Source organism: Nycticebus coucang, chromosome 13 (genome assembly GCF_027406575.1).
Source record: "Nycticebus coucang isolate mNycCou1 chromosome 13, mNycCou1.pri, whole genome shotgun sequence".
Lineage (NCBI taxonomy): Eukaryota > Metazoa > Chordata > Mammalia > Primates > Lorisidae > Nycticebus > Nycticebus coucang.
Window position 1 is genome coordinate 27479615 of NC_069792.1, and position 72089 is coordinate 27551703.

Sequence of the window (72089 nt, forward strand, 5' to 3'; positions counted from 1 at the left end):
ACTGGTGAGAGGGATGAATAGTTTTTGATTGGTAGTGCCACAGTTTATAGATGAACACAATAGGAGCTACCTTTCCTTCTTCCCAGGCTGTCTCTAATTTCCGCCAGCAGGAAACCCACCAGAGGCGGCAGCACACTGCACACAATTTATATCCCAGATAATGCTCAGCCCTTACAGAAATACTATTTTCGAGGGGTAGTACAATATGGTGGCCCAGTAACAGCTTCATTGCAACAGGTGCAGTGAGACTGGGGAGAGAAGACTCTAGGCACCTCTGGCTTGTGGGTTATGCCAGGAAACAACCCTTTGGGGATGCAGGGAGGCAGCAGGAGACTTCTGGACCTCAGAAAGAGGACAAAAGCAGTGGAGAATTGCTAAGTGTTCAGGTTCAGTCTGAGGTTGTGGCGGCTGCTGCAGCTATGGCTACAGCAGCAGTGAGATTGCAAACAGGGAAGGGATTCCCTGCAGGTTGTTTTGTTTTTTGGACTTGGCCACTGGTTGAGTTACGTTGGGAGACCTTGGGCGATTGAGCAAGTGACTTTGAGTGGTGTCCAGAGTCTGGGACTGAGCCGCTGGGTGGGAACAGAACTTTCATTGTTTGGCTGTGAGACCCGCCAACCATTTTGAGAGAGCTGCCCTACAGGCTCAGCCCTCAGAGTTCCAGAGTAAGGTCCATGCTAGGAGACCTTGGGTGAGTGATCAAGTGACTCTGAACAGTGCCTAGAGGCCGGACTGAGACACCAGAGAAGACCGGAGATTTCAGTGTTTGGCAGTAGGAGATCTGCCTTGCAGCCTCAGCTGTTTTGGTGTGCCTGATAAGCAGACAGCCACTTCAAGAGAGAACCTAGTGACACATGCTTTTCTGGGAAAGCCTCTGCTTAGTGAACAGTCACGGTTTGGAAAGGTCGAGGTGTATCTCTTAAGTAGGCTGAGGAGAGATTCAGGCTTTCAACCCTACAGGGTTTGAGGGCAAAGAAGTCAACAGAGGACTCTAGTCTCTATCTTATACAGCTGTATCAGCATTGTGATTACATCTGATACCCCAGAAGATCACCTGTTACCCAGGCAATATTCAGCAAGGCATATATATTGCTTTGTTATTTTCTTTTCTTTCAATTTTTCCCCAATAGAATTGTTTTCTTTTTTTTTCATGTTTCTAGTGTAAATATTTCACTGGGGTTGCCTTATTTAATAATAACTTCATTTTTGCTAGTTTTTCTGCCCCATTCTTTGTTTTTTTCCCCTAATTTTATCCCATAGAAGGTTTTGTTTGGTTTGGTTTGATTTATAGTATTTTTGTTTTTCTTCTCTTTGGTGGAGGTGGGGTACTGTCTCTGCACAGGCTGGCAAAGAGCTGCAGACATCAAGGGAACCATTCGAAAGAGCACCCCAAGAGGTTGGAAGTTTTTAAGGTGTGGGTCAAAGTACCCTACTCTATACCTTTATTACTCCTGTCTCCCTCCTTCTGTGCCTCTCTTCTTTTTTTCAATATTCTGTTTTAATCACTCCCTCTCCTTTCTCTTTTTTACAAATCTTTTTCCCCTTCTTGCTCTTCAATCTTCTCATCCTTTTAGTTCTGTACCAAAATGACTCATGGAAACCTTAGGCCAGAGGCCTGGTAACTTAGAAAGTAAGAAGAAGTGAAAGGAAAATTAGAGCAAGGAAAGAGATAAAAGAAAACACTCATGAAGAAGAATCACCAGAAAAATCCTGGCAACATCAAAAACCAGTCCAGAGCAACCCCTCCAAGGGACTATGCGGTAGGTACTGCAGAGGGATTCCACCTATAAAGAAATGTTAGAAATGACAGAAGGGAAATTTAAAATATGGATGATAAAAACAATGAAGAAAATTGCTGAAAAGTGGAAAATAACTGAAAGGAAATCCAAAAATAGAATCAAATAAGAGATGAATGGTATGAAGAATATAGAAAGGACATAGACGAGCTTAAGGAATTAAAGCAGTTAATTAGGGAACTTAAAGATGCAGTAGAAAGTATCGGTAACAGACCATGCAGAAGAAAGAATCTCAGAGGTAAAGGACAAAGATCTTGAGTTAACTCAGATAGTTAAGGATGCAGACAAAAAGAGAGAAAGCAGAATGTTCACTGACAGAATTATGGGACTTCATGAAGCATTCAAACATACGAGTTATAGGTATCCCAGAGGGGAAGAAGAGCTCCCCAGAGGAATGGAAGCCATATGAGAGAATATTACAAATGAAAATTCCCCAACTATCACCAAAGATTCTGACACACTCCTTTCAGAGGGATATCCGACCCCAGGTCATCTCAACTCAAATAGAGCTTCTCCAAGACATATTGTGATAAACGTGTCCAAAGTCAAAATAAAAGAAAAGATTCTATAAGCCGCAAGGAGTAAGCACCAATTGACGTACTTGGGCAAATCAATCAGGATGACTGCAGACTTCCCAAATTAAACTTTTTAAGCCAAAAGACAATGGTCATCTACCTTTTATTTACTTAAACAAAATAATTTCCAGCCCAGAATTCTATATCCTGCTAAGATAAGCTTTCAAATAGACTGAATATGGAAATACTGAGGAAGTCTCCCACAATTAAGACCAGCTCTACAGGAAATACTTCAACCTGTTTTACACACTGATCATCACAATGGACCACCAGCAAAGTAAGCACCCAGACACAAAAGGACAAAACCTAGCTTCCATAATGATGCAAAAGATGAAATTAAGCAATGGACTTTCACAAAATAAGATGACTAGAATGCCAACACACTTATCAATTCTCTCAATAAATGTTAATGGCTTGAATTTACCACTGAAGAGGCACAGATTGGCTGACTGGATAAAAAAAACACAAGCCATCCATTTACTGTCTTCAGGAAACACACCCAGACTCAAGGGGCAAATTAAAACTCAGAGTTAAGGGATAGAAGACAATGTTTTAGGCAAATAGAATTCAGAAGAAATGATAAGAAACAATCTTATTTTCAGATACAAGTGGATTTAAAACAACTAAAGTCAAAAAATACAAAGATGGACACTTCATATTGGTAGAGAGAAAAATACAAAAAGAAGACATTTCAATTCTAAATATTTATGCACCCAACTTAAATGCTCCCAGATTCCTGAGAGAGACCTTAATTAGTCCAAATGATATGCTATCCCATAATATCATAAAAGCAGGGGACTTTAACACTCCTCTTACAGAGCTGGACAGATCCTCTAAACAAAAACTAAACAAAGATACAAGGGATTTAAAAAAATAATCCTAGAACAGCTGTGTTTGATAGAAGTATATAGAACACTCCATCTCAAATCTAAAAAATATGTGTTCTTCTCATTGGCCCATGGAACATTCTCCAAAATTGATCATATCCTAGGACATAAAACAAACCTAAACACAATCAAAAGAATTGAAATTTTACCTTGCATCTTCTCAGACCACAAGGCAGTAAAGGTAGAGCTCAACTCCAACAAAAACATTCAACCTAACATAAAGGCATGGAAATTAGACAACTTTATGCTGAATGACAGTTGGGTGCAGGAAGAGGTAAAACAGGAAATCTTTAACTTCCTTGAGCATAACAATAATGAAGACACATGTTACCAAAACGTGTGGGATACAGCAAAAGCAGTTCTGAGAGAAAAATTTATCACTTTAGATGCCTACATCCAAAAAACAGAAAGAGAGCACATCAACAAACTCAAAAACCATCTTATGGAATTGGGAAAAAGAAGAACAATCTGATCCTAAACCCAGCAGAAGAATATAAATATCCAAAATTAAATCAGAGATCAATGAAATTGAAAACAAAGGAATCATTCAGAAAATTAATGAAAAAAAAAGTTAGGTTTTTTAATAAAATAAATAAATCTTTGGCCAGACTAACTAGACACAGAAAAGTAAAATCTCCAGTAACCTCAACCAGAAATGATGAAGGGGAAATCATAACAGATCCCAGAGAGATATAAGAGATTATCTCTGAATACTACAAGAAACTCTATGCCCAGAAATTTGACAATGTGAAGAAAATGGATCAATATTTGGAATCACACCCTCTCCCTACACTTAGCCAGGAAGAAACAGATATCCTGAATAGACCAATTTCAAGCACTGAGTTTAAAGAAACAAGAAATCTCCCAACAAAAAAATACCCTTGTCCAGAAGGCTTCACACCAGAATTGTATTAAACCTTCAAAGAAAAGCTTATATCCATACTGCAGAAATTATTCCAAAATATTGACGAGGAAGGAATCTTTCCCAACATGTTCTACGAACCAAACCTCACCCTGATATCAAAACCAGGAAATGACCTAACTAAAAAAGAGAACTTCAGACCAATTTCACTAATGAATTCTCAGCAAAATTCTAGCCAATAGACTATAGCTTCTCATTAAAAAAGTCATACATCATGATCGAGTAGGTTTCATCCCAGAGATGCAAGGCTGGTTTAACATATGCAAATCCATAAACATAATTCACAATATCAATAGAAGCAAAAAGAAAAACCATATGATCCTCTCAATACATGCAGAAAAAGCATTCAATAAAGTTCAACATACTTTTTTAATTAAAACCCTGAAGAATATAGGCATAGGTGGCACATTTCTTACACTGATTGAAGCCATCTATGAAAGACCCACAGCTAATATTTTACTGAATGGAGTAAGACTGAAAGCTTTTCCTCTTAAAACTGGAACCAGACAAGGTAGTCCTCTATTTCCACTACTACTCAACATAGTGCTAGAAATTCTAGGCAAACAATGAGGCAAGAGAAGGAAATAAAGGGCATCCAAATGGGAGCAGAGGAGGTCAAACTCTCCCTCTTTGCTGGTGTTATGATCTTATAATTAGAGAACCTCAAAGATTCAACCACAGGACTCCTGGAAGTGATAAAAAATATACAGTAATGTCTCAGGATATAAAATCAATGTCCACAACTCAGTAGCCTTTGCATACCCCAATAACAGGATGGGAAGCTAATTAAGGACACAATCTGCTTCACAGTACTGTCAAAGAAAATAAAATACCTAGAAATATACCCAACAAAAGAGGTTAAGGACTTCTATAAAGAATATTATGAAACCCAAATGAAAGAAATAGCAGATTTTTTTTTCTTATTAAATCATAGCTGTGCACATTAATGCAATCATGGGGTACCATACATTGGTTTTATAGACCGTTTGACACATTTTCATCGCACTGGTTAACATGGCCTTCCTGGCATTTTCTTAGTTAATGGGTTAAGACATTTACATTCTACATTTACTAAGTTTCACATATACCCTTGTAAGATGCACCGCAGGTGTAATCCCACCAATCGCCCTCCCTCTGCCCACCTCCCCCCTTCCTCCTCTCCCTTTCCCCCTTCCCCCTATTCTTGGGTTGTTACTGGGTTATAGCTTTCATGTGAAAACCCTAAATTAGTTTCATAGTAGGGCTGAGTACATTGGGTACTTTTTCTTCCATTCTTGAGATATTTTACTAAGAAGAATATGTTCCAGCTCCATCCATGTAAACATGAAAGAGGTAAAGTCTCCATCTTTCTTTAAGGCTGCATAATATTTCATGGTGTACATATACCACAATTTATTAATCCATTCGTGGATCGATGGGCACTTGGACTTTTTCCATGACTTAGCAATTATGAATAGGGCTGCAATAAACATTCTGGTACAAGTATCTTTGTTATGATGTGATTTTTGTTCTTCTGGGTATATGCCTAGTAGAGGAATTATAGGATTGAATGGCAGGTCTATTTTTAGATCTCTAAGTGTTGTCCAAACATCTTTCCAAAAGGAATGTATTAATTTACATTCGCACCAGCAGTGTAGAAATGTTCCCTTTTCTCCACATTCATGCCAACAGAAGATATTAACAAATGGAATAACATACCATGCTCGTGGCTGGGAAGAATCAACATTGTTAAAATGTCTATGCTTCCCTAAGTAATATACAGATTCAATGCCATCACCATTAGAATACCAACATCATACTTCCAAGACTTGGAAAAAATAATTCTTCATTTTGTATTGAACCAGAAAACACCCCATAGAGGTAAGGCAATTTTTAGCGATAAAAACAAGGGCAGGGGCATCAGCCTACCAGACTTTAGGCTGCCCTACAAGGTCATAGTGATCAAAACAGCATAGTACTGCCACAAAAAGAGACATAGACATCTGGAACCAAATAGAAAACCATACGATGAAACTAGCATCTTATAGCCACCTAATCTTTGACAAACCACACAAGAACATACACTGGGGGAAAGAATCCCTATTCAATAAATGGCGCTGGGAGAACTAGATATCCACATGTAAAAGACTGAAATTGGACTTGTACCTTTCTCTACTCAGAAAAATTGATTCAAGATGGATAAAAGATCTAAATCTAAGACAGGGAATGATAAAAATCCTCAAAGAAAGCATGGGAAAAACACTTGAAGATATCAGCCTGGGGAAAGACTTTATGAAGAAGACTTCTGTAGCAATTCCCACAACAAAAATAAACAAATGGGGCTTTATTAAACTCAATAGTTTCTATACAGCTAAGGAGACAACAACCAAAGCAAATAGACAACCTACACAATGGGAAAGGATATTTTCATATTATGAATCGGACAAAAGCTTGATAACTAGGATCTATGGAGAACTCAAATTAATCAACATAAAAAAAGCCAACAGGGGCGGCGCCTGTGGCTCAAGGAGTAGGGCACTGGTCCCATATGCCGGAGGTGGCGGGTTCAATCCCAGCCCCGGCCAAATACCACCAAAAAAAAAAAAAAAAAAAAAAGCCAACAATACCTTATGTAACTGGGCAAGAGATATGAATAGAACCTTCTCTAAAGAAGACAGACAAATGGCTAACAGGCATATGAAAAAATGCTCATTATCCTTAATTATCAGAGAAATGCAAACCAAAACCACCCTGAGATATCCCTAACCATAGTGAAAATGGCCCACATCAGAAAATCCCAAACCAGCAGATGCTGGCCTGGATGTTGAGAGAAGGGAACACTTCTACATTGCTGGTGGGACTGAAAACTAATACAACTTTTTTTGGAAGGACGTATGAAGAATCCTCAAAGCACTCAAGCTAGACCTCCCATTTGATCCTGCAATCCCATTACTGGGCATCTACTCAGAAGAAAAAAAAATCCAAATCCTTTTATCATAAGGACATTTGCAATAGACTGTTCATTGCAGGTCAATTTACAATCACCAAAATGTGGAAACGTCCTAAATGCCCACCAACAGAGGAAATGATTAACAAGTTGTGGTATATGTATACCTTGGACTACTACTCAGCTATTAAAAAAGGTGGAGAATTTACAGCTTTTGTATTAAACTGGATGGAAGTGGAACACATTCTTCTCAGTAAAGCATCACAAGAGTGGAGAAACAAGAATCCTATGTACTCAATTCTGATATGAGGACAATTGATGATTTAGTACACATTGGGAGGTAGGGGAAAGGGGGTGCAGGGAGAAGGAAGGAGGGAGGTGGGGGGTCACAAGGGGTTGGGATGGGTTACTCTTATAAGAGGGACTTTACCTAACAAATGCAATCAGTGTAACCTAGTTCTTTGTACCCTCAATTGAATCCCCAACAATAAAAAGAAGGAAACAGAAAAAAATACTACTTTCCACCAATGATGGAATTCCAGGGACCATGGTAGACTCACATGGAGATACTTATACCTTACAGGCAGATATTAATTCCAAAACACACTTGAAGATCTCCTTCATAAGAATGGCCCTGCTGAGACAAACCCATGGGCATTACTTATGTAACTCATTAAAGGAAATATGTGGGTAACCAGAGCTTCCATGGAAGGCAGAGGAGTAAATAAGGACCAGCTTCAGAACTGATTGGTTATTTTGAAAAAATGTCACTTCATCTTTGCAGTACCTCATAACTTTGTGTAACTAGTAATATTAGTTGTCAGGCTTGCTTTTGATTTAAACTTTCAATCCAAGGATTGAAATGTTTTTAAAAATGCTAGACTTTAATTTCCTAAACTTTTGGGAGACATTTAATCTTTTCCTTGTCAGTATTTCTGAGAAATTTTTATTTATCATATATGGCTTTAGACCATCTACAGCATCCCTCCCTCCCTCCCCCTTCCCAGCTTATCTTCATTGTATTTTATAATTGAATGATCGTTTTTGATTTCTCAACTTTGAAACACTGGACAAGACCAATCTCAAGTACTGGTGGAGGTAGTTTCCCTAAGAGTAACTCTAAGGAGTCCCACTGTTAATAGAAAGGGGGATGTTTCCTGAGTTTCCTCCAGCCCTCAACCTGCCTCCCTCACTGTGGAGTTGCAAAGAGCGAAAATAAGCATTACTGAAGAAAATAATTTGGGAAATTAGTGGGAATAGGTTTGGAAAAAATGTTCTCTTAATATTTCTGCTTTAACCTTGGGAAATGAATGTTATTGTTTTCAAATATCTAGGAATCTGCTGATTTTGAACTTTCTACTGGTTATCCATCTATATGTGGAATAAACATACAAAGAAGAGTGATTTCTTAATTTTTAAAAAATAAAACAGATGAGATAGCAAATGATATTCCATTCCATTAAAGAGACTAAATAGAGACCTTTAAAAAAGTCCTTACATTCCTTGCACTGGGATTGTGTAACATGGTTCTACAATTCAGGGGGACTGAAATTACAGAACATCTGCAGTGAAATTGGTTTTCTGTGGAAAACTGATGAATCACTTACTGCCAATGACTAGAAGGAAAAGCACTTGTTTATGCCCTTATGTAATGAATTTTTATGAGGTGAAGTTTGCTGTTTATAAAAAATACCCTTTATGCTGCTGTAGATATAAAATAATAGAATTCAGAATTCAGAGCAATGCATTACTACAAAGACAGTCACTAGCAGAATATTATCTGCTTACAAAACAAGACTATTACTTCTATAATGGAATTAAAAAAAAAAAACAAACCTCATCTACCCAGTTGGATTCTAGAACAAGTATTTAAAGAGACATAGCTGAAATTGACAGTTTCAAAATTGCATGTATTTTCAAAGAAAAGTTATTAATTCACTTATTGTGTTCCTGAATTCCAACTATGTTTTTCCTCAAAGCAAGAAGGCCACAGAACATTTTAAATTAAAAATGGCACTTCTATGATGTACTACAAAGACAAACTCGGATGCTGAGTTCTCTATACCATTATAGACATACATACTGAAATCTCCCTACAATAATACTGTATGTGGCTCTGTCCAGTATTTGTGAGGGATTGACAATCAAACTCCAAACTCTTGGTTTCTTCAAATATTTACAGAGCATTTTGCCAGTCTGTTTTGGGGCTGTGGTATCAGAGAGAGAGACAACCTCTGTCCTCACATAAGTCGGTCTTATTTTGCTGGTTGAGAGGGTCAGCCAGTCAAAAGTAGGAGATATTTATTCTATGAGGTCCAAAAAGCGACACTAGGAAATAATGCTTGCAATAGTTTCCTAGTGGGGGGTCCTTTGCTCTCAAAGAATTTACTTGCCCTTTATATTTGGTCTGGAGCTAAATATTGTTAATGCAATTAATTATAACTTGCATTATTAGGAAATAATTATAGTAGTTTATAATTTTTGTTCACTAAAAAGAAATTCTTCCAAACTGATGTGGATTTAGAACAGCGGTTTTCAACCCGTGGGTTGCAACCCCTTTGGGGGTTGAACGACCCTTTCACAGGGGTCGCCTAAATACATCCTGCATATCAGTTATTTACATCACGATTCCTAACAGTAGCAAAATTACAGTTATGAAGTAGCAACGAAAATAATTTTATGGTTTGGGGTCCACAACAAGAGGAACTGTATTAAAGGGTTGCAGGATTAGGAAGGTTGAGAACCACTGATTTAGAAGAATAGAGGCTGTTAGAAAATGGTGTTCTCTGAGTGCATAGTGAGAAATGCTTTCTACAGAACCATCTTGGATACTTCAAGGAACAGTAAAGTCTCCAGCTCCACTAATTCAGAATTGTGACTAAAGTTTCAACTTAAATTCCAGTTTTCATTACCTCTTATTGGCAACCAAACTATAACTATACCTCAGAACTGTCAGCATTTTTGTGTCCACATCCGGAAGGAATATAAAATTCTAGGTCAGAATCTGTATCTTGATTCTTCTTTGAGGAAATATAGCCATTTCACAGGCTGAGACAATGGATAATATTTAATATCCATGTCAATTGCTCTGATCTGGCATATTGGACACAGGTATTTTAAAGTAGTTAAACTATATTTATAAATACTAATACTTATTTACAAATATTATTCAAATACTAGTATCTTTTGCCTAAATTCTTCTAAGTGATTTAAAACACGCACATATTGTATGAAGATATTTAATATATAATTTAAGGTGTATGAAACAATTCAGATTTTTTAATCAGTTGTGGGTGGTTATACAGGTAGGCTTTACTTTAATGTAAAAATTAATACTCTAGCAATTTAGAATTTTATATCCCAAATTCTCTCAGATATTCGAAAGACTTGTTTACTATCTGTTCAGATGTTTTACCTTTGAATTGAACTGAAACAAAGTTGGCCATGAGATTGGAATAAATAACTTTTTGTCCCATTAAAAAGTATTATATGCTCATTGTAGAAAATTTAAGACATATAGAAAAGTATAAAGAAGAAAATAAAAAAGAATTACTAAGAGACGTTGATTGTAAGACCCATGTGCCTGTTTACCTCATTGTTGAGACTTTAATTTAGTATCCTACATCCTTCATTTTAATATCATACTGTGAACACTTTTCCATGTAGAATCATTCATTAATTTTGCAGAAAGTCTTTTTCCACGTATTCATGTAACATTCTTTTAGTTAATTAAATAACTAAGGTATTCTATTTCCACACTGTTGAGCATTTATATTGTTTCACATCTCTATTATAAACAGTGCTACACTAAATACCTTTCCAATAAATCTATATCCATAATTCTTAACACTCCTTCAGATAGATTCTTGAGTTCAATGAATATTTAAAAAAAAGTCAATATCCACCTGATTTTGAAAATCAGTATTACTTATGTAAAGAGATTTGTTTTATTGGTTTTGAAGTCTGGCAAAGGTGCAAGTTGAACCTGTTAATGAGAATCAGTTACTCTATTGCTAATAACAAGGAAAATGAACTACCTATAAAGTATCATACTTTTGATAACCTGGCCACAGAAGTGAGTTGGCTAACCCTTATTTGACTTTGTATAGTTGCTAGAATAACAACTCAATTCAGGAGTTGGTGAAGGTCATTATATACCTTCCTGGTACTTATTTTTCTATGTTTGCTTTTTACATTCTAAAGCTATAAACTTTTTTTTTTTTTTTTAAACACAGGAAATAACAGACTACCTGAAAATATGAAGGCATATTATGGCTCATTTCGTGATGTACATACTCTTTGAAGGAATAAAGAAGAAATAAAAGGAAAACACTTGCTAATTTATTTGTGGTTATGAATATTAACATATACTATATACTAATTTTAGCCAAAGAATCATGGATCATCAGGTCTATAGACCATAGGGCCAATTGGTTTGGCTAAAAAGTATGTGCAGAATTTTTCTGTTGATGAAATTTTCTTAATACAAATTTTCTTTTCTTAATACATTAACACTTTACATACTAAGCACTGCTAGGAAAAATATGTTAAAAGTATATGTTTCAAGTAAATTAAGATTTTGCTTTTAGATGTCAATACATTTTGAAGGCTTTCTCAAATATAGCAATACTAATATCCCTTCCTTCTTAAACAAATTTACAGAATATAAGGTAGATCTGATTGACATAAGGCCATTTTAAAAATCACAATTACTATTCACAGTTGGTCCTCAGACCCTGTATGTCCCTACTCTAACTTTTACCAGATTATAGTCATTTTACTAAAGATTTTTTTTTTTTTGATACCAAGCTGTCCACTACAGCTTGCCATTATAAACAAGTCCACTTTTTACCAGTTTTCCTCCTCACTTTTGTTATTTTTTATCTGTTGGTAAAAGTTTATTAGAATTTTATTCAAAATAAAGCAGCCTCTAACTGGGGTCTTGAAGAGCTGACCTATGAGTAAAGTTTTGGTGCATGGAATCTATGAAATCTATAGTTTTCTTCAGGTTTTGTTTACTTCTGGGTTCCTAACCATTTTGGACAGTGACACTGTTGAAATAACAATAATGGATCACACTGTTTCTAACAGCCTTTGACCTGGTTTTCTTGCTTTTACTCATACAGCTCCACAAATTATCCAGAGTGATCCCTTCAAAATGTTAATTTAATCATATTTCTCTGAAGCAAAATCTTCCCATCGCCTGCTCAAACTTGGAATAAAACCAAGTATTCCCCCAACTCCTTTAGCCCACATGGCCTTACATGACTTGGTCCTGGGCCCCTCACCTCACCCACTTCACTTGTCACCTCTCTTTTTCTTGTTCACTGGGATTTCTTATTGTTCCTCAGAGGTTGAATATCTGCATTTCTTTTTCCTTAGAGTCCTCCTTCATTTCCTTTAGGCCTCTTTTCAAATTTCACCTCCTCAGAGAGGTCTTCATGAGCATGCAATTCAATATGGTATCCTTGGTGACTCACTATTTTCCTTAAGCTGTTTTATTTTCTTCAGAGTACATGTGTTTACTGTCTATCACCCCTCAAACAATGTAAACTCCATTGACAGCAGGGGTCTTGCTTACTCATGAATATATTCTTTGAGTACTGATGAAGGATGTCTATAGGGATCAACAAATAATTTTTGAGAGAATGATTTAAGTTACAGTCCATTATAATCCTACAATGTAGACATTATTGAGTGCCCATTTTACAGGTGAACAAATTTAATCTTAAAGAAGTTAAACAAACTTACCTCAAACCCAAAGTTGCTAACTACTGAAAGCAGGGAAGTTTAAAGCAAGAGAGTAGGACATGTTTTGTGTTAGCTCTGATTGGTATCTTAATAACTTAGAAATGACCACTGAAGCCACTTGGGTATTTTAAATATACGAGTAGCAAACCTGATTTGAGAACAAACTGCATGAGAGAAAAAAATGCCACTATTTAGATTAGTTTTTAGTTTCCCAAGGAAGGACACTGGCAATTGATGTTTAGGTTCTTGAGACTGAAATGGAAATATATCATGTAGCTAAATAAGACTCAGTTTTCTCAAACCTTGAGCCATGAGGCTGCTGGGAGTAGGAACAGTTGCATTGGCATTAGAGAAACTCTCTGGCAGTGCTCAGGGACTGAATGGGGTTCCTGGGTCTGTCACAGCCACTTGACCAAAGGTCTAGTATCTGCAATGAGGCAGAACTCAAGAGACACTTTGGTTTGTAAGTCAGTTACAAATTGAACATCACCTGCCATTAAGTGTGGGTCCAAGTGTCCCATAAGCAAGACAAACAAAAAAACGGAAACTTTGTGAAAAAAAAAATTGATGGGGTAACCCTCAAGATATGCCACCTAGCTCCTCCTCTAAGGATGGACTTGTTGCTTAGCTGTGGAGAGTGTGGTCAGCAGACTGCCTTCAGCTGTCAGCTTCTTCAGGGTCTGCTTCAGCTCAGAGTTCCTGGGCTTGAGGTCACACTTTTACCAGAGTAGGCCACATACAGGCACTGAAAAACAGCCTACTTATTTTGGCTCATTTAGGATGTTTTGACAGAAAATATTAGCTCCAGAGCTCCCTCTAGGTTGCCCAATTGCATATTCATTGTATCATTTTTGTTAATAAGAAATGTGTAACAAAATGACTAAAATGAAATATGCCTGAATATTGTCATCTCTGCTAAAAACAGTTATAGATACTAATTACTTTTGAAGTTTTAAAATTTTCTGCAATGTAGAATTTTTGAAGTTTTCTAAAATAATGTTTCAAAATTAGAGGGAAAAAAAGGGCAAACTTTTAAAGATATGGAATACTTTTACCTTTCAAAATACAAAATTCCTTGGGTATCTTATTCTAAATTGAATCTAAATTAAACTTATAATCCATTTAATATAGACTGTAAACTCCTGAAAGGAACTTTCTTTTTCCTGTTTTACTCACCGTTCTATCCCTACTCACAACATCAGTGCCCAAAGTGCTTGCCCAATTAGAGGGAAACAGAAAAATGAACTGGCAGTGTATTGCTACCTAATAATTTTATTTTCTTAGCAACATGTTTATTACATAAGACCTGCATTTTTAAAAACATTCTTGTTAAGACTTGAGACAAATCAATGTGCAGGCTAATTCTATACCACTTTAAGAATTAAAAAAATATGTATGTTATATATTGACACTGTGATTTTACCTTTGTAATAATCAGTTGAAAGTAAGTAGCATAGCCTTTATTATCCTATGGCTAACTTTAACGCCGTGTGAACTATTTCTACTTTTTTTTTTTTTTTTATCAAAGTCCAATATATCCTATTTTGTATTTTGGTTTATTGTCAAAGCACAAAAATTGAGAAGTGGTTTAAAAATAAGTACTATTATTTTGCTGAAGTAACTTAAATATTCCAAATATTTTTCATATTACTGTTACGTTAGTAAAAGGTTCATTTATGGTGGTGCCTGTGGCTCAAAGGAGTGGGGCGCCGGCCCCATATGCCGGAGGTGGCGGGTTCAAACCCAGCCCCGGGCAAAAACTGAAAAAGTTCATTTATAAGCCTTTAAGTGAAAAATGCAAAGAAATGGAGTGAACTATACAGAATTACTTTGATATGCATTGCTTTATTATTACTGTGCTGCACACCTCAATGTTTCATGAAACTATCAATATACTTGCTGAGAATGTAAGTTCTGAAACAAAGGCTACAGAAAGAGACCTGTGCATAGTGCTTTTCATATTATCCTTAGCTTTTCATATTATCCTTAGCTGCTTCTAAACTGCTTTAAGCAATTTTTACTTTCTATACATAAGAAGCCAATTGTGAAGAAATCTGACAACTGAGGACCAAACCCCTTAAAAACTGAGCATAAGAGAAAAGCATAAAATCACAACTGAGGAATCAGACCATAAGATTTAAAATAAGTCTTATCTTTGACAGATTATGACATATGTCATCTCTGAAAATAAATATACATTCATCCCATAGTCTCCAAAATCTTTATCTTTAGGGTCCAACTTCTTTCTAGGAAGTAGCAAAAGGAAGGAGTATTCTTAGTCACCTAACAAAAGCTGTCCATTATTCTTGACATTAAAAATTGAATGCTATGATTTAAAAAAAAATAATACATTGATATTTTCATAATATATTTAGAATCAGGTGGTTTTCAGTTGATTAGAATTTAGTCATGCCTGAAAAGGAACAGCTAAGAAACACATGCCTTATAAAGAACACTAAAATGGTAAACTTAGGATGACTAATATTAAGGATTTATTTTATTTTAGTTTTTGAGACAGTCTCACTTTGTCACCCTTGGTAGAGTGCTGTGGCATCACAGCTCACAGCAACCTCAACCTCTTGAGCTCAAGCAATTCTCTTGTTTCTGCCTCAAAAGTAGCTAGGACTACTGGCGCCTGCCACAACGACTGGTGGCTATTTTTAGAGACAAGTTATGGCTCTGGCTCAGGCTGGTCTTGAACCTGTAAGCTCAGGTAATCCACCTGCCTCAGCCTCCCAGACAATATTAAGGATTTAAACATAATCTTTTTCCTCAGAGGGAACAATTTTAGTTTCTAAAGAGCATTTACTTCTGACATCTCAATCCCTGATTTCAGTGGCTGCAGACTGTGTACCTCTGTGCCACACTTAGGACAAGCGAAGTACATGTCAAATAAGAAACTACTCTTAACACAGTAATAACAGAAGACATGCTCACATCCAAGGGTATGAGGCATGGTGGGCCACTCTCCACATAGAGCACATTCTTTGCCACTGGTGACTAACGTATCGTCACTATTCGGAGCACCAGTAAGAGGGATACACCATGAAGATAATCTGGCTTTCAACTTCTGGACATTGATAAGTGGTAAGAGAAAAATCAGAAACTCAGCAAAACCATGCCAGAGAAGTTCCCTATTCATATACTCAAAGCCAACTTCACGTATGTTCTGAGGCTTAGAGAATACAGAATGAATGCCTAGGAGACGTTCTGTCAAAGTTGCAAACTTCCCCTTTTGAAGGAAAATCAAAAAATTAATCAAACCACCTAATTTCAAAAGTCCAACCATAAAATTTACACACTGCTTGATTTTTCCAAATGATGCTAAATGACGGTTTCGAAACAAATCATAGCATCGCTCTTCTAACCACCCCCCACCAATTGTACAAACAGCATACCAGATCTTTTGATTTTTACTTGGTGGCTGATATCTCAGGTTAGGGGAAAAATCGTTTTTGTACTGAATATTCAAAACTGACTGTCCCACAGTGGCATTTTTGGAGTAGATGGTGAATCTCCACAAGAAAAGCCACAAGAAAGCTTTCACTTCCGGTTCAAAGCTGGTTAACAGGCCTGGCTTAAATCCATGAAAGCACTGAGTAAACTGGGACCAAACCAGCTGCTCCAGGGCCTTGTTCAGTTCAAGCGCATCCAACTGACTTATTCTCAGCACTCTGTTTGTACTCTTCGTGTTTTCTTTTCTGGAAGCCATGTCTTCTCTTAAGGTTTCTAGGAAAAAGGATTAAGGATTATCAACAAAGAATTGCAATCTTTTATTACCCTCCTCAACTATGCTTGGAAAATCATAATAGGCAAATTGCACAGGACACCTAGGACATGGGCCTTTCGGTAGCTGAAAAATAGTATGGTGAACTGCTACTTCTTTCTCTCTTCTCTCTTTTTCTGTTCTTTCTCCCCCCACTTTTTTCTTTTCCATTTTTTTCTCTGTTTTTATTCTTGGCCCACCTTATACAGGAATAACAACTTAAAAAAAATGCTCATAATCTATTTCCACAAACATACTTTTAAGTAACAGTCCTTGATGAGATATTCTAGCAGGGAGATACTAGAATTCTAAAAGTAACAGTAGTAAGGCTGATAACAGCATGACTAATAGAGAAATATACAAATGTAACAAGTACAATGAACTATACCAGAACACTGCAGTAGATGGGTACATCAAACCTCAGTTTGATTTCTAGCACTTCTACTGACTCGATGCGTATATTTTTCATAATGTCATTTACTCTTCCTCAAATAAATTTTGTCTTTATAAAGCAAGTTGGAAAAATAAATGAACAATATACATTTATTATTATATCACATACTGCAGAAAATACTAAATCTTAGCATGAAGCAACAAAAATGCAGAAATGACTTTATTAAGGTGCTAAAAATGTATACATCATACAGTACTTTAGGAAAAAACTGATATAAAATTTGTCTTACAGTAATTTCATAAATATACCAAGGAAACAAACGCTTAAGGGAAAAAAATTTTAAATTAAACATAAAAAGCTGATTAATGGTTAGCCAGCTATGATTAATATATACATTTATTAAATGCCTATTATTTGCAAGCTCATGCAGTTAAAACACCCAGTAATTGCTACAGTTGATTATATAGACGAGTTTAGATATGTTAAATTTTACTAGTGAACGGGTAAATCCAACTCAGGAAAAATCATGCTGAAATTTAATTTCTAAAATGGACCTTCTGTATGATCTCCCTTACATGTGGAATCTAAAAAACTTGAACTCATAGAAGCAGAGAGTAAAATAGCAGTTGCTAGATGATCAGGGTGTACTAGAAACGGAGAGATACTGTCAAAAGATACAAATTTTCAGTTGTAAGTTCGGGGGGCTAACTTAACTTTTTATTTGAAATCTGCTAACAGAGATCTCAAGTGTCCTCGCCACTAGCCCCTATACACACATAGTAAAGAACCAGGTAACTAACTATAGGTGGTGATAAATGTATGAATTAATTTGATCATGGTATTCATTTCACCATGTATATATATAGGAAATCATCTACAAGGCACATTTTGAATATGCAATTTTTGTTTGTTAATTCTACCTCAATAAAACCAGGGAAAAACACAAAAAATTAAAATGGGCCCTCAGCACACCAATTTTGATCATCATCTCTAACCTTCAAAAGGCACAACACACCAATAGAGCAAGGTGTGACTCCGCTGAAGCTCACTGGCACCAGCTGGCTATGTGACCTCAGACAAGTCATTTCACCTGGTCTCTGCCTTGGCTTTTCACTTACAAAACAAAGGGCTGGAGACAAAACAACCTTCAAAGTTCTTTCAAATTCTATTACTTCAAGATTTTTACTAAATAGACAGTAAATGCAATTTGCTAGAAAGTAAAGAACTGAAAAGTGCATCCTAAAATAAACTTGTGCTTTTTGAAATTGGGAATACCTGTGACAACAGATGACATTTAAAAATTACCCATGGATCCTAGACAAATTAGTGGCAAAGACTGCATGTTTATCAAGTTCAAGTAGAGGAAACAAAAACGACCACTGACAGATAGTTTGCTATTACGTTCCTCTCAAACCAGATATACTACAGCAACGCTTCTCATCCACAAATGCCGGCCACTTTCTGAGGACACTGTACCTTTTACTCCTTCATGAAGTTCCCCCAAGACCTGAGAGTCTATAGCAATGGCAGTGAGAATTTTTGCTCCAAGTTCTTCCATGAAATCCTTGCCTCACACTTGCCAGGAGCTATAGGAAAAAAAAGAAAGTTTAGAAAGAGTTCCTTTCTTCACTATTAATCTATCCATTGCCGAAGAATGTTAATCCTTTGTCCAATATATGTTTTTAATCCACTTATCTCTCCCTATCCCCCATAAGCCTTTTCCTAAATTGTGGCTGCTCTCCTTCACCCCTACTCCATCTAATTGGCTTAGCTCCCTTCTGACTCCTTCAGTGCGTCCCTACATTGTAGCCACTCCAAAACAAAGACCTGCCCAAACCTACTCCCCGCTTGCTCTCCTTCTGAAAGCATCACCATCTTGTCAAAAGGTGCTACCTTCCCTTGCCCACCAGTAGACTTTGCTGCCTGCTCCCTATGCACGTAACAGTATATCTCCATTCTTCAACTGAAAAACCCATACTAAATTTTTAAGTATGGGCTCACGTAACACTTCCTCAGACTCCAAATTTGGTTAGCTGCCTCCTTTCGAGTTGTTCCCTTAGCACTCTATTATTTTCCTGCCTTGGTCTCTATGTACTGTACATAAACTACTTTTTAACTGTCTGTTTCCTCCACTAGAGAATTAGCACTGTTATAAAGATTGTTCAGTTATCACTATAGAACCATAACAAAGATCTCGGTTCCTGGTACACAGAAGGTATTCTCTAAGTATGAAGTGAATGGACAAATGAAGAGGATGAAAGTGTGAGACATGTGAAGGTTAGAAAATTTAAATTCCCATCCATTAACTTTAATTTTATTTTATTATTTATTTTTTTTGTAGAGACAGAGTCTTACTGTACCGCCCTCGGGTAGAGTGCCGTGGCGTCACACGGCTCACAGCAACCTCTAAGTCTTGGGCTTCCGCGATTCTCTTGCCTCAGCCTCCCGAGTAGCTGGGACTACAGGCGCCCGCCACAATGCCCAGCTATTTTTTGGTTGCAGTTTGGCCGGGGCTGGGTTTGAACCCGGCACCCTCGGTATATGGGGCCGGCGCCCTACTCACTGAGCCACAAAATCATAGTTGTGTACATTAATGTGATCATGGGGCACCATACACTAGTTTCATAGACCGTTTGACACATTTTCATTACACTGGTTAACATAGCCTTCCTGGCATTTTCTTAGTCATTGTGCTAAGACATTTACATTAAAACTATTCAAATTACCATACCCAGAATACTGACTTATTTCAATATGTTTACTGCTTATCTGTTATTTACCAGTTAATGTATTACAGCCAGTGATACAAAGGTACAATAGACAGTCTCAACCCTTGTGCAGCCGATAGTTATATTCTACTGACGAGGAGGAGGACAGTAACGGTAAGCTGTTACAGAAAATAGGTAATTGCAATAAATGTGTTCCGTGACATATGAGGCACAATTCAGGGCACTGTGCTTACAGTCAGAAGGTCAGAGGTGGCTTCATTAGCAGTGTCATCTTGGTAAAGGAGGGTAAAACTATTACTTGAAGTTGAGGATGGCAGCAGGTGCCAAGGACTGGAGGTCCTTGACAAGAAAGGACCTTGACAATGCCACAGACAAAAAATGAGGCTGGAAAGGAAAGCACGAGGCAGATCACAAAGACCCAAGTTGAGGAGGCAGCATTTTATCAAGACTGCCACAGGGAGCCGTTTTACAGTCTTAAGCAAAGGACCAGTCAGGACTGAATTTCCCATTGCTTGTTCTGGTGCTCCTGACTTAGAGGCTGAGGCATAGAGACCAGTTAAGAGGTGGTTAAAACAATGTAGGAAGAAACTAATGATGATCTCAATTAGAAAAGTATCAGTGGAGAGGGAGAGAAAAAGCTATCTTTGAAAGCTATGAGGTGGCAGAACTGACACCTTATGGTGAGAAATAAGCCAAACATAACTGAGTTAAGGAACTGAGTGACAGCAATCCAGGTATCTCAAACAGGAAATACAAAAGGCAATACAGGTCAGAAGAGAAAGGTAAGAAACACACAGAAACTTAGAGACTGGAGGCTCCTATGAGACATCTAAATGGAAAAGTTCAGTAGGCAGGTAAGTGAATATGGAACAGAAAATCTGGGTGATGTTAGAAGTCTGATGTCCCCCTGGTAAGACTAATCTGTTTTAAATTTACTTGGTCTACTTAAATGTGAAAATCAGGAAAGCAGTGATTTAAACAAAATGGGTAGGTCTTGTCCATTTATAACACATTCAACTTTCTTTGTAACAACACAATCTTAATAGTTTTCTACTGACACACAGATATATGCACCTAAGATAAAGATAAATATACTCTTGGGCTTTTAATCATTCTATGCCATGGTTTTCAACATCATAGTCCTATGATCTCACTGTTCCTCTAGCCTAGTGGTTTTCAAATTTAAGGGGTAATCAGAATTATTTAAAAATATAGATATACCTTAGAGATAGTGTGGATTAGGTTCCACACCACTGCAATTAAGTGAATATTGCAAAAAAGTCACACAATTTTTGTTGCTTCTCAGTGCATGTGAAAGTTATGTTTATAGTGTATTACAGTGTATTGGTGTGCAATAGCATTATGTCTTAAAAAGGGGATACATACTTTAATTAAAAATACTTTATTGTTAAAAATGCTAATGATCATAGGAGCCTTCAGTAAAGAGTAATCCTGTTGCTGGTTCAGGGTCTTGGTGAGATATTGATGGCTGCTGACTGATCAGGGTCATGTTTGCTGAAGGCTGGGGCAGCTATGGCAATTCCTTAAAAGACGACAGCAACATGGTCTCCCACACTGATTGACTCTTTCATGAAAGATTTCTCTGTAGCACGTGATGCTGATGAACAGCATTTTACTTACAGAACTTCTTTCAAAATTGAGAGTCAGTTCTCTCAAATCCTGCTGCTACTTATCAACTAAGTTTATGTAATATTCTCTATCAATGATTCTCAACCTTCCTAAAACCGCCGCCCTTTAATACAGTTCTTGTGGTTCACGACCCACAGGTTGAGAACCGCTGTTCTGTATCTTTTGTTGTGATTTCAACAAGGATCATAGCATGTTCACCAGAAGATTTCACCCCAAGAAACCACTTTATTTGCTCATCCATAATTGGCAACTCTTTGTCCATTCAAGTTTTATCATGACATTGCAGCAATTCAGTCAAATCTTCAAATTCCACTTCTAATTCTAGTTCTTTAGCTATTTCTACCACATCTGCAGTCAATTCTTCCACTGAAGTCTTGAATACCTAAAATTCATCTCTTTAGGGCTGAAATCAACTTTTCCAAACTTCTGTTCATGTTGATATTTTGACCCACTAGTAAGCAACATCAATATTCTTAGTGTCATCTAGAATGGTGAATCCTTTCTACTAGAAGGTTTTCAATTTACTTTCCTCAGATGCATCAGAGAAATTACTATCTAAAGCAGACACAGCCTTATTTCTTGTTTTTTTTTTTTTTTGGTTGTTTGTTTGTTTGTTTTTGTTTTTGGCAGGGGCCAGGTTTGAACCTGCCACCTATGGTATATGAGGCTGGTGCCCTACTCCTTGGGCCACAGGCGCCACCCCTGAAGTCTTATTTCTTAACTAAGACTTACAAGTCAAAATTACTCCTTGATCTGTTGGCTGCAGAATAGATGTTGTGTTAGTAGGCATGAAAACACTGATCTCTTTGTACATCTCCAACAGAGCTCTTGGGTGACCACGTACACTGTCAAGGAGCAGTAATATTTTGAAAGAAATCTTTTTTTCTAAGCAGTAGATCTCAATAATGGGCTTAAAATATTCAGTAAATCATCCTGTAAACAGATGTGCTGATATCCAAGCTTTGCTGTTCCTTTATAAAGCAAAGGCAGAGTGTATTTTGCATAATTTTTAAGGGCTCTAGGATGGTCTGATTGGTAAATCACCACTGGCTTCAACCTAAAGTTGTCAGCTGTATTAGACCCTAACAAGAGAGTCAGGTTGTTTTTTGAAACATTGAAGACAGGCATTTAACTTCTCTTCATTAGCTGTGAAAGTCTTAGATGGTATCTTTTTCCAACAGAAGGCTCTTTTGTCTACATTGCCACACTATTGTTTAGCACAGCCACTTTCTTCCATCAATCAATCTTAGCTAGAGCTTCTTGATAACCCACTGCAGGATCCACATTAGCACTTGCTGTTTCACTTTACACTTCTATGTTACAGAGATGGCTTCTTTCTTTAAACTGTATAGATCAACTTCTGCTAGCTTCAAACATTTTTTCTGGAGTTTCTCCACCTCCTTCTGCCTTCATAGAATTGAGCATTAAAAGCCTTGCTGCGGATCAGGCCTTGGCTTGAGAGAATCTTGTGACTAGTTTGATTCAGACTACTAAAACTTTCTCCACATGAGCAATAGGCTGTTTCACTTCCTTGTCATTCATGTGTTTACTGGAATATCACTTCTAATTTCCTTTGAATATTTTTCCTTTGCATTCACAACCTGCCTCTCTATTTGGCACAAAAAGTCTAGCTTTTGGCTTTCAACATACCTTCCTAAGTTTAATCACTTTCAGCTTTTGATTTAAAGTGAGATATGTGACTCTTCCTTTCACCTGAACACTTTTAGAGGCCACTATAGAGTTATTCATTGATTTAACTTCAAAATTATTGTTTCTCAGGAATAGGGAGGCCCAATGAGAGAGAGAGAGAGACAGACAGACAAGGGAAGGGCCGGCTGGTGGAGGAGTCAGAATACACACATCTGTCAATTATATGAACGCAGTCTGTGGCACCCCAAAACAATTACAATAGCAACATCAAACCTACTAAATGCAGAATACAAATGTCTACATATAATAACTAAGAAAATGCCATGAAGGCTACGTTGAACAGTTTGATGAGACTATTTCAGATTGTATATGAAACCAGCACATTGTACCCCTTCACAGCTATGATTTAACAATAAAAACATAAATAAATAAAAAAATAAAATTTGAAAAAAAAAGATCAGTAATCACAGATTATCACTACAGATGTAATAACATTTGACATATTGCATGAATTACCAAAATGTCACAGGGACAGAAAGTGAGCATGTGCTGTTAGAAAAACTGCACTGACAAACTTGTCTGACTCAGTGTTGAAATAAACATTCAATTTGTAAAAAAAACCAGAAACCAGTATCTGTGAAGCACAATCAAATGAGGTGTGCCTATATTTATTAGATCACTGGCCCCAGACTCTGATTCAGTAGGTATAGAGTGGACTCAAAAATGTACATTTCTAACAAATCCCCTAGTGATGTGGAAAACTATACTGGGCAGTCCATTTAAAAAAAAAAAAAAAAAAGTCATTTATTTTTTGTACATCACCCATATAGTTTAATGCTACATGCCAGCCTCCAACTCATTTCTGGTTAGTTCTCATCTCTGTATCCATAGAGGCGATTACAAATCTTTCACTGACTTGGGGTTTTCCCTTTCACTTATTAAGTAGTCTCTGTCAGATTTGAGACATTTTATAACTTCTATGAGTATCAGTATTTTCTAGCCGCTATACTTGTGCTTGAGATGCAAGGAAAACACGTCCTGGTTCTCATTTAAGGATCCCAACCAAGGTCTAGAAAAAGAGGCAAGCAAATAAATAAATAGACAACTAGGACAATCACAGAGGTTCTCAAAGGCAACACATAAAATTTCAAAACTATCTCAGTAGGAAAAGAATTTCAAATTCTCACAGAAATCAAGGAATAGATTCTTTTTCTCACTTTTTTTCTGCAGCTAACACGTTTTCTCTCATTAACTCAACCATTTATGTAATTAAGGAAAAAACCCTAAAACATTATACTAAAAACCACATAAGCTATGCAGAATCTGAAAAATTATTTACCTGCACTTACCAAATCACCTTTTTCTTACTTCATTATTACTCCTAGGATAAAGCACAAAGTTGCTACACTTAATCTAGTCCGATGTTGTCTCCATCTCTGCAACTATATAACCCACTATTCCCTAATGGAGCTTTTAATTATAGACCATCTTTCAGTTTTGCTTTTGTGTTGTTTTCTCATGAACCTAAAACACTTACCTTGCTTATCAGCTATTTCAACTGTCCTAAGCTGTCGGTCCCCACATTCCAACTTTATTTCTACGTTCTCTCTGAAAATGTTTTAATTATTCTTAGTTCACAGTAAGTATTACCATTTTTAACCCTAATAGTAAATATCTGTGCCACTCACTTAAGCCTTCAGCCATGTAATAAATCTAGTCATATCATATTCTTTCCCTAACTTGAATATAATCCAGTTAAAGGAAAGTGCCTCTTACACTTATGTCTCAATGTACCTGCCACATCAAAGTGACTTTGATACCTAACTTAGTTTTCCTTAAGCAAAGTTCTACCATCACTCAGGATGTGTGGGAATATGGTTTATGTAGCTTTTTTACCGAAAGTGTCTCCAATTCTGTATCTTCCAAATATTTCATGTTCTGTGGTCAGCAAAATAAGGAAAGCCTTCTTACTGTTAAATTATTCTTGAAAAGCTCTTACTGGATATCAACGTAAGTCCAACACTAGCAGTCCCCTGCTGACCCCTGGCTCTAGTTTTGGACCCCAGCATTCAACTGTTATTTTTTTAATTGAGGACAAGATGAAATATTTGGCTTGCTTTATAGGGTCAGTTATGTCAATATATGTATCCTTAAATACTAACATGACAACAATTTCAGATTGTGACTAATGAATCTTATTAATTTTATTGCTCTAGAATTTACCACAAAGATGGGCTCATAGTAGCTATTCAATAAATGTTTGGAGAACGTATATGCAATGGAATAATTAGTCTGGTAGCCTATCCATGTACTAACTGAATGTTGTGTGAGAGCACGTAGATAAACTGGATGGTGAGAAAAGGTATGTATGTATGCACTGCATAAGGACATCTTGTTAACAAACACCATGTATCTGACAGTGGCCCCCTAAGATTACAATGGAGGTGAAAAGTTCCTACGACCTAGTAACTCTGTATCCCTTGTAATGCAGTAGTGCAATTACTGTATTTTTAAAATAAATTTTAAAATATTGTGTTTAGTCTATGTGAACAGTGTTTATTTAGAAAGTCTAGTGGACAGTGATGTCCTAGGCCTCCACATTCACTTGTCACTCACTCACTGATTCACCCAGAGCAACTTCCAGTCTTGTAAGCTCCATTCATGGTATTTGCCCTATATAGGTCTACTATTTTTAATCTTTTTTTATCATACTTTTACTATACCTTTTCTATGTTCAGATATATTTAGATCACAAATACAATTGTGTTATAATTACCTACAATATTATGTATAGTGACATGCCTTATAGGTTGGTAGCCTAGGAGCAACAGGCTATCCTACATAGCCTAGGTGTGTAAAGGGCTACACCATCCAGGTTTGGGTAAGTTCACATGATGACAAAATCAGGAAACTATGCATTTCTTAGCACATATCCTCAATGTTAAACAAAACCTGACTGTACCTTTTCCTTAAGTTACGCAGTGATATTTAGTGAGAAACTGATCAGAGAGAGTGGTTTCTCAGAAGAATCATCTATTTTAAATCCCTTGTTTCTGGACAAATCAGATTTAAAAACATTTAGTAAAAATAGGTATTTTTAATGACTGCCAGAAAAGGAGACTTAACACAAGTCTCTGACCGATGTAATATTTAACAGTACCTATTATCAAAAAATTCTTTCTTGCTCCTTCTGTTACAGTTTAATATTATTTTCTTCCTTCTTTTTCTCCCCAGGCCTGGCTTCAGTGTAGATTAGGAACAGCTGGGCTTGCTCTCCTCCCTACATACGACTCTTTAATAGACCAAAAGACTGTTACTAAACTTCAGGCTTTGCTCTTCCAGATGAATAATTTGTTTCTCTATTTTTTGTTTTAGGCTTCATTTTCCAACATTTTAATCATTTTTTGTGAATTCTTTTAGTTTTAAACATAAACCAGACACCATCCACTACACGTCATAGTTCATTAAAGTGGAATACCTCTCCTATGCTCTACATTCTTCTTTAGGCAACTGTGATAGAGTGGAAAGAGCAGATTTAAAATCAAACAGGCCTGGCCTCAAGTTCCAGCTCTGTCATTTACTTGCTATGTGATCTTAAAAATTCATTACCCTCAAATTCTTCTTCTAAAAGCTGGAAATAACAGCTACTTCACAAGGTTGTTGAGATTAAACCAGATAATGTTATGAAAGTGGTTTGGAAACTGTAAAGTAGTATTATTATTAGGTTATTGGTGCTTTGGCTAGGGATAGGCATAAAAAGAAAAAGACTCCAAGTTGATTTTGGCAAATCTCATTTCAAAAGACAGAAATCTTCATTATTACCCACACTAATGCCTCAATCCATCAACCTGTAACAAAAAGAATTTTTTCCAGGAAATACTGTCACTAAAATATAACTGTAGCAGTTACACAGCAATATAATGTTACCAGTATGTGTGTATGTGAGAGGGACCAGGTAGGAGGGGGTAGAGGCAAGGTTGAGGGGAACTCATTGTGCCCTTAACTTGCATCTTGTCTTAAAAGAAATGATACAATGGGGAGTCTGAAAGAATGGGGATGGGACCTAGTATGACTTGCTCCCATGATCGTTTAAGCCATATCACCTTGGTTATGGCTGTTATCTTAAAGTAAAGAAACTTCAGGAATGTACACTGATAATATCTGACTCCAGGGTGCTTTGCTGCACAGGGCATGGTACAGGTAGTCCAAGACAAGCATTCAAACTTGAGTTCACCACCAGCATACCACATCCAGTTCCTCCTCTTCCTTTTAGGGTTTATGATGTGTAGGTGAACTACACACACGCACTCCCAACTCCTCTTCCTGGCAGGTACCATTATTCTGAATACTGGTTTTAGAGAGGTCAGCCTAGGAGAACAAACTGATGAAATCAAAATAACCAGAAGTTCAATTAATCAGTTAAGGAATCCTCTCCCCTCCACTGCAGTACAGTTAAGATTGTTATGATAGGCACGAAGCACAAAAAAAATCATAAATGCCTTTAAATCACATGAAATTATTCTCAATATAATGTAAGCAGTTTGTTCTAGTGACTTCTAATTTTCTGACAAATGGTTACTGAATGTAACCCATATTTACCGAGAATGCCTACCAAATACCAAGCATTCTCCTAAGTACCAGGGACTCAAGTGAAATATTTAACTGTCAGCTAACATCCTTTTATCCAAGCATTTTTAAAGAAATAGGATGTTACTGTTAATCAGGACTGGCCATTGATCTTTGAAGCACAGAACTGATCCCAAAATGTGAAAACACTAAAAGGCAGTGGCTTTCAACCTTTCTAATGCCTCCTAATGCCCTGACCCTTTAATATAGTTCCTCATGTTGTGGTGACCCCAACCATAAAATTACTTTCATTGCTACTTCATAACTGTAATTTTGCTACTGTTATGAATCATAATGTAAATATGTGATATGCAGGATATATTTTCATTGTTACAAAGGGGTCATGATCCACAGATTGAGAAACACTAGTATAAGGTATCACAAAACTTCTTAGACAAAAGAAAAACAGTATTTAGGAAAAGGGAATGGGTTGTGCCAAAGTCCAGACATGTGCAAGCTCCTAGCAATGGACTACCTGGGACACTATGGGGATGGACTTCTGCACAAGCTGCATCCTTGGTTATTAAGCCTCTATTAATGTGTTTGCATCTGTTCTCTGGAAATAGACAAGTCATCTGCTGTGACCAGAACAGTGCAGGCCGGCAGAAGAGGCTGGCTAAAGCATTGTCAACCCAGGCACTCTGTAAACAGAACCTGGGTTAAGGAAACTGCATTGATTCTGTAGGCATGAATGATCATTAAAGAGAAGACATATAACAAGATATAAATTTTAAAAGATTACGCTGATGGCTGAATCCAGTAAAATCGAAGAAGAGGAAAATTGCCTTTCTGGGAGACCAGTTCTAAGACTCCTGTTAACTATTCAGAGGCCTAAATAAGATGCTAACAACTTTCTGGAAAAGTCAAAACAGTTAAACTTATTTCATTAAGAACTATGGACATCAAAAGGGAGATTATATTATCCTCATGTTTCCTGACCAAATGCCCAATGCTTTTTAGTAAGCCAGTATTTTCCAAACTTCTGTTAAATGTATTGCCAATACCAAGGCTCAACCATTGGTCAGTATATTTCTACCTTACTTTCAAGAATTTAAACTTTAACAACCCTTGTATTAATGGCTTTTTTAGATTATGACTTAACTTTCATAAATGTAAGCTCAAATTAGAATAAACACACATGTACACACAAGCTTCTTTTAAAAAGTTGAGATTGTTTTGAACTCATACACCATCAAATTCAATTCAAACCGTTTTTTCCAGAATACCAAAAACAGACAAAGCTTTTTCTCCTCTGCTACCTTTTAATACATACTCCTACCACCCATCTACCCCTAATTTCCCAAAATATGCTAACTTTAAAAATGTAAAAGCCTAACCCAGAAAAAGTATTTATTGGCCATGCAAAGAGACATATAAAATAAGTAATTAAAAATATAACTGGCAAAATATATATACATAACAGGCACGAAGTAATCTTAGTGTTTAGTGAAGGAGTCTACTGTGTTAAGGACATGTGAAAAACATGTTTTAGGCAAAATTGAGACCTGATAAAAAGTGTAACATCTACTAGAGTTAGTGTGATTAACTCGTCACATAAATGTGTTTAAGACAAAATGATCTAGCACTAAAAACTATTAAAAAGGTCTCCTGCTGACATTTTATCACTGAACATGTCACAATGATTTCCTTTCACAGAAAAAAAGACTGAAAATTCATTTACTAAGAGTAGCAAGATAAAAATCTTACCCCTTAAATAATGTATAATTTCATGTTTTTCATTCTCCAAAATAAAAACTTTGCCATCTATGTCATAATCCAAAACAAACCAAAGGACTATATCACCCTGAAGAAGGATGAATTTTTCAGGATGTATTTTAGAGCTTTTATTGAGTAAAGTACAAATTATGAATGAATATATTTTCTTTAGAAATATGTTATTGACAGAAATCTATCAATAATAATGTGGGTATTGTCAAGGGCCTGTCAATATTAATGTAATTATGATTAAGGGGATAACATGGATTTTAGCTATAATACCAAGTAACATCTCCTACATCGCTGCTATCAATATACACATTATTATTGACCTGTTCCAAGACTCACAGTACTAGATGTATTACCATCAGGCATATTCGTCAATGCACGCTGCCTACAAAAACTCTACACTTAAATTTATAGTCCTGTAAACTTTGTCAGCAGAAACATGTGATTCCCAAGTAATCCCTAAACTAGTGCACTCACCCACATACTCTTTGCCAGCCTATCCTTTTCCAGCTCCACAGAAATCAACTGATTTTTAGAATAACAATGTCACTGCAACACTGTCTTAATGTTTTAGTAATCAAAGTGAATGAAACCATGTATTTTTTTACTTTTGTAAATATGTTATACTAATATTTCATATTATAAGGTTATGTGAATAACATTCTTACTAAAGATCTTAAACTTTGAACCAACACCCTACCATTTTAATTCCTTTGTGTAGTCAGATAGATTTACTGTCCATTGTATTGAAATCAATACTAATAAATGGGACATGCATCACAGAGGGATTTAACTGGACATGGATTCCCAGAACACATTTCAAACATGAACAAAAGAGAAAAAGCTATGGCTGAAACCCATTAGAAAACTGTGACCTCTGGCACTGTGAACAGGCCTAGAATCAACAACTATAAGTTCAAATCCCACTTTTGCCACAGACTTGCTAAGTGGCTTGTCACTACTCTTTTGCTACTCTCTTTCATCATGTACAAAATTAAGTTTCAACAGCTTAAAGACATCTGATGTTATAAATCCCAATCACACCCATTTATATATGCCCAAGATATGGAACATTTTAAAATTGTGATAGATGCTAGACTTTTAGCTTACTCTTCATGCAATCTTCATCAAAATCTAAACAGGATTTTTATTTTGGGGGTGCTAGTGGGTATACAACAAAACATTTCTAAAATACATCTGAAAGATAACTTCAAAATAGCACAAATTTCTCAAAAAGATAACTGTGATAAGCAACTTGTCCTAACAGAAGGGGAATTTTTGTTTTCGTTCCAAGAGAAGTGGGAATTCAACACCAATACTACAATTTCTACGACAGCAATTATTCTTATGCAATTAATTGAGTGCCTTACTAATCTCCTTTACTATATATTGATTCAAGTATCTAAAACTAACACAAAATACTTTTAAATTTCCAATTTCCAATACCTTGACCTATCTTTATAAATACATTTCTAAAAGCTCACATTCTTTTCTTTCAGAAGGTTGACACCCCTGAGTCTTCAAGAGTGAAGGCATACTGGGAAAATAATGAGATGTCTGAGTGAATACTGGGAAAAGTAGAGGTAAACTGCCCTCAATTAGTTCTGTATTCTAGCCCAGATTCACTAATAGACTGTGTGACTCTGAACAAGTCATTTTACCACATTATACTCTTCACCAGTTAGCTTTTTTTTCTTTTAAGCAAATGGAAAGTCTGCTTACTCATCCAGAATCTTTATAGGAACTTAGAAAACCTTGAGTGAAGAAGGAAAATAATAAATGAACAGCTTTTTTTAACTGCACAAATGGTAACGCTAAACATGAGTTTGGAAAAGGCTACTGCAGGACACATGAAACAGTCTTCATAGATAGGAATAGAGCAGCATTAAGGAAGATAATTCTACAACCATAGTAAATACATACTACTCTCTTTCCAGTGCTAACTACTTAAGTTGCACACTCACAAGTCACTATTACAACTATTTACCATGTACGAAATTAAACAGCAAATCATTTCGAACTTTACAATGTTAAGAAATAAGTTATCTTATTATTTCTGTTCTAAAAAAAGAAACTGAGGTGCAGAACAGAAAACTGAGCTGAACAGAAAATCACACGGTTTGAAGTGGTAGAGCCTTGCTCTGAACGAGTGTCCTACACTAATAAGATGGTGATGAACCTAAAAGTTAAACACAAACACTTCAGGACAACACCACAGGACATGCAGAAGGGTCTGTTTTTAAGAGGCTAGGTACTAAGCGTATAGGCATAACAAAAATTCAAATCCAAGGCTGAGAAAACAAGATCCACATGAAACATATGAAGCAACTAGATCATTAAATACTCCATAAATTTAGAAAAGGGCTTTAGAATCTAATTGCTTAAGAAGAGAATTCTAAATGACTTGAAAATTACTTGAACACATGATTGCACATTTTATGGCATCAGTGAACATGGAAATATCCCCAAAGGAACAGAGTCTGCATTAGCAATGGAATAGGAGGAAATGCCCTGTGATACACAGTATGTTCGAGGCACTACAGTCCTTTCTTTATATTTTTTAATCTCATTTATTCCTTACAACACAGCAAGTACAATATTATCATTTTCATTTTAAGAAGACAAAAATTAAGGCTCGAGAAAATTAACAACCCATTTAAAGTCTAGTTGGCAATTAGTAAACTTCTAGAACACATAAAATTAGTAGAATGGATATTTGGTAAGCTTAGATCAAGTTTAATCCCATAGAACTCAATGCTTTTTTCCCTTTCAGATCATTCCCAAGTCCAGACTACCAATCAAGCTCTCAGGACTGGAGAGGGGAAAAGAAATTAAAGGCATGTAGTAAAGTTGCTCTTGTTGCCTGAAATGTTAACTCATCTACATTACCTCTCCCTGCCTCTGTATGTGTGATCAAAAGGATTCAGTGTAAATCTAAACAAAGGGAATATGCGGGTGGAAAAAATGAGGTGTGAACATTCATTTAACTATTATGATCACATTTAAGACAAGGGCAATGCTAACTCATCCATCTAATGTTAAAAGGGAGTGGTTAGGCATGATCAAAACAAAATTACTCTACGGTTCTTAGTTTTTGTTCAAATAGTAAGAGGAAAGAAAAGTTGTATGAAATTTTATTCCACCTTGCTGACAGGCAAGTAAGGGAAAGCTCTGATAAAAGAAAATAGAGTTAAAAAGCAATATGTAAAAGGGTATTTTTATTAGATAGATGAACATATGTTGGGAAGAAGATAAAAAACCCACACTGAGAAGGGTAGAGGATGCTAGTCCTCCTCCTGGTCTCCACTCCCATGTCTGGAGACCACAGGGCTGGTCTTAAAAAAGCCACATGAGGATTATAGACAAGGGGCAAATGGAGCAGTTCAGGGCTTTTCTCCTGTCGGTCTCTGTACATTCCAAAGGATTGGAAGAAGGACAAGGAATATTTAGAAACTGCTGGTACTTCACAGGAAAGAGATAAAGGTAAAATCCAATTTGTTTCTAGGTTGCCCAACCCAGATCATCATGAGATTAAAAAAAAAAAAAAAGTGATTCTGAGTAAAATTTATAGCCAGAAATAAAGACTGTGCATATGTGGACATTTTCCTTGTGTTATAAGAACCTGAGCATGTAAATGGTGTGCAAGAAAAAAAAAATCTTCAAAAGTACTTGATGCTATGAGGAAAACAAGAGCTAGAACTCAGAACTTTACTAGCAATGTGATGATGGGCAAACCTTCTAACATCTTTAAGGTTCAGTTACCGAATTTTAAAAAGAAAAAAAAAAAACAAAACCTTTTTCTTTTGTCTTCCTTATGGCAAAGATTATTATGAGCACCAAATACACTATAAGCAAACTTTTTATGGTTATAAGGAGTTGGAGAAGAGAGAAAAATAACAAATTATGACTCTAATCATAAGAAAAAAACTTCAAATTTGTATCTATAAATGAACTTACATACAGACATGTTTGTAATTTTAGAAATAAATTAACTGAATACATGTAGCTTGAGAAATCTCTAATCACAAAAATGCACAATTACATATAATTATTCTAAGTACCAGGATTTTAATGCTATAAGTAAAGGAAGATCTAGTCTGAGATATGAACTTAATCTTCTTAACAGGAACCCTGCTATTCAAGCAGAACACACAAATAGTTGCTCTTGTTAAAATACAACTGAGAGTCAGCTTGTTTTGTTTCTCTCCTGCATGGCTCCAGACACTCTCTACAAAAGTCCTCCGTGAAATAGTTTTAAACACAGATTGAGTGCTGCAACTGATTTCCAAAAATAAGGAGAACAAGGCCAAGTCAAGTTGATGGAAAGCAATTGAGAATCAGGACTAGAACCCGTCTTGATTTAGTCTAGTAGTCAATGTTGTTACTTCTGTTCTTCTTTTTTTTAAGAAGAAAATGTGAGGGATTCTCTTTTTAATTTTGCAAGTAATCCTACTACCTCTCTTCTTCTAAATCTCCTTTTGCCCCAAGATCAATAAACTCTACTCTTTCTGGACACATGAAATTGACAATAACTTGGGCACGGTCAAAGATGTTAGAAGAAAAACAAAAAAACACAACAAAAAAAGAAAAGTCAGTCACTCCAAAATCATTCTGCTCAGCTTTAACTAAAAGTAACATGTAGGGGAACTTGTGTAGACGACAAACTGGTGGGCAGGGAGCTTCAAGTGTCCTTAATTGCTTGAAACTACAATTTTGAAGGGGCATCATAGAATAACAGAATGTGTTATTAATAGAATTGAACTTTCAACAATTTGTCTCATTTTGTGAAAAGCCCTTTCACTCCATGGATGTTTGTAAAACAGTACTTACATAAACACACACAAAAAATTTGTAAGGACCCAGAAAAATGCTAAAAATGATTCTCACGTTCTTAGATTTCCTATCAGAAAAGTTCATGTGAATTAATCACAATTGATTTTTAAAGAAAATTTTCAGCATCTTTCTCCGTAAGAAATGCAAAGTGCTTTTAAATAAATGCGCGTTCAACACTGTTGGAAACTTAGGCGTATCGAATGTATCACTTCACATGAACCTTCAGATACTAAGTAAAGCTTGAATGCTGAATAAAGTCGTTTCATAGGGACAGATCACTCCAGGATCCCCAAAGGCAAGAAAAAGAATTCAAAGTCTGTCCTTAAAAATTCACTGCGTGGAATGCAGAGCAGTTCTAGCCGTTATGTTCGCTGATTTTTAATGGCGCTATCTTAAGGATATTTTTAAGAGTTAATGTTTGCTTCACTGCCTTTCCCAAGAGACTTTCATGTGCCTCTTCCAGGAGGACAAGAAGCCAACAAACAGGGAAACTCAAGCAAAGGGCGACAATTACAAGGTCGTGAAACTCCAAGACCTCCCAGCAGCGAGCCGGACCTCGCGTTCGCACTCCGGCTCTTCCGGGCAGACACTGACCTTAGGAGTCTGGGAAACGCCCACGCTCCACGTAACTTTTTCTGAAACATTCTCTGGAAAGCTTGGCTTCTCCTAGCAGAATCTGGGCTACCAGTCTTCCGGAACTCGCGGGGCTTCCGGAGCGACGCAGGACCCGGAAGTGCTGGGGGGAAAAACCTGGGGAAATGACACCCCCAAGAACCACGCTCCAGCGCGCCGCGGAAGGCCGGGGATGGCCCAGCCGTAGCGAACGCTCCGGAGCCGAAGAGCCGAAGGGCCGAAGGGCCGAAGAGCCGACGAGGACGCTTTCGCGCGGTGATTGGCCGCTGCTCACCCGCAGGAAATCCGTCTCTGATTGGCAGGAGAGTCACGAACCGGTCAGCCCCGGGTCAGGAAGAAGCTGCGGTGTCAAAGGGCTGAGGGGAAACCGGGGTTCGGGAGGGCCGGGCTTTTTCGACCAGTCGACGCCGCAACTGGTCGCCAGACAAGCGCCGCCGGGTGGCAGCGGGGAGTTTCCGCAGCTCCGGGCTCCTCGTTCGCCTTGTGGGGAAGGCCGGCTGCGAACGGCCTGGTGACGAGGGAGCCCTCGAGCGGGAGGGCTGCGTTGAGACCTGGCACCGCCAGGGCCTGCGTGCGCAGAGTGCGAGCTAACTGATTTCTGCTTGCTCAAGAAGGCAGGTAGCTGGTGCGGTCAGTCCTCTGTCCTGCAGAGCCTCTCCCCAGAGGCCCAGTGAACTTAACTGGATGCGCTCTCAACCTTCGCGCGAGCTTCCCGCTCCAGAGGCGCGTCAGATTTACCCCGTCACTCTTAGGAACTGGGGCAGCCCGGTCGCCCACTCCTGGGAAATGGAATCAGAATTGCTAGGAGTTGAGGTGCGAGGGAAGAGCGCTTACCAGGCAATTACGGGTGTCTAAACGTCTAGAATCGGCACTGTCTTCTCATTGTCTGGTGTGGACAGCAATGGAAGAGAGTTGGTTCTAAAGTGTGAATGAAGTTCAAGATTCTTGAACGTAATAGGTTTAAGAACATTTTAGTTCTTACCTCCATTCTAGACCCCATTTCTCCAAACCCTGCTCCAAGAGCACCTAGTCCTACAATAGCGCTACTGTTAGATTTTGGGAAGCTTGTCTTCTTGCCATATCAAAGAAATTTGAAATTACTTAGGTGGTTCTTATTGTTTTTCTGTTGGATACTGCCAGTAAGGTATTATAGAAAGCTTTAAAACTTTTTTTTTTTTATTTTTGCTTGTATTTTTATTACAGGAATTGAAAAATTGCCCTGTGGAACGGAGTTGTTAAGCTCATAATACGAAACATTATGGTCAATGTAAAAGAAAGAACTCTAATACTATCCAGATTTGTTTTTACGTGAAAGATGTACAATTTAAGATATGCTTGGAATGTTGCCTTCTGTATGTTAAGAAGATCCTGGAAAAAATGGGCCAGAGGAGGAAAAGGATGTTAACCTTAGTGGAAGAATCCTTCCCTTGTGAAGCAAAGGCACAAATGTGATAGATTAGGAACTACAGATTGATAGGGTATGAAGTTCTCCTAGGAATAGGAGATTTTTCTAGAGCTACAAGCTATCCGATAAAGTAGCCACTGGCCACTTGAAATGTGGCTAGTCTGTATTGAGATCTGCCCTAAAACACGTACCAGATTTCTAAGGTATTTAGAGTGAAAAAAAAAAAGTATTTCATTAATTTCATGTTTAAATGAAGATGTTTTGGAAAATTTGAAATTACTTAGGTGGTTCTTATTGTATTTCTGTTGGATACTGCCAGTAAGAAAATGTTTGAAGAAGATCAAACCTTTCATTTAGCGACTGAAGGAAGGCGACCATCTTACACTTCTCATGTAGCCTACAGATGTGGTATGCTTTACTGAATTTTTATAAAGGGGAAAAGGCCAATATAGAGAACATTCTCAGAAAGCAAGTCCTAACTACAGAGCCTTCTGTCTGTCACATGAACATCACAGTATTGAAAATAATAAAGATACCAAGTTATCAAGAAATTTGAATTAGGTTCAGTGAAGCTGATTAAGGATGCAGGAAAACATGTATAACATTTAAAATTATGTAACATGTGTTTAAAATAAGTTCTGCATTTTAAGCTTTAATTTTTAGTTACTGTATAGCTCTTTAGTTTTCCAGTGAGCTAGTGAGTTGAGATTTCAGGGAAGCTTTGTTTCCAATACTTTTTAAAAACTTGCTTTAAAGATATATTAATTTTTCATTTATTTAATAAAAGCTCACTGGAGGCTAGGAGTATTGCTAGGCAGTGTTGATAAAACGTGAAGACAGAAGACAGACATCACCCTTTCTGGGTGCTGATGAGTATCAGTTCAGAGACAGTGAATAAGTGGATAATAACTAAGGCATAGTGTATTTTGCCTTTTAGTAAGTGTTTACCTCTGTAAATTCAACATGTTTTAAATCTAGAATTTATATATTTTTGCCGACAGGTTAAGAGTGTTTGTTAGGACTTAGCTGTGGGCTTAAGAAATATTAGCAAAAAAAATCAGTTAATTCATTCATAACTATGACAACCTAAAGAAGAAAAATTAAAATTGAATGAAAAGATGAAAAAATTGTAATAGCATTTTATATTCTCTTTTAGACTTTTAGCAACTTTTAGTTTCTAAGAATTTAATAATAGAAATGTAAGGAAGACATTGATTTATGCCCTAATACAGTTTAAAATTGCTGACTTTATGAAGTTAAATTTATTTTAGCATATTACATAGTACTTAAATCAATATATTTGAGTCTTCTAAAAAAAGTTAAACATAGGTCTTTTGTTACTTTACTAGTGCTGCTGTAACAAATTATCACCAAGGTAGTGGCTCAAAGTACCAATTTATTATCTTACAGTGTGTAGGTCGTAAGTCCAACATGGTTTTCAACAGTCTGAAATCAAGATGTTCAAAGGCCTGTGTGCCCTTCTGGAAGCTTAAGGAAGAAACTGTTTTTTTGTTCATTCAGGTGGTTGGCCGAATTAGACTGTGCTGTTGTAGAATTGAAATCTCTGTTTCCTTGCTGGCCTTTAGTTGAAGGATATTCCCCGCTTTTACAGGCCACCCATGTTCCTTGGTTGTGGCCCTCTTCCTCCACCTTCAGAACCAGTAGTGGGAGATTGAAACTCTCTCAATCTTCTCATCTCTCCTTTTATTTATTCCATTGTTTTGTCTTTTCAATTACAGCATTTTAACGAATTTATTTGATTAGGTTGAATCAAATAAAGGTCCATATTTGCAACACATTTGCAAAGTCCCTTATGGCATAATAACATATTCACAGGTTCCAGGGAGGGTGTGGACAGCTTTAGGAGCCATTACTCAATACAACCACGCCATATATACAGTATTTCTTACCAGTATTCTCAATACTACTTTATGTTTGAATAATATGAATATTGATAAGTAACAGGTAAATTTTATTCAAAGTGCAAAAAATGTTCTAGGCATTAATCTGGGCCCTTTTACTGTAGTCACTCATTAATCCTCACAACTACCCCGAAGGCAAACCCTATTTTCATTCTCACAGAGTACAGAGAGCAGAGTAACTTGATTAACTCCTCACAATGTTACTTGTCGGAATGGGGTTAGGTTCCAGATCCTGTGCCTGCTCTAAGCCTAAACATAATGAAGATAATTTCTGGCTATATAAATTTATTAAATATACACTAGTGATGTAATGGCTATCAGTTCAAGATCTGGCATCATACCACATTATCTGGGTTCAAATTCTGCCTACCAATTACTTAATAGCCTTAGGCAAGTTACTTTACTCAATCAACAATAAGCAAAACTAAATAATACTTGAAGATTAAATGGGTACTAGATGTAAGGTACTTAGAACAGTGCATCCATACAGTCATGCATCACTTAACTGGATTCTGAGGAATGCATTCAGTTCATCATTGTGTGAGGATCACAGAGTGTACTTACAGAAACTTTGGTGGTATAGCCCACTATACACTTAGGCTATTGGCACAGCCTGTTGCTCCTAGGCTATAAACTTATACCGCATGTTACGATGCTGAATACTCCAGGCAATTATAGCACAATGGTAAGTATTTGTGTTTCTAAACATGTAAACATAGAAAAAGTGCAGCAAAAATGCAGTATTTTAATCCTAGGGGACCACCATTGACTGCATTGTTAATGTACATAACTGTAGGAAGCTATGACTAACAGTATCTATTTTAAAAAGAAATGTTTCCTTTTGGGTACTTTGACATTCTACTTGTGAAACAAAAACTAAAATTTAGACTTTTGGTTTACTACACCATCACAGAGCTATCTCAGTCTGTAATTTCTCCTTACTCCAGACTGGCCTCTATTTTTCTAGAAGTGTTAAAACTTCAGTGTTATTTGATCATACAATTGAAACACTTTGTCAGGATTCTGGTTGTAGCAGATCAATGTCTAAACTTTGTAGAAGGGCACCAATACCTTTCACGTACTCCAGTACTCTCTCTTGCTACTCCTTTGCAAAGCATTTACATAGCCATCAATTGTAACACCTTATTATTCTCCCCTTGAGGGAGGCCCATGTGTATGTATGCGGGGGTGAGGGAGGTATCATGTTTATATCCTGGGTCTCTGGCCATCCTGTCTTCTAATACCATTCCAAAATTTGCTCTCTTTCCTAATGTTTGCTACTGTTGCCTTAAAGTCCTCCTTTTTCCTTCTTTTTGCGTCATCTCATAACATATTGTTGGCCTCCAGTCTTACTGCCCTTCAGGTTTATTCTCCTCCCTGCTTGCCAGAATGATCTTTCTAAAATACAAAGCTCTACACGTCCCTCTCCTTCAAACCTTTCAGTGCACGCTCTGCAGTTCCTTTTCTGTGCTTCTTGGCTTACATGCTTCTACTGTAGCATTTAAGGTATCACACAATTATTTATTTTATTAAAGTTATTTTATTAAATAATTGTGTTTCTAAATCATGAAGTCATTGATAATGGTCATAAGAGATGGTTTTACTTGAATAAATTTGTATTGTTTTTCGTAATAAAAATTATCACATTATTTTGTAATTATCTGGCTTTTGTCACTAATTTGTGAACTTTAAGGGAGGCTCATTGTTGTATTCATTTGACTTCTCTGGGCGTATGGCTTAGAAAGTGCTTAGTAATTGTTGAAGGAATGTATTTTGAAAAATAATCCAGAATATATACACTAGTATTTTAAGTCAAAAAAATCTGGAGCAACTTTTTGAGAATATATATGGTTATTATGTACAATTTGGTTATGATTTTAGAAGGAGCATAACTGGTGGTTAAAAGTGCAGATTCTGAAGTTGGAGTGGCTGAGTTTGAATTATGGCTCTGCCATTCACAAGCTATGCACTTTTGGGAAAGCTCATTAACCATATGTCTATTCTTTTTCTATAGAAGAAGGATGATGATAGTAACTCTCCTTTAAGGTATCAGAAATAAGTGAGTAATGTTTAGGGAGTGTCTGTAGCTTTAGACACTGTAACAGCATCTACCACATACATAGTAAATGTTCTACAATCATTTGTCAAATAAAAACAGTAGTTCACATACTTATTGCTTTTGATGATAGGTAATGGTTTTATTACACAATGGTAAAAACAAAAAATAGCCCAGGGTTTTGTAATTGTGTTTTTGAACTAGAGGTTTTGTATTCTCTGTAATATCTTATGTTATAGAATGATCCTGTGTATTCTTCAAATATTTAGAGAGTGCTTGTGTCTGATCCTTCTAATGAGAAACTTACATATTTTTTCTTTGTATTATTTTTCTATTATTGTTATAACAAATTGTCACAATTGCACAAAACAACATTAATTTCTTACCTTATTGTTCCTTAGGTAAGAAGTCCAATGCTAATCTCACCAGCCTACCATCGAGTTATCTGCAGGGCTGCATTCTTTTCTGTAGAATCTAGGCTGGAGTCTGTTTTTTTGTCTTTTCCAGCTTTTAGTGGTGTCTAAAAGCTGTCTCTTGGGCCCCTTATCCATCTTCAAAGCCAGCAATGGTGCATCTCTCTAATCATTCTGCTTTAGTCACCTCTTTCTCTGACAACATCCATAAATGGTTCTCTGTTTTTAAAGATTCTTGTGATAAGATTGAGCCCACTGGATAGTCTAGGTCAATCTCCCTATTACAAGGTCCGTAATTAACATCTGAAAAGTCCTTTTTGCCATGGAGAGTAATTTATCCATAAGTTCTGGGGGTTGGAGTATGGACATGTGGAGGGCCATTATTCTACCTGCCACACTACTGCACTGTAAATAAATCACTACTGCAAGTTACATAGGTTGTACCTTCCGAAAATGAGTTAATGTTAGCTTGTTAACAGTAGCATCAGTATCATTTATTCTTTCAGTGATTGGTGAGAGACAAGTCTGCTTAGCAGATTGGTAAAGTACTACAAGGCTCATCGAGCAATGGTTTTGTCTCCAAGGACTTTAATGCTAGTATGGAGAGAGAATAAACTCATATATGTTTGATATCTTATATGGGCTAGGTACTCTACAACAAGCTTCCAATACATCAATCTCATTTAATTTCCATAATACCTTTATGAGGTGTGGTGAGCAGTCTTCTATGACGACTCCCTCCTTTGAAAGTGGGCTTGCCTTCATAACTTCCAATGAAGACAGTCTGACAATAATGATGGGATACCATTTCTGAGATGAGGTTCCAGAGAACTGTGACTTTTCTCTGGCTCAATTCTTTCTCTTGTCCTTTTACTTGCTTATTTTGGTGAGTCAAGCTGCAATATGGTAAACTTCTTTGTAGAGGGACCCACATGTCAAGAAATTTGAGAGTGCCTCTGGCCAACAGCCAGAAAGAAACAGCCTCCCAGACAAACAGCTTGTGAGAAACTGATTCGTGCCACAGCCAGAGTGTAAATAGCAAAGTGAATCCCTGAAATCCCTGATGCTCCATGGATACCTTGACTGAAGCTTTTCATGAGAGACCCTGAGCCAGGGGACCTTGTATGTCCCACCCAGAGAAATTATTATTATGGGATATAATAATAAACGCTTTTCAAAGCCATTTAAGAAAACATTTCCAATAAATGTTTTTCTAGGTTTGGGGATAATCTGTTATGCAGAAGTAGATAAATAATACTAAAGTAAATTCTATTTTTATGGTGGTGACTTATTTTAAAATTTTATTGATACATAATAAGTGTACATATTTATGGGGTATGTGTGATAATTTGATACATGCATATGATGTGTATTGCACAAATCAAGGTAGTTAGGATATCCATTAACTTAAACATTTGTCATTTCTTTCTTTTGGAAATATCCCACATCTTCTTTTCTAGCTATTTTGAAATATATAATAAATTATTGTTCTCTATTAGCACACTACTGTGGTATCAAACACTAGAACATCTTCCCTCTATCTAACTGTACATTTGTACCTATTAGCCACACTTTCTTTATTTCCACCTTTCCCCTGTCCTTCAAACTGTGGTAGCATCATTTGACTCTCTACTCCTTAGATCAACTTTTTTATCTACCACATATGAGTGAGAATATGCAATGTTTCTTGTGTGCCTGGCTTATTTCACTAACATAATGTCCCATCTATGTAACTGTAAATGAAAGTATTTCATTTTTTATGAATGAATAATACTCCATTTTGTGTATGCATATATGTGTATATATGTGTGTGTATGTATCACATTTTATTCATTCATTGACGGACATTTAGGTTTATCCTAAATCTTGGCTGTTATGAATAATGTTGCAATAAACATGAGCGTGCAGACAGGTATCTCTTTAATATACTGATTTTCTTTCTTTTGGTAATTTTGGATCATATGTATTTTTAGTTTTTTGAAGAAATTCCATATTGTTTCATAGTGGCAGTAATAATTTACATTCCTACCAATAGTGCACTAGTATTTCCCCTTTCCCACATCCTCATCAGCGTCTGTTATTTTTTATCTTTTTTGTTATTAGCCAATCTCTTTGGATGAGATATCTCATTATGATTTTGATTGGCATTTCCCTGATGATTAGTGAGGCTGAAAATTTTTTTCATATAACTGTTGGCCATTTGTTTGTCTTCTTTTGTGAAGCATCTATTCAGATCATTTGCCTATTTGTTAAGATTATTTGGTATCTTGCTGTTGAATTGCTTGAGTTTCTTTATATATTCTGATTAGTAATCTCTTGTTGGGTGGACAGCTTACAAATATTTTCTCCCATTCTGTAGAGAGAGACATCTTCACTTTGTTGATTGTTTCCTTTGATGTCCAGAAGCTTTATTTTAGTACAGATAAGAAAACAAAAACTGAGAATTAAAGCCTAATGAACAGGAAAGAAAAGAATGCAACTGAGTGCTAAGGCAGAACATCTTGCCAGAAGTAATTAATGAAGGTAGAGTATATGCTAAATACCAAGTGCAGAATTTCATAGGGCCAACAGGATAACAGTCTATATTTTCACTTACATAGGCGAAGTAGATTTTGCAATGACCAGTTGTGTTAAATGCACCAAATACAATTGTGCATAATTTTAAAATGGTTTTCTTAAATTTATTTATTTTAAACATAACATGAGGAAGGTGTTAAAACTGTAATAGCTCAATAGAATAAGTATTCCAGATTTTGGGAGGGATGAAGAGGGAGATATTCAGAACCCTTCACGAGAATCCTCCCAACTTGATCATAGTGGATTAATGATGTGTTTTGTGGATGTGGTTAGTCAAGGACACCAGCTTCATGAATCTTTCTTTCTGCACCAAATCCCATTGAGTTATCTGGTCCCCTTGTCTGACAGAGAACCATTAGGCAAGGAGCACTGGCATCGTCCAGGGTAATGTTCTTCAAGCAATTGACCAACCTGTCAGGTCTAGGAGCTGCAACAGCTTTGGGGCCTTCACAGACTCGCCAAACATTACAGGCACTGCACTTGCCAGTGCGCTGATTAAGAATCACTGAGAACTCCACCTCATCTCCTGCCTGTAGCTCAATGCCATCCTGAAATTCTTTCACATGGAAAAAGAGCTTCTTGCTATCTCCTACTTCATAGTTAATGAAACCAAACTGATCTTTCACACACTCCACTGTGGCCCTACACGGGAGTGTGATGTTGTAGAGCATAGTCTGCATTTTGGCCCAGGACACACAACTGGAACTTGACACTCTCCCCTTTCTGCAGGCAATCCCCTTTGTTGGCCATCCCAAATATGCCAAATGGATAGACCTCACCTTTCATATCCCCCTCCTCCACAATCTCAATCATGCCTTGGTACTCTGTGTTGGATTAATACTCTTGGGGGGACAAATGACTTTGTCAGAGTAGATGGTGGGATAATTAATTATGCTTTAATTCTGAGGACCATATGAGGGGAGAATATATTACCTTTTAAAAATTATAAAATTTATATAGGCAAACCATTTTCTTAAAGTTGGTGGCCAAATGTTAAAATGTTATTTTTCATATTTATAATCTTGTCACAATCCAGTTAATAATGTTTGGTTAGATTTCAGTGAAAATTATCTTCCAGAGTAGTGCTTTGTTTTTTTTTTTCCCCTGGGATGAGAGGTAACTTTACTACAATTAGTATGTATGGTGCAGAATTTCATGCAAATGAGGTTTACCAGCAGTGTGACAATTAAAGGTATTTAAACAAAAACAAACAAAAAAAAAGAATGCACAGACTTGCTGCCACTTAGATCACTGCAGCTTCTAGGACGCAGTTTCTTTTACTGATTTAAAACAAAACAAAACAAAAAAATTAGAAAGTTGTGCCTGGAAAAAAAAAAAAAAAAACAACGAAAAACTGGAAAAGATTCAGAACCCAGTTATTAGTCGAAGTTCTTTCTACTGTAAATGATGATGATAATAATAAAATTAGATTATTGATTGTAGTTTACATTTATTGACCCCTTCCTAGGTTTTAGGTACCTTTAAAGTATTTACTATACCTCTTCTTAGATTATTATAAGAACTTTATGAGGTGAGTGCTATAATTATTTCATTTGACAAATGATAAAATTGGAGCTAAGAGAGGTTAAAGGACTATGCCCCCAAGGCATAGTCAAAATTGTGGCAGGATTTAAACCCAGGTTGTATAACTTTTGAGTTCATACTCTGAACCACTGTTATGCTCCCTAAAGATCCACACTATGAGGCAAAAGACGGTGGTTCAGCAGAAGGAAATGGAAGAACTACAACTGCTGTCAGGAAAGTGAGATTGTTCATGACCAGGTATATGAGGAAACGCTTGGACACTAGGAAGCCATCTGACTTGGCTTTTCAAGGTAGGTAGAATTTAGGCTTGTGGCTACTAGAGAAAAGAGCATGCCAGCTGAGCAACATGGAGAAGCATGAGACGAGTGTCGGAAAACCTTCCTCGCTCACAGTATCTAGAGCTGGGGTAGGATGAGGAAAAGTGGGAGATAGTTTAGAAAGGTAGTTTGGGGCCTAGTGATGTAAAAATATAATGACATTATAAAGAATTGGTTCTTAAGTTTTTACTAGTTATTTAAATCAACTACATCTTAATTTAAACTGTACCATGACATTATTATAGAGATAATACTCTGGTAAATTTGAAACAGAGCATCAGTTATATAGATTGTATGAAAATATGAAATTTAGTTTCAGTGCAGTACAAAAGAAATTATAAATTTACATTAAGCATTTTGTGTGGTTATACTTCTTAGCACATTTAAAGATGTGTGCAATTTGTATTATTTTCAGTAAAACTGAATAATCAAAATTATCATCAAAATTTTCAGGCCTTTTTTTGCTTATAAGAATAATACATTCAAAGCACATTAAGTATTTTACTAAAAACATAATATATGTAAAAAAAGAGAAATTAATTATAATTTTGTTCTTAGTTACCTGGGAGTGGGCCTTAGAAACAGAACTTTTTTTCCCTCAAAACATCATTCAAATTCACTAGATGAAAATTTAATTTTGTAAGATTTCTTTACTGTTCAGTTTGTTTCTAGTGTGAGCTTTTAATTTGGACAACTTATCATTAGTTGGAGAGGAATTTTTTCTCTTAAGCCAGGCTGTGTTTTCTTTCTAGGGAATAAATGCATCCAGGAGAAATATTTCCATAGCTCATATGAAGCCAAAAGCAATGGCCATGAAGGAATGGATAGGACAAAAGGAAATGACAAAAGGAAAATATATAATCTCCATTCACTTACTCTCTTTGTCCTTGGCATATGTTAAAATTCTCCTATTTATATGTTAAATCAATTTACATTTCAGTTCTTAAATTTAGGTGTCGGATTTCTGTTTTATAACAGTGCAAAGCAGACAGTTGCAAATATAAAATATGTTCAGAGGCCTGACTTTGATTCGTCTCTGACAGTTATGTGACCTTTGGAAGGTCTCTTAACTATCATGGGCCTCAGTTTCTTAATCTATCATCTGCTTGACATGTTCTCTAAGATTTCTTTTTTTTTTTTTAATGGATTAGGATTCTACAGGCCAATTTCTTATGACTGAAGTTTCAACCCAATTCTGCACTTAAACACGTGGGCCTTTGTCTGCATGTATTATTCGAAGTCATCTTTTCTATGTCTGCAGATTTCCTGCAATAACATAATTACATCCATAAGAGAGGCTAAGTCCTAAATTTTTCACCTAGCCCAGTTTGGCTCCTCTTCTTGCTAGTTTTTATCTTATAATTTAGGAGAGGATACTTCCTTCACCTCTCAGGCAGATTCTGTACTAGCCCTAGAGGAATAACCTTGAAGTCATTTCATTTTAAAATATCTCACCTTTCTGCACATATTTCAGTATTTGTACTGTATATCTTTCTGCTGTAACAGAGAAACTCAATGAGTTAAAGAGAGAAAATATGTGGCATTATTTAACCTGATAGCATTAATGTTAAGCAGCCTCAGCATCCTGTGACCAGCTTCATCCCCCTCTCCCACACCCCCTTTCCCTGGAAGGTTGCAATGACTGTTAGAAGCAGGAAGTAACTTCACAAAGAAGCTTCTGAAACCATAATAAGAACTTGATTGTCTAAATTAAGTTCTTTTTTTTTTTTTTTTTTTTTTTTTTTTTGTATTTTTCCTCCTCATTTTAGATCTAATGACTAAACATTGTTCTTGAGTATCTTGGTTGGGGGGAGGTCACAGAAATTTCCTGAAAGTTGGACAAAGGTGATCCTATAGAGTTGCAAAAACTAGACATGAAGTTTAGGAGACCTTGCCGAATTAAATGATCTTAGGCAAATAATAGAGCTTCTTAGGCTTTAGCACTGCATGTGAAAATGAAGAATGTGGGCTATATAAATTTTTAAAACTTTTCCAGTTTTAAATTTATATGAATCTAAAAGTAAGTTGCCAAATGTCTTTAGATACTTTAGATGAGACCCAGGCACCAAGGTGAATTCCAAAGGGTAGTGCTGCTTAACTGGGCTTTGACAATATCCAGAGTGGTAGAGGTGCAGGTTGAATTCACCTGGATTCCAAAAACTCTAAGAATAAGGGTAGCCCTCAGGATATAAGACTAGGATTACCATTACCTTTCTGAGTGTTTAGTTTTATAATGTTCAGTTAATAGAGATTTAAAAAATCAAAGTATTTAGGTGGCGCTTGTTGCTCAAAGGAGTAGGGCTCTGACCCCATATGCTTGGAGGTGGTGAGTTCAAACCCAGCCCTGGCCAAAAACTGCAAAAAAAAAAAAAGAAAAATCAAAGTATTTTTAGTTGTTATTACACAAAGAAAATATAAATCTTTGCTTTCTGTGTTTACTCCTTTTAAATCCTATTATTGAAAAATTCTTATTATAAATTCCTATTAAGATTTATTAATCAAATAATAGTCAATGAAATAATATTGTTACTGTATATGTAACACTATATTAGTCACTTAGGGAGGATATAAACATTTATGAGAATATGCTTGCCCTTAGATAGCTTGTATACTAGGAGAAACATGACAAAGAAATAAAAATATTAACAGGAATGAAAGAACAAAAACACCCAGGATGTTTTGTAGGAGGATGAAATTATTCTAAAAGGGAGAATGTGTTATTTGGTTTTATAATAAAATAATTTAAGGAGTGCTTTGTTAAACTAAAGATTATTTTATGTGGAAGCAGGTTACAATCTTTCTTTTCCAATCCTACAGAACTCTCTCTAAAGGCAAATGTTGAATTGGTGTTTTTAATGATTAAGGCTGGCACTTACTTTCTTCTACACTCACATACTTCCACAAGGGATTTGGAACATGGAAGAGCTTCATAGCTATTTAGAGAAATGAGAATTTAGTTCTTTGTAATTACAGACGTTACTTCCTGGTTCTAACTAAGTTCAGGCCCTATTCTCTATGGTATTGAACCTTCTAAGTTGTGATACTCCACTATAAAGTATGGTCTGTGCCTGAACATCCAAGCTCTGGTAAGTCTGTAGGATACATTAAGGCAGTTTGTTTCAGTTAGCTTTGTTGCAAGTTACTTTTTTCTATGTGGTTAGTATATCGCCAATTAAGTATACAATTTAGAAAATAAAATTTGATAAATTTCTTCTAATTTTTGAACATTATAAAACTAACTAACTAATAACTCAGACACAAAGCAGTAATAATATATTCTGGCTAACTATAAGCAGATTACCTGAAGCAGTGTCTAAGCATGTTTACTCAAAAGCTGAAGACAACCAGGAAATGCTCATTTGGGGGGATATTATGATGGATTCATGTTAACTGATCAAAACCTTACTTATATCTGTCTGTGCTCAAGTAGTACTTAGTGAAGTAAATATTTCTGTGATGTGTATAATGTTTATTTATTTATTTATTTATTTATTTATGCATTTATATATTTTTTCCTGTTGCCCTAGGTACAGTGCTGTGGCATCAGCCTAGCTCAAAAGAACCTCAAACTCTTGGACTCAAGAGATCTTCATGCTTCAGCTTCCTGAATAGCTAGGACTACAGGCACCCACCACAATGCCCAGCTAATTTTTCTGTTTTAAGTAGAGACGGGGTCTTTCTTTTGCTTAGGCTGGTCTTGAACTCATAAGCACAAGCAATCCATCCACCTCAGTCTTTTAGAGAGTTAGGATTTAAAAATTATTTTAAAAATAATACCGATTATTTTAAAAATAATGCCAATTTTGCTGGGCGCAGTGGCTCACACCTATAATCCTAGCACTCTGGGAGGCCAAGGTGGGTGGATAGCTTGAGCTCACTAAGCAAAAGTGAGACCCCATCTCTACTAAAAATAGAAAAACTGAGGCAAGAGGATCCCATGAGCCTGAATAGGATGTTTCTGTGAGCTGTGACATCACAGCACTCTATCCAGGGTGACAGCTTGAGACTGTCTAAAAAAACAAAACAAAACAATTTTAATAAAGTACCATTGACTCAAATTTTAGATTAATGTTAAGGTATTTCTTCTAATAATAGTAATAGTTAATAATTATAGTATCAGATATATGCCAGATACTATTCTAAGTCTTTTACATACATCAATATTCTTCATATTCACAACCATATCATGTAATAGGCATTGTTATTATCACAGTCCCATTTTAGAGATGAGGAAATTGAGGAACAGAGAAATTGAGTAAATTACCCCAAATCATAAAGTTGATATGGTCAGAATTTGTTTTCATGCACCCTGACCCTGGCATCAGTGTTCTTAATTACGTTTCTATGTTTCCTTGCCTCCTCTCAACATAACAGCCTGTGCCTCAGCTTCCTTTATTTGGAGTCCTGGAGCCATGTTGTAAACTTGAGCACCTGCAACCCAAACCTGTTTTTCATTGAATCGCTCCATATTAAATGAATGGGATGGGAAGAAGTCAAATAACTAGCTTGCGGCCAGGGCCGGCTATGTTGCTTATAGGGCTCAGTCCAAAATGAAAATGCTTGCTCAAAAAACAGGAAAAACAAGTATAATTGAAGATACTAAAATGTGAAGCCTTTTCCTTTCTTTCATAGTCTTTCTCATTATGACTTTTTAATTTGCCATTGAATGTCATTCTACGTGAAGAAAAATTAAAATTTTACCTTGTTAGCATGAGTTTTGTCATTTATCTTTGAGCTGCACAACACTAAGGAGTGCACAGTACCTATTTTAAATTCAAATAGAAGCATTTAAATCATTTCAGTATGTGGAGTCACCAAATTGCATAATGCTTTTTTTGTAGCTTACACATGATTTTTTTAAAAAAACAAAACAGAGGAAGCTGCATAAAACTAACTAAACTGTTTTTATTTTACTTCTTGGCAACACACGTTCTACCAACACTCTACCCACAGCTTACTAAGAGAGGACTGAAAGGAAAAGTAAATCTAAGTTGTCCTTTTTTTCGTCGTCTTTGTCATTATTTTCAGTATAAATTGTTCACTAGAACAGGGAACTAATATGAGTAAGAAGGGATATGATAAATTTCCTTGGTTGCTCATGTTTCTCAGAACACTGTTGTCTTCTTTCTGTGTTTGAAACAAGTTCAGCTTCAAATAGAAAGCCTGACCTTGAGGGGCTAGTCGTGCCCTTGCTTACTCAGGATGTGACATGCTCTCCTTGTAGATTTGAGGCTCTGTGAGCTTGCACTCATATGGGTCCATCGGAATCCTGTGCTCATGGACACCACGAACACTGCATGAGAACTGAGAGCTCAGGAACAGAACAGGCCAACATGAACAGCGGCTCATGCATAGCCTTCACTGTCTCACTGAGCTTCGTTTACCATTGTGTTCAAATATGAAATCCTCAGGAATCTCTGGACGGTAGGTACCAGCAATGCCCTCTTAGTGCAAGAGCTGTGGGACTGCAGGGTTTTTCACCTTTGTTTGAAGCTGGCCCTGTTTGTAGCCATTAGATAAGTTGGAAGCTGGATTAGACTGAAACCTATCAACACCAGCATGGCACTAAAGATATAAGTGTATGTCTATAACACTCTCACTTAAAGGTGTAAGGAAATGGCTTGGAAGGGTTAGCTGTGGTTACAGATGTATACAACACAAAGTATATTGACATCCGGAATTTTCTGGCCCCTTAGCTTTGAGAAGAGCCTAAACAAGTCAGCTGTTTGCTTGGGGTATGTTAAGTAAACACCTTTCATAGCCTGAAGGACTTCCTCTGAAAAGCTTGGACTGTTCATTCCTGTGAGACAGAATTGGGTACATGGAGATTGCTATGCTGATTTATCAGTATATGATAAATCCAGTAGACAGAAAACAAGCAATGATCATATTCAACCCTATCTCCTAATACATACAACATTTTTTTTGAAGGCATTTTCACTCATATGAGCTTATTTGAGTCCATGTTTCTATAAGACAGGAAAGAATTACTTTCCCATTTTCCAGATAAGAAAACATAGGTTGCCTAGAGCAGGGCTGTCCAGGCGAACTTCGTGCAGTGATTAAAATGTACTATACCTATGCTGTCTAATAAGATCCTCACTAGCTACATGTGGCCATGTGACTACTGAGCTAACCTTTTCATTGATTTAGCTTTAATTAAATTCAAGTAGCGACACGTGGCTAGTAGCTACTATACTGGACAGTGCAAATGAAGAGCATATCTTATGCACTCACTCCACACATTAATTCACTGGCTCACTAGTGTCAGAGCATGAGATTCTCAGAACTTCTCAAGAGCAAGCTTTTAACCAGGCACTTTTGACATGTGGGGCATGGCAGTCCAGATCAGCTAACTTGTCATGGCCCTCAGACCACTTCTTCATCCCTTGTTACAGTCAAGAGCCAGGGGGGCAAATTTTACCTCACATCTCCCGGTGGTGCTAAGGTTAATACTCTTACTTCAGAGTGTTAACCAGAGCTCTTTTGGGTCTGTCTGTCTCTAAGAGGGTTAATGAGGCCAGGGCATCAGCCATCCCTAGAGTGCTATTCCCATTATCTCTCCAACTCTGCTGAAAAGCATTTTCCTTCATTCTTCAGATTTCATTTGTGTTTCAAGAACACAAATGTTGTTTGCAGCAACCCGTATGCCAGCTCTGGGAATCTTAGGCAACATCACTGACCACTACATCCCTACAGTATCAAGAAGAATTTCATTTGAGGCTTAACTCTGTCATCACCCTTTCTTCCAGTCCTGATGCAACTCATCTCAGTGTTAGTGCACTTCATCAGATGGGAAGTGTCATCACCTGTGACACTCCTCCCACCCCCCCCACCCCCAACACGACCAGTAACTCCCATTGCCTTTTAGTTATCTGTTGGCCATTTCATGTTCATTCATCAATGAATTCAATAGATAATTATTTAGAACCCTGGCTGAATAAGACAGAAGGTATTCACTCTGATGGAAATTTTATTTTGATTGTAGAAAATAGATACTCAAGTAAAAAAAAAATAAGATAATTTTATATTATTGAAGGAAATAGAGTGATGTGATTGAAAGTGACTTTGGGAGAAACCTTGTGTATAGAAGGTACTAAGAGGGTTTCTCTTGTTTACTCCATTTCTTTCTTCCCTAGGACCATCACTTCTGCTATTCCTTCTACTTGGAACCCCATTTCCCGATCTCCCACCTTGACTTCCACACCATTCCCCTGAGGCATCTCCTACTCTTTCCTGAGAGTTCAGATGTCTCTTCCCAGCCCCTATGCTAACTCAGGTTCCCTGTTAATTTTTCTTTATTATACTTACCACAATTATAATTACATATGTACTTAGTTATTATTTTCTTACGTTTATCTTTCCTACTATACCATACAAAGGCAGGGCAGTATCTGAGTATTTCCCCTGTATCTTCAGGGTCTAGCCTTGAGTCTGTCATCTGTTGTTGCTCAATGTATATCTAGTGAAGGGAGGGATAATAGTAGCTCTCTACACAGCATTACATAGCAGAAGATAAGAAAAACCTTTTGCATGGTTCTAGTATGCCCTTCACACTTTGGGATATCATCTGTAATGTGCCATAGAATCATCTAAGGCTTATGCCATTGGACACTGTGGCAGGGGAGGTTATACAGCTTGGCCTTCCTACTGATTTATATGTATGATCTGCCTATGCTGGAAATAGTGACAGATTACTGTTCAAAATCCCCCCCCTCCCCGTGACCCCTCCTGCCATTCCGCTATCCTTGACTTTGGACTTAGCTTTGTTACTTACTCTAGCCAATAGGCTGTTAGAAGACTTACTATAAGCGGGGAATTTACATGCACTTGATGGTTGGCCACATCCTCTTATATGTATCTACTGCCTTTACCATAAGAAGAGCTGCCCTTGATCTGGGCCCAAAATGAACATGTGGATATGTCTGATTCTAAATCTTAATAAGGAACCATGCACAACTGGACTTTGGCTTGAGCAGGGCTGTTTAGCTGAGTGCAGTGTAAATCAGCTGAGTTTCACTGACCTGCAAACGTTTGAGCTAAACAAATATTTTTTTGTACACCGGCAAAATTTTGTAGTTGATTGTTATGCAGTAAGTGCTAACTGATACAGACCTTAAAGTTTGAAAACTTTTCCGCAGCTGGTCTGAATGTGACTCCTTTTTCACAGGAAACGTGTGAATGAAAAAATGGTTATCCATCTCTGGCACATCCAATTAGATACATATACAATGTCAGAACAAAACCAGGATTGTCACAGTAAAATTCCTGGTAGGAGACCCACAGCAGTAAATGATTACTAGCAACTAAAGTCCTGCTAGATTTACCATGTAAGAATTTGTGGAGGCTGTGAGAATGTGTCTTGCGGACTCCTAACACTGGGAACACACTTTACCTAGGAGGGCTGCTCCTGCTAAAGCATCTCTCATTGCCTTGCAATAGGGGCCTTGCCTACTGTTCTTCAGTAATGAGTGAGTGTGAGAAAGTTGAAATAATAAGACAGAATCCTTCTTGAGAGACCTAGAATGCACAGGCAGTGTTAGCAACTTGGCCGAGCCTACCTTTCGGTGCACAGTGGTCTGGGCACCTTTCCCCAACGTTCTCTTTTCTCTCTCTCTTTCATTCACAGTCTGATATCTTTCCCACCCTTTCCTTGCTGCCTATTTCTTTACACATAGGTGTTTGTTTCAATAAAATCTTTGGATCCTGCCTGACATCTGTTTTTTGGTGGATCTAGTCTAAAGCAAGAGGGAGTGAGTTTAAAAAAATGGGCATGAGGTGGCAATTTTGGATTGGCTCTCCCATCACTCAATATGAAAATTGGACATACTCCTGATGAATAAGTAGGGAAATGGATAGCCATTGGCAAAAAGTGGCAGTTCGACTGTTAATAATTTCACTAATAAAGACCTAGATAAATGTTCTGGTGAAAGGGAATGCTGAAGTAGGTGTTGTGATGCTGTGTTTGAGATATACAAGATGGATATTACAAGATGGACTATGACTACCAAGACAGCGAAGTTGGATGATTATGGCTGTGTTGAAATGAGGCCTTGCAGAAGAATAACACAAGATTGCCTGACATAAACAAATGATTAATAGCTAAATGTGAGAACCAGAAAGCTTGGGCGGTAGTAGCATATTTAAAAAGTAGGTACATTTAAATGACATAAAAAACAATTGATGTGAGAGCTTCACAGTCCCACAAATACTTGAACACTCAGCCAAAGCAGGTTAGTTATGTGCAGTTCAGAGCCCTAGCAGGGAAAACTAGGGATCCTAGAACTACGAGGGTGCTCTCTGGATGTCCCTGAGGATGGTGATTCCACAACCCCCTCTGAGTCTTCTATGGATGCAGTGGTTGCCATACTTCCCTTCTGCAGAAAGAACTACCATTTCTGCTGTGCTAGAAGATGCTACAGACGTCCCCCCCCAGGTAACTGATGGCCCTGGTCAGAGGCAGTCTTCACCACCTCTCCTTTCTGCCAGAGCCATAACTAGGGACTGGGTTTTAAAAATTCTTGGTCATGAGGCCAGAAGGTAAGTCTAAATAAGCAATAATTTATTGAATTGAGATCACTTCCTTAGAAAATAGGTTTTAATCGTTAGCAAAGACCCAAGTGATAGGGCATATGTACTATTGGAGTGGTTCTTAGACTCTAAAGAAAAAAAAAATGGTCAAGTGTCAGTAAATTAGAAATGCCTGATTAACTTGGTAGAAGGTAAAGGAAGGGTGAGGGGAAGCTTGGGGAAAGTGGGCATGCTGGTTTGGATATATTATATAAGGCCAGAAAACCCAGCAGAGAATTGTTCCATGAGAAGCCCAGAGGACAAACTATTCACTGAAGTCATCACTAATGCACTAATGAGAGAGACTCAGGCCAGGGATGGTGGCAGCAGAGGATATCCCAGAGCTGGACTCATTCCATGAACTGATGTGTGGGGTCCATCAGTGGAGGAAGCTGATGTGGATGATAACCATCAGAAGCCAGGAGGCCACAATTATGCTAATAACTGGCAAAATGGAAGGGAATGGTGAAGATGGTAAATAATACACGATGTCTCAGGGGCAAATAAGCATTCTGCTTAACAGTGGGTGCAGAAGGGAGGTGAGAATGAAAAAGAAAAGGGAATGAGCACGTGATGAGGGAACAAGAGGCTGAGCCTGGTCTTGCCCAATAAAACAATTAAGATCCCTTACTTAGTCCACATACATAAGCCATTTTTCAAGTCTAGAAGCCACCAACTGAGAGGTGCCTGGGTTGCTAAGAGGAAGGACTCTTCACATGCATGGGATTTACCTGGACAATCCTTCAGTCTTTTCCCCCAAAAGAATGACATTCATGATGTGGCTAATGGGACACTGGGTAAGGGGGAATAACACCACTTTTGAGGACCACTGGACTCAGGATCTGAGTTGATATTGATAGTCACAGACCCAAAATGTCATGATGACCTCCTGTTGAAACAGGGCTGTGGGGTCCGAGTAAAAAATAGAGTACTGACTAAAATCCAGCTCAGAGTGAGTCCAGTTCCAGTGGTCATTTTCCAAGACTCTGAGTGTATAATTAGAATTGATGTAATAGGCAATTGGATTAGTCCCCACAATGGGTCCCTGGAAAAAGAGCTATTATAATGGGGAAGGCCAGAATGAACCCTCTGAAACTCATCCTCCCAAATCCCCAGGCGATATAGTAAATCAAAATAATATTTTATTCCAGTGGATGTGGAGATTAGCGACACTATTAGAGAGTTAGATGATGCAGGGATAATGTCTTCTATCATATATCAATTTAATTGCCAATCTGGCCCCTACAGCAACCAAACTGACCATGGAAAATATCTATAAACTAATGCAGGTCTATGCAAGTATTAGCCTCAATCATAGTGGCTGCACTAGATAATGGTATTGTTGCCAAAGCAGATCAATGAGGCCTCAGGTACATGAATGTGGCTAATACTTTGGTAAATGCATTATTTTTTATTTAATGATAAGTAGAAATCAAAAACATCACATTTGTATGGGTCAGATGACAATATCCATATGTAAGAGGAGGTATAAAAAGCCCAAGTTTGAATTTGAATTATGGATGGGTTGACTAGGTAATGAATAACAACATAAAATTGAAGACAACTATGTTCTAGCCAAATGAGACAGCTGAGTGGGCAGATCTTCCCAACTGGACGAGGGGAACGACAACTGTATGCAGGGCATTCGGTCATCCACTTTGTGTGGAAGGAGAGATAGCCTGAGAATAGTCAGGTTCCTGGCCAGCAGCCAATGGCCTAGTGATCTTCATGTTTCTAGAAGGAAAAAGACTGAAAGAATGGAGATTGGGAGACCTGGAGTAGAGGCATGTGTACCCAGTGATGGGAGCATGTATAAAACATAAACTATTTTTGTTAGGATAGGGTGTGGGCAGCAGGGCCCCCATAGCCTGAGAAATGGATCCCCAACCATTTCTCCCTTAACATTGTCTTCACCTGCCAAAAGTCATGTAGCCCATGCATACTTTCCTTGTTATCAGGCAGCACAGTTTTTCCTCTTTAAGGTTGAACTCTACCCCATGTGTTAAGATTTATGCAATCTTGTTAAGATGCTGTATGAATAGAGCTGTTTCCCCAGTTTGGGGCTGGCTGTAGTCGTGAGCTGCGTCAGCCCTCCTGATGTCATCCTATCTCATGTCTCCTATCTTTCTTCCCCTCTCCCCATCTTTCTGGCTTCATGTCTCAATTTCCCACCATTTCCACTCAGGTCAACTCTCCCCACTCATGCTGGGTCACTGTGCCGGTATGTGACATATTTTCACCTTCATGACCACCAAAAAGCATTTAACACCGAAGAGACACTAGGCAAACCAGTACATAAATTAATTTATTCAATGATATTAGCCATTGTTGGCCACCCTAGAAATGACACGATGGGTACATGAATGAAATGGCCACATGGCAGAGACAGAGGTATTTATGAGACCAACAGTGCAGACGCCCCAATGGCTTTGCTAAATTTTCCTTAAAGTGCATAGCAGTCTCAAATGATTCCACCTAACCTTCTCCCTTTCTTTAGTCAGGAACACATTTCAATAATTGTCTGATGGGCCATTATAGTCTTGTCTGGCTCTCAAACTATTTCCTTCTCCTAGAAATTTTTCCTTATAAAATCATTTTGTTTATTCCTGTCTTATCATCTGCTTCTTGAAGGACCTGGACTTACGTAGCTTCCCAGCCTAGGAATGCAGAAATGTCCTTTGAATAGACTCCATTTCTATTCCCTAGAAGTGGCTCCATTCTCTTCTGTTTTCCGTGACCTTTAGCTTTAGTTTTCTGCGTTATGCTCTTGACCATAGGTGAAAATGTTATTGGAGACCTTGTCTTTTATGAAGACTAACTTATAGAAGCCCAAAGTCACAAATGTCTATGATCTCTTTTAGTGCAAGCCAGTGATGGTGCAACTCTCTTAAAAACATGGCTTTCTAACTATTTAATTCTGCTTAGCTCAGTTTGCCAATATCATATCTATAATTCTTTTTGAGACATACCTCTCTTTCTAGACTTAATTTTTGGTAACTTAAAAGTACAATCTTCTGTGAAAGAGCTACTTCTTTCACTGAGCCATTTTGAACAATTGAAAGATTTTACTTCATTTTACTATAGAGCATCTGCTCACATAATACCATGCAAAAAACCTCAACTGGTTTGCCTATTTGCTCAGTTTTTATTTTTTAGAGTCCTCAGGTTTGTTTTAGCTTCTGCCTCCCCCCTGGACTTGTCATTACTAGACCATTTTGTTCATGTTAGAAATATCATGCTGCAGACAATTCTGTTAATTGAACATTCACACATTTGCCTGGATGAAAAGTATTTTTTCCTCTCATCCATTTTCAAAATCTCCATAAACAAGTTGGAGCTCTAGGTCAGCCCCATACTTTTGCCTATTTGCTTTGGTTTACTCTGCTAGAAATTTACTCATTTTTTTTTTTTTCCATTTCTAGTATAAGACACAGGAAGAAAGGAACATGGACTACACCTGGGGCTGACACTACAACATATAAGTAGCCAGGGGAAGAAAAGGAATCAGCCTGAGAAGGAGTAACCAAGGGAGGAAGGGATACAACGAGAAAGTGTGTGTGAGGGGGTGTCCTAGATGGAGAAAACAGCAACTGTGCGCAATGCTGTTGATAAGGCAGATGCAGCCTGAACATTGACAAGAGCTTTAGCCACCTGGGTCACTGGTGACCTGAATTTGAGCAGTTTTGGTGGACAGATAATGTTTGAGCCTAATTCCAATGGGTTCAAGAGGAAATGGAATCTTTTTTTTTTTCATTATAAAGAAACATCTCTCCTTTTCTCCATTTCTTCAGGTATGCACCTCTGTCAGTCACTTCAATCAGAATGAAAACATCTCAGTAATCAAAGCTGTAAAAGAGAATCTTTCCTCCATCGAGAGTGGGAGAGATGAAATATGCCTATTTTAATGCTTTGTCCTCATGTCATCCATTGGTCTAGTCTGTTTGTAGAACCCCTGAAACTATGATTGTATTTTACCTCATCACTTAGCATCAAGGCTAGTGCTAAGTAGTTTTAATTATGGTAGCAGTTTCCCTCACCCTTCTAATTTGGGGTGTTTTTCTATCAAATCAGGTGCCAGGTTAGGCTAGGATTTAAGGGGCTGAAATGATCCATTTCAAGGCAGATTAAAAAAGAAGGTAGTTTGGCAGAGCTCTTGGATTCTAGCTCTGATTCTAAAATAATTGTATTATTTAGTCAAGATTTTTAGTTGTAAGACTATCTGGGAAAATCACTAAGAAAATATCATCTCTGGAATAATAGAGTCTTCGTGGTTTTCCTTGCCCATAAAACTATGCTTTCCTGCCCTCAGCTCTTCAAACATTTTTTTTTTAAATCAATTTATTCTTCCAAAATTCCTGAGGAGGTGGGTAATTTCTAAAATATTCATATTTTAGAGATTTGGAAGCAGAAGCTAAGAAAGTGCAGGAGATTCACCATATTTTAAAGCCAATAAGAAGGAGAACAATTTACAACTGCAAACTCTGAAGCCAAATGGAGGCATTTGGATCATTGCTTTTTTTTTTTTTATTAAATCATAGCTGTGTACATTGATATGGTCATGGGACATCATTCACTAGCTTCACAGAGCATTTGACACACTTTCATCACACTGGTTAACATAGCCTTCCTGGCCTTCTCTCAGTTATTGTGCCAAGACACTTACATTCCACATTTACCAAGTTTCACATGTACCCTTGTAAGATGCACCGCTGGTATAATCCCACCAATCCCCTTCTCTCTACCCACCTCCTCCCTCCCTCCCCTCCCTTTCCCTCTTCCCCCTATTCTTAGGTTGTAACTGGGTTATAGCTTTCATGTGAAAGCCATAAATTAGTTTCATAGTAGGGCTGAGTACATTGGGTACTTTTTCTTCCATTCTTGAGATACTTTACTAAGAAGAATATGTTCCAGCTCCATCCATGTAAACATGAAAGAAGTAAAGTCTCCATCTTTCTTTAAGGCTGCATAATATTCCATGGTGTACATATACCACAATTTATTAATCCATTCGTGGATCGATGGGCACTTGGACTTTTTCCATGACTTAGCAATTATGAATAGGGCTGCAATAAACATTCTGGTACAAATATCTTTGTTATGATGTGATTTTTGGTCTTCTGGGTATATGCCCAGTAGAGGGATTACAGGATTGAATGGCAGATCTATTTTTAGATCTCTAAGTGTTCTCCATCTCTCTTTCCAAAAGGAATGTATTAATTTGCATTCCCACCAGCAGTGCAAAAGTGTTCCCTTTTCTCCTCATCCGCGCCAACATCTCTGGTCTTGGGATTTTGTGATATAGGCTAGTCTCACTGGAGTTAGATGGTATCTCAAAGTAGTTTTGATTTGCATTTCTCTGATGATTAAAGATGATGAGCATTTTTTCATATGTCTGAAGGCCACACGCCTGTCTTCTTCAGAGAAGTTTCTCTTCAAATCCCTTGCCCAGCCTGCAATGGGATCCCTTGTTCTTTTCTTGCTAATGCGTTTGAGTTCTCTGTGGATCATTGCTTTGTAACTTACCATTTGTGTGACCCTGGACAATGACTTAAGTCGTGACACGCAATTACTTTAACTACAAACAGGGTTAATGCTAGCATTTTCCTCATAAATTGTTTTACTATTCTCCAGCACATAGTATGTATTCAATAAGTATTAACTCATAATAAAATGTATATTTCCTTTCCTTTTCATTGTGGGATTTTACTTGCATCTGAAGTATATACCAATTGCCTATCTGGTATTTCAAACCCCATTTTTATTTCAGAATTCTAGCTACTGGATGATCTGACAAACTATAACTGGGTAAGAAACAAATTAGTATAAAAGTAAGAGATATTTCATCATTTTCTATCAACTTCCAATATCAAAATTGACAAATCAAGGTAGCCCAAATTTGAAGATGTGTAGAGAGGGAGATCACCACTGAATCACCTCATTTATTTTCTCTTTCAAAAATATATTTTTTAAAACAGCAGGATAAAAAAGGAAAATTGTATTAGAAAAAGAGCTGTTATCCTACTACATTTCCTCAGTGATTGATTGTATTTTTCTCCCAGGAATTGAACAAAAGGAGAAGAGAACGTGAGGGTTGATTGCATCAAAAGTGTGACACGAATAAAAAAATCAAGAAATCACATATGTCTGTACAGAAGTCAACTAATAAATCAAAAGCATGTTCTTAGCTAAGTCACATGTTTCTTTGAAACAGCATATGGTGCAATTCCAATAGACTCTATATTCCGCTACCTAACAGGCTGTCTTGTTGCTTTCAACTAGTGAAAAATATAGCAGCACAAATGTTTATAAGGCTGGTAAAACATTTTAACTTTATTTTATGCCCTGATTAGCTATTGCTGGTCCGAAGATTACATTGTAAAACCTAAAATCATAAATGAAGAAAATAACCTGTTGGCAGGAGTGAACACTAATTGTTACAATATCCTACATTAAATCTGTCCATAGTTTCTTTTTAGTGGATATTTTGATGTAAAATTTAACAAGTTTTCTTTTATCCCATATCAAGCCTGTCTTTTAAAAAAATGTGGATTTAAATTTCTGCATCATTTGTAGAGCTGGGTTATAAAATTAACATTTTTCATGATAATTTTAACCAAATCAAATCCTCATGACTATATCATGCCTTAATCAAGAAAGAATGAAAATTATAACCCTTAAAAATATTATGATAGTAATATCTTGCAATAAAGGGTAAATAAATCCTAGTATAATTGAAGAAAATGGATTCACTTGGATTTTTAAACTTTTTTTTTTTTTTTTGGATTTTTAAACTTTGACATACTCAAAAGTTTGTGACTATGTGAAGGTTATTGTGGGTGCTTACTTGTAAGCAACAGAGAAGTTTGATAGACTGTGATAAACTTTTTTCCTTTTTTCACATCTAAAACTTTATTTTTAGATGTGAAACAGGCCAAGATAACTTTTAAGTATCAAAACTTTGGAATAAGCTGGCCAGGTAGACTATACTTAATTGACAGAAGAGGGATGATTTGGTTTCAGTAGATCATTAGTCTCTTTATTTTTCAGGATTATAAATAAATTCCATTATATCTTGATATTAATGTTAGCCAACATCAAATCTGAAAGCTACATGTTACCCCCATACACACCTTGACCAAAAAGCAATCACTCACGTTTTTTGGTCTCTGATATCAAGTAAGAACAGTCTTTTACAGGAAATTTTTGAGTTCTGTATTTTATCAGACTCAAAGGGGAAGGAAGTTTGGAGGTAAATATTAATGAAAGGGTAATAGTGATGTGTAAATTAGCAAATTACTGTGAACGAAAAACCGAGGCCCCCGTCTTCAGGGACCACTCAGCAGTGTCCATGGAGTACAAGAGAAAAGTGCACCCATTATCTTTAGTCTTCTGAGAGGGTCCTAGAACTACTCTGCCAGGATTCTGAAAGCCAGGTTTTCCTGCTTATTTATTCTTCTCATTAACCCTATTCATTCTTTTCCAAGGCCATTCATTCTGTATTTATTGTCTATTCACTGTATATATTTTATTAGCACACAGTTTTATCAGTAACAGCAAAATAACTCATGGAAATGTTATGCTAAAGCACAAATTGTCAGATCTTGGTGGGACTGATTACATGTTGTAGATTACTTGTGTGATTTCCCCTCCCCTTTGTTACCCAAATAGTATAATTAAAAAAGAAGGAAAAAATGCATTAGTGAAGTGTTTCCTCTGTGAAAGATACTTGGCACACATTATCATAATCCTTTTCCCAGTGGTCCAGGCCACTGTTCTGTTCATAGCTGAGAAATATCGAAAAGCCTTGGGACAGTAACTTGCTGCCTCAGTATCAGGCCATTGCCAGGAATGGCCTTGCCCTTCGCTTGCACTCCAGTTATAATAACTGGTGTTGTCAATACTTTGACCAAGCATGTGGCTTTTCCCTGTCTCCTGTTCAATTTCTTCACGACTTGTTCTTGTCCTAATCTTATCCAGCTTTACCTAATGAATCATCGATGCTTTTGTGTCCTTTCTCATTTTCTGACCTGTCCAGACTTCTTACTGTCTGCCTCTGCTTTCCATTGATAATTAAGTTCCTTCTATATTCAACAGCAATGGCTCAGTGCTTGTATCCTCCTACTGTTGGTTGCTTGGCTGCTTAGATTTTCCTATTTGCTGTAATTCCCTCACACTCCACGTGCGGATCCAGAATTACTCTCTTTGCCTGTTTTGGAATTCATCCCCAGGGACCCCCTCTTTTCAGTTGGTCCAACTCTATTTTACTGTCTGACCCTTGCTGTGTGCTCTGGGTCTTAGATTATGAGAAAAGAGATTAAAAACATGGGTAGAGGGGCTAAAAACATGGCAGTGGTGAGAAATCTGAACTTTGGAGTTTTCTCTTGCTTCAGAACTGTCCTGGACAGTTTCATCCATTGCTTTATGCTTTTCCAATAGTATGGAGAAAGGATTTGGAAAGCCTTGATTAATTTGAAGGTAATGTGTATGTCAGCTTACAGGTAGTTATTTCAGCAGCTATTTTGAATTTATCTACATGTCAGTAGCTGTAATTGCAAGCTTCTTTCTTGTTAATTCCCAGAGTTACCTCTCTTCTTCCCCTGCTGTGAAATTTTGTCCCTCTCCAAAACTGAACACATATCTTTCCCTGTTATGCCAAGCATAGTCATTAATTTCTCACTTAGTGATGATTCATTAATCATGGAAGGGCATGTGAACTGCAGTAAAAGCAACTCCTTAATTTAATTTAATTTAACAAACATTTAGTGAGTGTTTAATTTGCAGAGCAAAGTGCTAAGCATGAGACCCAAAGAGACCCAGTTTAGGTGATATGTAAATTATTTTTTTTCATCAGGATAAGTGTTTAATAAACTTTTCTGAATCAAATCTAATTGGGACAGACTTTATTAGGATTTTCAGTTCAGATAATTAGTTCTAACATAAACTATTTTGTAATAGACATAAAAAAAATACTTGATGGTTTCTATAGAGAATGAATAACTTTTTTTTTCGGTGTCGGGGTAACTTAGCTACAGTTAATATTCAGAGTGCAGTGTCTAGTCAAGAATTAAACCCTGTAGAGGACCACAGCTTGTGTCTTTTGTGCCTTTTCCCTACTGTGTTGTTTCTATTATGTATAAATAATACAGAGTTATTATCAGGGAAGTAATTAGAGAAGGAATGATATTTGAACTAAACCCGAATATAGTGTGAAATATTCATGTTAATTAAACTAATAGAATCATGGAACTTTAGGAAACATGATGACCTGAGGTGGGTACCTATAGTCCCAGGTAATTGGGAGGCTGAGGCAAGAGGATGGCCTGAGCCCAAGAGTTTGAGATTGCTGTGAGCTATGACACCACAACACTGTACCAAGGGCAACAAAATGAGACTCTATCTAAAAATAAATAAATAAATGAATGAAAGAAAAAAACTAATTTGTTATGTTCAATATCAGTATAGTGCCTAACATGTAGTAATCAATAAATTAGATAAATTTATTAAATGAATTAAACAAAGAGAAATCCTCTATCCCTAGAAAATTTAAAGTTTTTATTTTTCCAGCAGTAAAGCATATACGTCTTTTATCCTCTGCCTCCAACCTTGTCTGGCTACTGGGGAGCACAAGGACAAGTGTAAGAACAAAAGTTAACAACTGTGTTAACCCTCGTTGGTAATTTGAGATTCTTTATTGTCCCCCATCAAGAGTTTTATATTATTGACTTAGGTTATGTGATTTTTAAAACAAGTTATATACATTTGTGTGTGTGTGTGTGCAGTAAGAGGTGGAACAGCAAATAATTTTACAGATACTATTTCAAAAAATACAAATATCTTTCCTGACATGTTTCAATGCTTATAAGTGTACCAAATGTACTTTAAATTATGAAAAAGGTATTCTAGCACAAAAAGGCAATTTTTTTCTTAGTGCAAAGGTATTTAATATCTTAAATGAATATAACATTTAATTTGGTAAACTTTAAATAATTTGACACAAACATTATCAATAGCTCTTGAAAACATCTAGTCAAATATTCACAATCAAATATATGATACCGTACTAGAACACTGAAGTTTAAAATCTGTGACCTAGATTTTTGAGAAATGCAGGGGAAAATATGGAGATATTAAAATTAATTGTCATGTAGAAAGAGAATGACTGGAAATATACATGTCAAGTTACTTAAGTTCCAAATTTTAGTAATTTTGGTTTTCACATCAGAGACAGCTAATTACGCACAGGGTTGAAATGTATTTCAAACTTGCATAAATAATAGTGAAACAGTTTTATGGTGGAATCCATCATAATTGAGACATATATGAATTGTGGTAGAATTCGTACTATGTTTAATAAAATATGTTGCATGAATGTGTAATTTTTGGAAACTCTTAGAATGAGTGAATTTATAGTTTGTTACATAATTCACGCTTACCATAAACAGAACATAATTTATATTGATATTAATATTATTGACATATTTTGGGTAATTAGCATTAGTTTACTGGTAAATGTTTAATAATTATCTATTTGGGAAAAAATATTCTGATTTATAACATTTGTCAGTTTCTCTGGTGTAAATGCTCCAACTACAGCCAATTTTAAGTACTAATGTGAGGTTTCTGAATGCAGAGTTAGGAAGTAAAGTGTGCATGTTGGCTTTTGAAGCATTACAAGCCAGCTTCAGCATATTGTTATCCAGCAAATGGGCTCACTGCCCAATGTGTTACAAGCCAATTCCATGGCATCAGGTTTTGAGAAAAGGAAAGCTTTATTGTGAGGCAGACCAAGAAGGACACAGACGTTGTAACTCAAATCTTATTTCTTCCTATTTGGAGTTTGGGGCAAGTTTTAAGGGATTGGAGGGCAAAGGAGCAGATGGGGAGTGCTGGCTAGGGAGGTTGTAATTGGAGGACTTCAAATTTGATCATCTGCAGTAAAGTATATTGAGGCAGATTTTACCTCTGGATTTTGTAGGCTGAGAGACTCCTCACTTTTGAAAGAGTTTTGGCATTCAGTTTCTGGTCAGTTTGTGGTCTTGTATCTGTGGAGAGGAATTGTTGGAAGGTGATGTGAGAGAACAGATCTTTTCTACTGCACATACCAGAACTACATTTCTTGCAGTTTTGACTCTGTTATACCTACCAGGTAACCTGATATTATGTTAGCAGCATATCAGAGTAGAACCAGTTTGGGCTGGTCCTGTGGTTATGGTACTACCACTGCCACGTTCTTACACTTCTGTGGATTTCTAGTAGCAGCTCACTGTTTTGATGTAGACACTTTCCATAATAAAGTGATAAAAAGAAGCCATTATACAATGTGTGAGGCATTTTATATTGAAAGCTTGTGCTCAAGGACGCTTTTTCTTTCTCTTATTTTCCACAAGGAATTATATAGGCCATGAAGTTTAAGTTTGTTTGTTTGTCTATTTATCTAAGTAAGCCTGATGTAGTAATAAAATTCTAAGAAATCTATAGAAATTTTCAAATGCAGGAAGGATATCCCTATCCATTTTGTTGTCTGCGTCGCTTGAATGCTTTTTTTTTTTTGTAGAGACAGAGTCTCACTGTACCACCCTCGGGTAGAGTGCAGTGGCGTCACACGGCTCACAGCAACCTCTAACTCTTGGGCTTATGCGATTCTCTTGCCTCAGCCTCCCGAGCAGCTGGTACTACAGGCGCCTGCCACAACGTCCGGCTATTTTTTTGTTGCAGTTTGGCCGGGGGTGGGTTTGAACCCGCCACCCTGGGTATATGGGGCCGGCACCCTACTCACTGAGCCAATTTTTAATAGGGCCCATTCTCTGTTCTTCTTGGTTGGGCTCAGAAAATAAGCAAACATCAAATTTTGGAGATGTTCTATTTGAATGTACACTTATCATTGATAAGATATAGTCACATTAGTACTTATTTTTCTTTGTTTGTGTTTTTTAAATATTTCCAGATGCCAGTCCACATAAGTTCTTTAAGAAGTCTCTGAAGAGTTTTCCACATAGGCTTTTCTAAGAATATGAAATTTCTTTTTCTGCAACTTGGAGACAGCCTAATGCTATGGAGGGAAAAAAAAAAACCTTGATTTTTATGGTTGGTAGCTATAATATGTAAAATGTCTCCTGTTTAAATAAAGAATATTTTAGGTGATATAAATAAAAATTGTACCAGGTTCTTAGTTCTTAAAGTTAAAGGTTGATTGCTTGATGTTTTTAAATTTCCAGATGGTTCTAGTTTCACCTTTCACGTAATATTTTAGGTCTTTGAGATTTTTCAGAGGGATACTTAGGAAAGGGTATGAGCAAGAAAAATGTTTGAATCAAATAAAACCAAAATGTCCTCCTAAGCTATCAAATTTTATATATTTGTATTGTGTTGTGAAAAGTGTTCTAGAAAAAATTATTTTGTTGAATATTCTGTCTAATCAGTCCTGAAAATATTTCTGCAATAATAGCCTTAATATTCACATTTCTTTTGATGTCTTTCCTAAAATGTATACCAGAAGAAAAAAGCCCCATGTTTTGTTCCTTAAAAAATGGGGAGAATGGATGGACTTGAAAAATGGGGAGAATGGATGGACTTGAAACACGTCCTTCTTAGTAGTGTATCACAAGAATGGAAAAGCAGGTATCCAATGTCCTCAATACTAATATGAAGCCAGTAGACAAACTAATACATGCTCACACAAGAGAAAACTTCAATTCAATTCAAGTTGGGCGGAGGAGGAAGGGGAGGGAAGGGACTAAAGAGGGGGAATTGCTGTGCTCCCACCTCACGGGCATAATGTAAGGGAATATGGCACACGTCCTGGGTGTAGGACACAACCACAACAGGACTTCAACCTAACAAATGCAAACATTGTATCCTAATCATTTGTACCCTCATATTAATCTGAAATTTTTTAAAAATAAATATTTTATACATAAAAAAATGGATGGGGGAAAAACCTATAGTTAAGCATAAAAAATAGCTCCCTTTTAAAGAGTTAAGATACACAAAAGAATGTTAACTAGAAGGTTAAGGACTCTGCCAAATCCTATGGAGAATGAATCTTTAATATTGTTTTAAAGCATTTCTCAATGGTATTGAGTATAGGTCCTCTTTTTGTGTTATCCTTTTCATATCCATGCAACATACTTTTGGGAATATCTTCTTTACATAATCTTCTCAAAAAATATTGAATTTCCACTTTTCAGACCAATATTTCACAAAGTGCAGCCAACTTAAAAATTCAGGAACAAATTTCCAAGTTTTTAAAGAAACTGAAAATAACCAACATTAATTCAAGAATATAGCTATATTAAATAAAACAATGATCATGGAAGGAATTCGTGATGTTGTTAAATTAGGACCTTGCCTATAAATATGTCTTAAGAATTTCATGGATGAATGTTTTCAGACCTTCAAAGAGGAGGTAATTCCTATGCAATTTAACTGTTACAGGCATAGAAAATAAAGCATTCCAATTCTTAAAAAAAAAAAATTGACTCCAAAATCTGACAAAGAAACCATAAAAGATAAAATGATAAACCATCTTGCTTATGAATATTAATGCAAAATAGTAAATAAAATCCAGAAAATAAAACCCAACTCTACATTTAAAAAATAATATGCCATAACCAAGCAGGATTTATTTCAGGATTGCAAGAATGTTTAATAATATGAAAATCTTCCGGTACAACTGACTACAGGCAAAAGAATAATAATCCTTTGTAAAATAGGAAAAGAATTATACTTCTTTAAGTAAAATTATATGCATACCTCAAACCATTTGCAAACATCATTCTTGATGCTAAAACAATTTTAGAATTCCCATTAAAGTCAGGAAAGGCAAGTGTTCCTAATTTCTCCCACTGTTTAACATTGCTCTGATAATGTTGTAGACCAGTGGTTCTCAACCTTCCTAATGCCATGGCCCTTTAATACAGTTCCTGTGGGTGTCGATCCACAGGCTGAGAACCGCTGTTGTAGACAATGAAATTAGCCACAGGAGTGAAATGATTATAGCATAGGAAAATAAAGGACAATATTATCATAATTTATAAATTATATAATTATATATTTGAAAACCCCAAGAGCATCAACAGAAATAAAATACTACTCAAAAACACTAAAATAAAATAAAATCCCCAAATACCTCAGAATATACCTAATAATAAACATATAATTCCTAAATGGAGAATGAGATTTGAACAAATGAATACATATACCTTACCCTGCATAACAATGTACAGTGTATCAATATCATGCAATTCTTCTGATTAACATATATGTATATATAATCCCATTTAAAATCTCAACAAAAAATTTCTGAAGTTTGACTAGAATAATAAATGTGTAAGAATAGATGATACATTTTTATGTTTTTCCAATTTCTACTAGGAATAACTTAATGAAAAAGTAACATTAGCTGAGTAACAGATTCTCTGTAAAACCTCACCGGGTTCCTGTAACAGAAAGGTCTATCTAATTTAAGTCACAGTTCAATGGGGTTGTGCCTATTGTACGTGCCTCTTGTGATAAGGTAGGATCCAGGATCCTGACATCATGTGGCTCCATCTTCCTTTAAGTCCTCTGAGTCCTACCTGTTGGAATTGTTCCTTAATCATGTTGGCCTACTGCATAACATATCATCCCCAGGCCGGTTCTCAGACATAGTTTACCTGTTTTTGGAGCTAAAAGATGAAACCTAGCTGTACCCACAAGAAGAAACTGAAATATATTTTGACAAAACCCAGCAATCTGGCAACACTTTTATAATCAGAAATTTTAAAAAAGCAGATTTCAAAATATATAATGTGTATCACTGTATCTGACTTAAAGAAAAATTAACAATGCAGTCAAATAAGAGATGTCAATGCTTTTAAAAACATAAATAGGTTTTCCCCTAGGAGTTTGAATAATACTTTTTTGCAAAGAGAAATAATTTTTTTTTGCCTACAGGTGTATAAAAACATGCTTTAGCATTTGTGTACAGCCGGGCTAATTGGAGGAGCTGTGGTAGGTTCTTTCCCAGTTCTCTTTGCCTCATACTGTTTATGAAACAAGGCTTCACCGAGTGTTTGTGCAGGCATGGTGCTTTCTCCTACATCCAGAACATGGAATAAATAAGGCACGTGTCAATCTGGCAAGTGAGCAGTACTGAAGATATCTTAATAATTTTGATATTTTTCAATGATTATTACAGTCTGGGAAACTGATTTTATGTTATATGAACTATGAGTATGGGAAATTAGAGGAGGAAGCTTCTAAACATTTTCAAAGTAGTCATTTCATAATATTTTTCTGAGAATCAATTGCAATGATATATTCAAAATTACTTATTTAATATGAAATTTTATAAAAAATGAGGTAAAGCCTTATTTTTTTCTCAGATATAAATAAGTACTTATAGCACCCAGATGTTGTTTAAGGCACTGGGAATGTGGTATTGATGAGAATGGACACGGTCCCTGCTTTCAAGGAGCTTACATCCTGTTTGAGGGTAGATGGTGGACAGGGAATAGAAAATAAACATCTGAGTAAGTAGCGTGAGCATTTCATTCTTGTAGCTCATGGACCCATTCCAGCAAGTGAGCCTGTTTCTTCATTTATAAAGACCAATAATTGATTTGAGCAATAATTTGGTCAATCATTTGTAGCAATTTGAACCAATAATTGATGGTTGTTCAGGGGACTGATGTAAGTATCATTTGCCATGATTTCTGTGAAAACACTGTTATCATAAAGCATTAATTATTATTGTTCTTTTTCTAGGTTTGTAGAATGTTTTAATACATTGGCACCATAGTTTATTAAATGGGTATGTTGTTAACATTCTTCGCTGTTCTCTTTACAGGAAAAAAAACTGTACTTCTGATTAATTAAATGCATATCTAAACATTAAATAAAAATCATTTTCTATTATTCCTTTAAAATGTAGTTTGTAAGAGTGTGTGGATGATAATTCTCAGATTGGTGTCTCCTCAGCTGACTATCATCACTTTGGTTGGCTGTGTATGCAATGAAAGTGTTTTTGAAGAATTTAGTGTTTATTTTCCATTTCCTGAATATATGTTCTTGGGGTCAGAAAGATCATAGGAACAAAATAAAAAAAAAAAACACAAACTATTCTTGTGTTACAAATTCTCTCTGAAATCCTGTTCCATAAATAGTTTACGTAACTGGATTGTGGAGACAGAGCATTCCACAAGTTGAATGATAAGAATCTTGGCTACCCTAAGTAAGCCTTTTAAAGATGTTATCAATTTAGTGTTTAATACACTATACAGTACAATTTGCTCAGTAACATGAAGTTACTTTTGGTAAAGTCTTTACTTTTGGCAGAGTTAATGGCAACTTAGTTTGGCAATGCTAGTGAATTCCTCAATTCCACTGTCAGTTTATGCCAGAAAGCACTGGATTTTCCATCAAAAGCTGTTTTAAAGATCATTAAAGATTATAGAACTGACAGAAAACTCTTACCCCCAAATTAAGCCCTGTGTCAAACATTAATATAGATATTTTTAAACTGAGACTTCTTATTTCCTATTTCCGTTTGTTCTAAGTGGGGGTCTATTTTGGACCAGTAAGCATAAATTGAAGCCAATTCCTGGATGTGCTGTCGGTAAAATACCTAAAATGTGTCAAAAGCCCTCTGGAATAGTGGTTCAGTTTCTCCAGAAGAAGCATTCTTTTTAGGGAGAAAATTTATGTTGATGATTTTCAAATTATTGCAACTCCTCAGGCAATTTTCCAGCTGGCCAACCCCTATACACTGACTTGAGAACAAGTGCCAATTTTGGAGTTTTGGCAGTGACTAGCATGACCTGGTCAACTTCAAGAGGCAGCTCAGGGAAAGATTTCAGCATCCACATTTTAACACAATTACCAGTTTGTTTCTGGATGGAATCCAACACTTTATTTTTAATATATGAGGTTCAGTATCTCTTTAAAATCACTTTCTCCTTATGTTCTATTTGTGAGAAAATTAAGAGCTCTAAGCAAAAATCTAAAACAAAGTGTTCTTTGATTTATTAGCTTTTAAAATAAAAAATTTCTCTAATTGGATTGTCTAACATGTTTGTTTACTTTTGGAGGATCAGATCTTTATTCAGGCTATTGTTTGCATGTGGGTTTTGAATATTAATATTCAGTGTTTAGAATGTTGAAGAATGGGATTATGCTTTAAATATTTACAGAAAAATATGGAATAAATTTTTAATATCTGCTAATCTAAAAAATAGATCATTTATATTAAATGTATACATTCATCAGGCGATCATGCTTTGTTTTAGTTTTTTTTTTATTAGAAACAAAAACTTTGTAAAGGACGAATGAACATAAATACATTAAGAAAAGGAATTAGACAATTGCTACATTGAAATATTAAGCAATAATAATAATAATAATGCAAAGAAAGTAACATTCACATTGTAAAATAAAAGTATG

At 36.6% G+C, this 72089-nt stretch overlaps 1 protein-coding gene and 1 pseudogene across 1 annotated transcript; both read right to left on the minus strand.

The window, feature by feature from the left end:
* Positions 1-15642: 15642 nt before the first annotated feature.
* PEX2 (peroxisomal biogenesis factor 2) lies at positions 15643-35037 on the minus strand. Its single transcript, XM_053559193.1, has 3 exons — positions 34825-35037; positions 18494-18603; positions 15643-16586 (listed from the first exon to the last, which is right to left on the minus strand). Exons 2-3 carry the CDS (start codon positions 18573-18575, stop codon positions 15652-15654), a joined length of 1017 nt encoding a protein of 338 aa, XP_053415168.1. The 5' UTR covers positions 18576-18603; positions 34825-35037; the 3' UTR covers positions 15643-15651.
* Positions 35038-43412: 8375 nt separating this feature from the next.
* Positions 43413-50360, minus strand: LOC128563303 (cold shock domain-containing protein E1-like; annotated as a pseudogene).
* Positions 50361-72089: the final 21729 nt, after the last annotated feature.

Coding starts and splice junctions, on each gene's coding strand:
- PEX2 (XM_053559193.1), bottom strand. CDS start 18,575: ATGGAAGAACTTGGAGCAAAAATTCTCACTGCCATTGCTATAGACTCT. Junction 16,587..18,493: donor ACTTCATGAAGGAGTAAAAG/GTACAGTGTCCT, acceptor CCTTTTTCCTAG/AAACCTTAAGAGAAGACATG.